The sequence below is a fragment of the Schistocerca americana genome, chromosome 5, assembly GCF_021461395.2.
Source record: "Schistocerca americana isolate TAMUIC-IGC-003095 chromosome 5, iqSchAmer2.1, whole genome shotgun sequence".
Classification (NCBI taxonomy): Eukaryota; Metazoa; Arthropoda; class Insecta; order Orthoptera; family Acrididae; genus Schistocerca; species Schistocerca americana.
In genome coordinates, this window is record NC_060123.1 from 140,801,473 (window position 1) to 140,873,561 (window position 72,089).

The window sequence follows — 72,089 nt, forward strand, 5'->3', positions numbered from 1 at the left end:
GATGGTTAGGCTGTACCATTAATAGTGTAACATGTAGTGCGGAAGAATCCAGTGTGTGATGTATCAAATTTACAATGAACGGAGAACAGCCAAAATATGTCTTCGAGACAATGAAGCGTGAAAGTTATGTTGCAAAGAAAATTTTTTTTTCTTTTTAGGGAGATTAAGAAGATGTTTATCTAGCGACTGCGGGAGGGGGAGGGGTCTAAGTCAAAGCCTGTATGTTTTCATGTGTTGTATTAACTGCTGTCTAAGTTTGACCCTGGCGTAGAATGCTATGCGAACTTTTGATTTTCTAAATAAGTTGAAAATTTTATGCATAATTTGCCAAGTGAGGCTATGCTGGAATTTTTATTTTAGATGCATTACCTATAAATCTGTTGCTTTCTTTGAATGCTAGAATGTTTGTAAATACGAGTAACTTGTTGATAAGTGTACCAGAGTATCCACTGGGTTTTTGCAATTGTTGTAATAGTCTGTAGGTATCGCTAGGATCTTCGAAAGATTTCAAGAAGATCTTCAGGCATTTAGACTGCACGACTTTAGCAAATCATTATGCTTTTCTGTATTCCTGGAGTTACTTTACCTTACGTTATAACAGCAGGAACAAGGAAACGGTAATAGGATGTGTTCCAGATATCTCAGAACCCTCTTTATTTTACACTACAGACCTTACAAGACCAGTACAGGACTACACAATGATAGTAAAACTCCTGTGAACTGGAAAGACGTAAAGAACAGAAATAATTTAAAGCAAGCAGGTTAATGGTGAATGATAGAAAGTCATTGGTTACAGACTCCTCCATTTTTAAATTTTTTGCCACAAGATTATCGTTTTATTTTTAAGGCATATGCTTTAAATACTAAAATTCCTTTAGCAACATTACGAATAATCTGTCACATTTACTTTCAGATGTTCTGTTTTATGCTTTCATGTGTGCTGTCCCTCTTCAATATTCAACAATATTCGGTCATCATATTATCAGTCCATCGTAGGTGGTACCTTTCCTCCATCTCCTTAACGTCCTAGTGGAAGCGTTCTTCTTACTCTCCAGTATAATTTCTCAGGTTATCAGGGAATTAATAGATTTGTGAGTGAGGCGAGCTGCGGCTCGCCTTGGTGCTGTTTGTAGGTTTATGTTGGAGGCCAGACCGTATCGTTTACTTGACATGGTTGTGGTTGTTTGTTTTCTTCTCGTGTTGACTGGCGCCACTTGGTTTTGCAGCGGTTGCCTGTCTGCTAGTGGCAGCAACGGCCGTTATCGATATGTAGTAACTGTGGGCCTATCTTTAGGGCGACGTCGTTGTTCTTCTGGGTCGTGTCAGTGGGCAGTTCGGTTGGGGAATCAGGAGGAACCAGGTCCATGCAGTGCGCGAACGCGCCAGGACAGCTGGCGGCGTGCATGGACTGCCAGAACGAAGGCCTGTAGTCACGAGGGTGCACGACCTCATTGTAAACGGGATCCTGCAAGTTTTGAGTGCATTTGGATTCAAGTAGAGAAACCTTCACCATTGTGAGATCTTGCAGTTCTCCAGTGACTTGGGTTCGTGTTGCTGCTCATAGTGTTGCTGAGGTGAAGAGCAACAAGAGTGCTTGGGGAAGGCGGATCTGATTAGCTTTCCTGGACTTCTAATTACTATTTACTGCGTGCAGTTTGTTACTTTTTTTAAGTTCAGTCAGTGGTACTTTTCCTGCCTCGTGGAAGCTAACGCCCCAAATACCTACCCTGGTGGTTAGTATACGTAACGGCAGCGTACGTTTCCTCGCATTGCCGCTGCTGTCCGGCGAGGCGCGTAGTTTTGACAGCTTTCTTGATTGCAGGTTGGTTGGCGATTTTTCTACTCTTGTGGTAGTGATTCCTTTCTCGTTCCGGGCTCTCTAAACACGGAATTCTGTGGGCGGAGTCCAGACCGATGGTTCCGCCTTTGGCGTATTTTTACATCTTTGCATTTCGTTTATTGGACGTCAGATAGCCTCAGCAAGATTATCATTAGCCATTCGTTAGACTGCCACTAGTCTGAGTTACGATCTTGTGAAGTGAATGCAACTCTTGGCTGCCTATCTCATCGCTCGTGAAAGTGTTTTTTGCTGGACCTACTCAGAGGTCGTTTCCTGGTGCACTGTCTATTACTGGCCCTTGTGTTTTATTATTGTATTTATTGTTTTATTCTACATTTCTAAGATTTTTTATATTATTGCCATTCTTGGCGTTAGAGCAAGTCTAAATGGTTGTGCTACCAAGTTTATCATCATTTTGTCTCACCTGTTTGGTGATCAGGGGTTGCTTGTCCTTTTAAATTAACCTTTGATGTTGTATTTGCTATTTTACTGAATGTTTTTTAAATATTTTTCTAATTGCCGTTCTTGGCGTTAAAGGCCTTCAGCCGTGACTGTGGTTACTTGCCTTAAAATTTTAACTGGAATCACATTTGGGTTGTTTATAGAACATTATTTTCTGTGTCTGTATTTTATGCTGATTTGGTAAATTGTAAAGCACTGAAAGCACTATTAATTACACAGTTGTTTATTCCTTCATTAATAACGCGTGATACCTTTATTTGTCGCTGAGTCTGGAATTACCGTTTTAAAATAAATGTGTGTAATTGCAAAGGGAACCAACAGTAGTTGATTACGGCCCCGTCCCCAATCGTAACTGATTCCTGCCTTCCTTGACTACCAGGTTTCTGTGAGTGTAGGAAGTGGACATTTACTTTCATGTTACAGCCAAATTCTTGACATTTTACATGGCTTTGTAAAAGTTTTTGTAATTTTCACGATTTTTTTATATGTAGAAGGTTTTGATAAACAAATCTGAGCGAAGTCCAAGGGATTTTTTCTCGCACATACATTGTATTGTCAAATTCGTGATCGTTCACTAACATTTGATTCTGACGAGTAACAAAAATCCCCGCTTTCATCCTTAAATGATGAAGGTAAGTTTCATAAAAAGGTACTTAAAGCAGTATCCACATTTTGGAACTGTTTGATCAAGTCCAGTTTAATACGCAGCAGCGGAAGCAATGTTTTCCGTAGTCTATTAGCGATCTGGTAGCAGCGGAACACAATCTGAGATGATTACCTCGCATGTAACAGCGATTGACGCACCGTACGGAGGGCGAACATTCTGCCGCTTCTTGCATTCGAGACTGCATGCATGTGTTAGCAGAAACGAAATTAGTGCGGTGGGAACACAACAGTAAGCAACGTGGTTACCTCTGCTTGTCTGACCTGTAACAAGAGTTGCTGAAATACATTACTGCGACAACCTGGCGTCTGACATACTTCCCTTTACAATGAACTTTGACCGCACGCGTGTATAATAGGTAGGTCTTGCCTTGCGATCAGTGAGAGTCTGTAATTTGCCCTTCGAGGTGGTGCTGGACAGGATCGGAAAAGTGCTTAATCTATATGCGACATTTAGCGGTATTAGAAAAGAAGTGTGCTCAGAAGCCTTTTGACATGGAAAGCTCAATAGCATACGGATAGCTAAAGTAGAATTACAAAAGCACATACCCTCTTATGTGACTGTATACGCTCATATGGCGTATGCCGTGCACTAAAACTAACTCCGCACATGCTCCATATGCATTTCCACTGAACACCTGCGGGAATATTGTCACCGTATACACCATGAACAATTATATACTGAAAAAAGTCATCCTGGGATGATTGCACATGTAATTGTCCTTTCAGGGCGAAATGATCCCAATATGGATACCTGGCACTGGGAAAAGTTGTAGAGTTCATCTCCGACCAGCAGGAAAACCGAATGGACATCAATAAAAGTAATAATACAAGTGAATCAATCGACATGAACGCTCTCAGAGTTACTGGTGACACAGATGACACAGACAGTTACTGATGACACAAGATGTGGGGACTTCAGCAAGCGTCAGTGACTGCTAAGAATAATGCAAAAACAGTTAAACTAGCTTCTCTGACTCTGCTGGAGAAAAATGCGAATAGGATTATAAGAAAGATGAAGGAAACATGTTGGAAAAATTCGAGAAAAATGGACACGATACCAAAAGCTCATCTTCACTGCGACGTCCTTCTAAATCTTAATTGCGTAAGTACAAAGAAACAAATGTGTCTTGTTCAAAGGGAAAGTAGCGAAGACGCTAAGAAGAGAAATCCAAACTCCATTCTCGAATACCAAAAAACGAAAAAATGGAAAAGAAGGACAATGAACTCGTACCTATTATTGTGTTGCTTGGCAAAGAGCAAAGAATATCTTGAGCTCCAAGGAAAGGCTGAGGAGCAAAACATTGTATCCTGGGCTGATCAACCACCAGGCCCACAGGATGAATCCTACCCTCTACTGTAGAATCGAAAGTAATGGCACTCTGACACAGTCTGGTACAGGATGGTGTTGAAAGAGAGAAGTGGAATTCAGGTGAGAGTGTGAAATACAGGCACACTTTTTCTGTTTAATGTGACTGCTGCAGTAGTGAATGCAAGTGAGGTTAAATGAACTGTTTCACAAACATCACAGTGAATTTAGGGAGACCTTTTGTGGTTGAGTGACAGCAATATTTTTACTGTTGTTTCTCACTGCTGAACCTGGTTTTCTTTTTGTGAATCCCTAAGAGTCCGTATTATATTAGAATAGAATTTAAAATTTCCAGTGGCCTGTATTTTTCCGTTAATTCTGGAAAGGAATTGAGTGTTCTCGAGTCCATATATTGTTATGCAGTAATGTACAAGATAATGGTGCCTCCTTGTTTAAAGGCATTTACAGATAATGTCACGAACATTCAACGAACAAGGTGTGGCATCAATAACTTCCCTCAAAAAATAAATATATATTTGCTTGCTGCACAAACATATATTATGTGAGACTGGAATGTATGAACACGGACTTTATCGTACATTTTGGAGGCCCTGACTCTACAGGAGGCACAAATGAAAGCACTTCATCTGTTTCTCTTAATTCAGTAAACGTTTTATGCAGTAATACAGGGTGGGGTAAATAAAAGTGACTTGGAGAACAGAGTTCCTAGGTACAAAGAAACACAGCAGAGGAAAGGAAATACAGTACTAACCAGACTATAGCAGATATTGAAAGTGACCAACACTCATCTCTTAGCGCTTTTGGCCCGTGGTCTGTAAGTTGCTGAAGACGGATCGAAGCTGGACTGCTGGAATTGCTGTAGTCTCATCCGAAATTTTCTGATGCAGTTCTTGAAGACTGTGAGGGATGTTGCGATACACCTTATCTTGAGGACTCCCGACACAAAGTAACGGCACACTGACAAATCATGTAACCTGGGTGGCCAGCTAGGGTCGCAGACCCACCCCTGCTAACAAATCTGTCATTCGTGATGAATTTGCAAATGCGCTCCAGGGTTCGGCCGGCTGTATGAGCAGTTGCTCCATCCTGCTAGAAGGAACTGTAGGTATTTTCCTCCCACGTTAATGCTACCACAAATGCATACATTCACGTCTAGTAGTATCAACTCGTCCGGGTCACTTTTATTTGTTACACATTGTAGTTGTGTGTCCGTCCAAAAACGTAAATAAATGATTTTTTTCATAATGACAAAAAAGATAGCTCATTCGTAGAGGAATTGTCTCCTAAAAGTGAAGGTCTCAGGTTCCAGTTCAGGTCAGGAAAAAAGTTTTAATGAGCCAAGAAGTTTCAAATCAGCACTCATTCCACTGTAGATCGAAATTTTATTTTGCCAATTCGAACCACCTGACGTGTGTTGCATGTCGTCTTCGTGGTGTTGGAGTTTTAATGAGCAGCAGTGTAAAGGCGCACTCCATGACTGCCGCACTATCTACACTACTCACTAAAATGAGGAAAGTTTCCAACCGATTTCTCGTAAAAACAAACAGCAGTTCACCGGCGTTGACTAATGAAACGTTGTTGTGATGCTTCGTGTAAAGAGGAGAAATGGTTACCATCATGTTTCCGACTTTGATAAAGGTCGGATTGTAGCCTATCGCGAATGCGGTTTATCGTATCGCGACATTGCTGCTCGCTTGGTCGAGATCCAATGACTGTTAGCAGAATAAGGAATCGGTGGGTTCAGGGGGGTTATACGGAACGCTGTGTTTGATTCCAACGGCCTCGTATCACTAGCAGTTGACATGACAGGAATCTTACCCACATGGCTGTAACCGATCGTGCAGCCACGTCTCGATCCCTGAGGCAACAGATGGGGACGTTTGCAAGACGACAACCATCTCCACGAACAGTTCGACGACGTTTTCAGCAGCATGGACTATCAGCTCGGAGACCATGGCTGCGGTTACCTTTGACGCTGCATCACAGACAGGAGCGTCTGCGATGGTGTACTCAACGACGAACGTGGGATCACGAATGGCAAAACGTCATTTTTTCGGATGAATACAGGTTCTGTTTACAGCATCATGATGGTCGCATCCGTGTTTGGCGACATTGCGGTGAACGCACATTGGAAGCGTGTATTCGTCATCGCCATACTGGCGTATCACCCGGCGTGATGGTATGGGGTGCCATTGGTTACACGTCTCGGTCACTTCTTGTCACCATTGACGGCACTTTGAACAGTGGACGTTACATTTCAGATGTGTTACGACCCGTGGCTCTACCCTTCATACGATCCCTGCGAAACCCTACATTTCAGCAGGATAATGCACGACCGCATGTTGCAGGTCTTGTACGGACCTTTCTGGATGCAGCAAATGTTCGACTGCTGCCCTGGCCAGCACATTCTCCAGATCTCTCACCAACTGAAAACGTCTGGTCAATGGTGGCCGAGCAACTGGCTCGTCACAATATGCCAGTCACTACTCTTGATGAACTGTGGTATCGTGTTGAAGCTGCATGTCAGTTCTAGTATAATATATTTGTCCAATGAATGCCCGTTTATCACCTGAATTTCTTCTTGGTGTAGCAATTTTAATGGCCAGTAGTGTAAGTTTACAGAGAAATCCGTACGGCGTCAGTTTATTTGTGACTGCGCCAGCAAAGCAAGCACCTGGCCGTGGTCGTGAGTGTGTCCAAGTGCGACGTTCCTACGCCTCATTCCTGCGGGTCGCCCCCCCCCCCCCCTCCCCCCTGTTGCACGGACGCCGCGGGTCGCCGATCGGATCTCGGCGCCGAAACGCGCCGCGGGCTGCCGTGGCCTCGTTGCGACACCTTGGCGACCGTTCGGGCACGGAGCCCGCGCCAATTAAGACGCGTGTTTTCGCAGCGGGCGTGGGATGCCGCGACCTGAGGTCGAATCGCTGCCGTCCAGTTTGTGTGCCAGCCGTGTTGGCACCTCGGACATTGTGTCTACAAGCGGCTCAGGGACGGCGGTTTGGCAACGCCACCGCACTCGTATCTGCAGTTCCAAGGTTCGCCAATCCTCCATGCTCTCTGCAGTGTTCACATTGTGTAGTTAGACAGGGCTACTGTAAATGAGTCATTCGCTTGCAGAGCTCTATATTTTCCAAACTGTTACATTTACGAATATGACATGTGTCAATAGAACCGTAAACCCACTAAATTTGGGTCTTCCACTCTACAAGAATCTATGAGTTCTCCTCTGGTCACATGACACACGTCCATCTGGTACTCAAGTTCGTTCCATACCTGTTGCAGCGGCATCCCATCTCCACAGCAGAGATGATGCGTTCTCTGACCTGTTTCAATGTTCTTAACAGAACAGAAGACGGTCCTTCAGAACCATATCATCTTGACCAGTACGCTGAGTACGGGTGCTCGTCGTTCAGGCAGCGACGAACATCGATGCTCCAATGAATGGGTGCCCAGTCTTATTGGACGATGAAATTCTCGGTGGCAACTGTCAGCTGTGGACGTAAGCACAACTGCAGCATATTGGCTTGACAGGCACCCATCACAATCTTCTCACAGAAGAAACACGGCCCGTACAGCTTCACCAGTGCCATTGCGCAGAAAACATTAACCTTCGGTGAATGTCTTCCATGCGTAACAATTTCTTGAGGACTTTCACTGCCGTACACTCTCACTTCGAGGCGATTGGCCTCTCCAGGTAAACGGCAGGTCGCTCGTTGCTGAATATCGACCTGGCGGAGAAATGTTCATCCTCATGTGGATGCTTCACTGTGATGCAAAATGCAACGCGCTGGACACGATCTTCAGGCTACACTTGTTGCACGAGCTTCAGATACGGCATGAAATGTAACCGCTGTCTCAAAATCTTCCGCGCCATTTTTTGCGGTATTCTAAGTTATGGCTCGCAGGGACAGTTTTTTTTTTTTTTTTTTTTTTTTTTTTTTTTTTTTTTTTTTTTTTTTGGACTGCGTGTGAAACTTTTCATCTGCCACAATTGGTAGACCAGAGCTTTTCTGTTTACAGAGTCAAACAATGACCGTAAACTGTCGATGTCGCGGCCAATGTTTTCTTCACATGGCGGTTCTTATCCACAATTCCTTCTCAATGCATGCTGTGGTTTTCTAACACATTAACATGTCGCATATTTCAGCACACAAAAACTCTGTTCCTGGTTTTTCGCCATCTTGTCAAGACACTGCACTCATAACGCCAATTGCCCGCATCTCGTGGTCGTGCGGTAGCGTTCTCGCTTCCCACGCCCGGGTTCCCGGGTTCGATTCCCGTCGGGGTCAGGGATTTTCTCTGCCTCGTGATGGCTGGGTGTTGTGTGCTGTCCTTAGGTTAGTTAGGTTTAATTAGTTCTAAGTTCTAGGCGATATAACGACTCCATTTCTTACTAGGCTAATTACTGTTTAGCTCTACAGGGCCATTATACTGAAATGTTTCCCCACACCACCTAGTATTGTCTTTCTATTTGTGTGAGTAACTGTATGTTCACTGTTGTGGGTAAATACATACAGTGTACACAGGGCGGTGTGTGAAACTGATGGCGATTACACGCTTCCGCTGTTGTAGAAATCTGCTCCAGATGCTGCAGATACCGTGTTGAGCTGAAAGTGGTAACCAAAATACGGAGAAATATTCTTCGGGGGTCTGTTGCATAGCAATCAGATTGCTTTCAGTTCTGAGAAATGTCCCGTTACTATTGTGGATTTGAATGATCCATGAAGTGACTTCTTTTCCGAAGAAAACATCGAACTATTTCACTAGAACTGAACGCTCCCGTCGGAACTGTTCTCAACTGGTGTTTATTAGTAAATCACAATAGCAGTACATCGCTGGGTGTATAATAAGACGTACCTTCTTAAAATGAACAATATCTTATTGTTCTATTAACTGATTTCCTTCCATATGCACTTATATTTTACAATGTGAATCAAAAACTCGCAATGGCGTCGATTTTTTACATCACAAGAATGGCTCTCCTCTACTAAAAATTACTCTTAACTAGAACAAACAAAAACTATATCCTAAGAATAATTATGTGAGCGCTGTCCACCACAGAGTAATAAACAATATCTTTGTCTCTCTCTCGCACTGTCACAGCAAGTTACGCTTCATGATACATCATATATGCCCCTCTTGTGGACGAACGTTTTTGGGCAAAAACAAACACGAGCGTTCACACAACACTATATCGGTGATTGTTTATGACGCTGTATTAAAGTCCACTAGAGTATTAATGTCCACTGTATTTCTTATGATATTTTGGTATTAGTGAATGACTATCTAAATGTAAATTATAGATTTAGGTGCATATACTGCTGGAAAAGGCTGTGCTGAATTCCTGATGCAGCATATATGCATAGCTTACATGCTTGCTTTTATTCATTTGTCGAGGATGGCATGAGATGTGATCAGAAACCTTTTTTATCATCATTCAAAGCTTCTGTCACTCGCCTTGGGATGTCTCAAACGGATAATCTAGCCATTCGGCCAAGCCCCACAAAGGAAAACCAAGGAAAACCTCGGGGTAGATTTACCATCCTAGTATTTCTCATTTGCAAGGGTAATTAATTGAATTACAATGGAAAATAAAAAAAATATTTACAATATGGATTTTTTTGTTGAATGAATTTAAACACTGTTCACAAAAGAAACACAACACTGTTAATCTTCTGTGTCTTGAGGTGAACCGTCGACGCGTTGGTTTACGTCCATCTACGATTCCCTTCTATCAGTCATCTCCGGGTAACTGATTGAATTCTATTCCCATTTCACCGTCTCCTCGTGGGTATTATGGTTTTCCGCATATGGTTAACATGAAAATAAGAGTCAGTGTAAGTTCCGTGGAAAAGGTGTTTGATCTATGCTGAGCTGAAATAGAATCTAATCTAAAGTTCTTTCTAATTCTCTGTCCTGAATTCGAAATATTCGGAAGTCGTAAGGTGTTCTTCATTTCTATCAACAACCCTAGAATGCACTATACACAAATCCAACTGGAGCTGCCGTGTCAACTTATGCTCGTCATCCTTCAGATGGACTTTAACACTTGTTGATGGGCTTATAACTGAAAAGCATTCGCTCAGTTGGTAACTTCGCGAGCAACAATTGATATAACATAATTTACATACACAGGTATGTTACAACAATAGTACAATTCTAAAGACAATGTTCATCACAAAAGATTGAAACAAAGTAATAGGCGTCCTTTTAAAACTGAGAACGGGTTACCCCTTCCGAACAGCATGACTTCAGCTCAGCAAATAAAAAAAAAAGCAAATACAAACATACACTGACATTGTTAAATTGACATAAGGAAAAATATCTTGCCATAGACCAGATTCATTTGAGTCACTAACCCATGGTCATTATGCATTGTGAAACCTGATTGAAATTACTATCTACTAAATAAAAATTTTTTAAAAGAAATCATTCATACTATAGCTAAATTCTTTGCATACTGAAAAGAAAACTTATCCTTACAGTGGAAAACCTATACATAATGTCTGCATATCTCTCGTACAGTATGCCTGAAAAGAAAAACTAACTACTAAATTGCAAAAAAAAAGAAACTATCCTAAGTATGATTCATAGGTTTAATGAAAATTCTCTAATCAATATTATTTGATAAGAATAGTATTTTCAATATTCAGAATCTTCAGTCATCAAGAAATTGCTTTAACAAGTGATGAGGATACATTCCTATCACCTTTGCATTCTTCACATCCTTCAAAACATAAGTTCCTGGATGGGGTATTTTGGTGATCACAAATGGTCCTTGATACAATAATTGCCATTTTGTGTTCTTCCTCTGTATAAGTGAATCCTTAGGATGAGTTTTTACTAAAACTTGGTCTTTCACTTTATATGTTTTTATTTTTCCAAGTCGATTGTCAAAATATATTTTCCTTTTTCTTGCCTTGTCCATTATATTGAGTAAGGATTTTCGTACTTTCTTTTGTAGGTCTATTTTGTTAATAGCTACTTTAGGAATTGGTCGAATCCAGTCATTCTGTTCCTGTTTTCCAAACATCAGTTCGTATGGGGTGTATTCTGTCGTAGTATGTGGCATATTGTTTACAATTTCCTGAAAATCGTGAAGATAATCGATCCATTTGGGTTGCTGGTTGTGGCAATATGTTCTCATGAACCGGTTTAATTCACGAAAAATTCGTTCCACGGGATTCGCCGAAGGGTGGTACACTGATGTTAGAATTTGTTTTATACCACAACTGGCTAATGTTTGCCTCCAACGAAATCCAGTGAACATTGACCCATTGTCAGAAAGAATAGCCTCTGGTTTGCCTACTTTGACTATATAATCTTTGACCAGCTTCTTGGCTATGGATGCAGCAGTAGCTGATTTTAATGGATAAAGTTTGACATACTTAGTGAATATATCAAGAAAAGCTACAATATATTTGCATCCTCCCCTTGATGATGGTAGAGGACCACAGACGTCGACCGAAATGATTGACAGCGGTTTAGTGGGTATAATAGGATGTAGGAAATCTTTCACACAAAAATTTCCTGGTTTGGCTAGCTGACAAATTTTACATTTCCTTAACTGTCTGTGCACTTTCCTGCGAATGTTTGGAAAGTAGCAATATGCTTGAATCTTCCGAGCACACTTTAATACTCCAAAATGTCCCCAAGTGATGTGCGTGTGCAAAATTAAGTCATTCTCATTCTTCTCGGGAATAGACACCATCCAATTAACTGAATCAAGATGCCCTTTGAAAAATAAGACATCGTCCTCAACTTTGTACAGTCTCTTCAGATCATCGTTTCCAGGCTTTGCTAAAGTTTCCTTTACTGAATGCCAACGAGGATCTTCATTCTGTAGTTTTTCCATGTTCTTACACATGTCAAGAAAATGTTTCCTATATATTCTATCAGTCATTATAAGAACATTAAATTCGGACGGATTGCCGGTGATGTTGATAGTTGACAAATCTCCATCTGGCATTCTAGACAGTGCATCAGCGATGAAATTATCCTGTCCGCTTAGGTATTTAATTTCAAATTGAAACTCTTGGAGTGAGAGCGTCCATCTTGCTAATCTTGGATGTAATAATTTACATGTTTGCAAAAAACTTAACGCTTTGTGGTCACAGTATACTGTTGTCTTCGCTCCATATAAGTAATAGTAAAATTTCTTAAATGACCAGACTACGGCCAATGCTTCCCTTTCGGTAGTCGTATATGTTCTTTCACAAGCAGTTAAGAGTCGGCTACCAAAAGCTATTGGACAGAAAGTTGATTTCCTATCTATCATCTTTACTTGGAAGAGGCATGAACCTATTCCAATTTCCGAAGCATCTGCCATTAAACCGAATTCTTGGCTCATATCCGGATGATATAATATTTGTGAATTGACTAAGGCATGTTTTATTGCTTCAAATGCATTCTGACATTGTTGCGTCCACACCCACGGAGTATTTTTGCGCAACAAGCTGTACAACGGTTCTGCATTAATAGAGTGGTCGTGAATGAAACGTCTGAAAAAAGAGACAACTCCGAGGAAGCCCTTTAACTGTCTTTTTGTTGTTGGAACTGCAAAGTTTTTGATTGCCTTTAGTTTCTCGGAGTCCGGTAAGATGCCTTTTTCATTTATAAGATGACCCAAAAATTTGATTTTATCTCGAGCAAAATGGGACTTTTGCAGATTTGCGGTTATGCCTGCTTCCTTGAAACGTTCTAACACTCTTCTCAATAAATCAACGTGCTCCTCCCATGTGCTCGTAGCTATGAGCATGTCGTCCACAAATAAAGTTAAATTGCTTCGAAGTGCAGGTCCCAATGCATGATCTAGAGCATTTATAAAAACTCCTGAGCTCACGTTTAGCCCGAAAGGTAAAACCTTAAATTGATAGCTTCTACCTGCATGTACAAATGCGGTGTACTTTTTTGATGGTTCGTCTAGAGCCACCTGCCAAAATGAACTTCTCAAATCAATATTTGTTAAGTATTTCATCCCCTCGAACTTTTGAATTAGCTCATCGATGTTTTCCGGGTGAGTTCGCACGGGCATGATAATCTTATTTATCTGCCGTGCGTCTAGCACGAGACGAACTTTTCCTCCCCTTTTCGAGACAACATGAAGCGGACTACAGTATGGACTCGTCGAAGGTTCGATCAGATCCCATTCAAGCATCTGGTGGATTTCCGCATCAACTGCCTTTCATTGGTGCCACGGTACTGGATGAAAAATACGGCAGAAAACTTGGTGTGGTATCACATCTAAATGGCATGTGTATCCCTTGATTACACCAGGTCTTTCTTGAAAGACTTCATGATATTCCTGTAGAAGATCATATAATTGCTTTCTTTGATGTTGTTGCAAATATTCAGGTTCTTGTACCCTTTCATATACCATATCTTCAGGGTTTAAAACTGGTTGCAAGTAATTAATTTTGTAATACCTTACAGGTTTGCTATGTATCCATTTTATTTGCAGCTTTCGTCCATGACAATACTTTCCATGGGTACTATATTCCCTGAGAAGATTCACTTGATGTTTCTGATCCATTGTTGTAAAACTGGCACGGCCTAGAGAAAAATCGATATGCCAATTTCTCTCTCTAAATTCATCTATACCCAGGATACAGTCCTCAACCAATTTTTCTATCACAAGGAACGTGCAATTTATAGCTACATTTCCTATATCTAACTGGAGTTGAGTCTGCACTTTAACCTGAGAAGACTTATGACCAGTAGGACCTACAATTCTACAACATTGAACAGGAAAAATCGGTGGATCTGCTTTCTGAAGTATTCTTTGAAATAACTTCTCAGAAATGACATTTACTGCTGCTCCTGTATCTAAAGTAACTTGCACAGTAATGCCTTCAATCGCCGCCTGAATTTTCGCAACAGGTACAGTGATATGTTCCTCTTGACAAGGCATCATATCCTGCTGAAGTTCTTCTATTAATAATCTGCCTTCATTGTACCGGAAAAATTTGACGCTCGAATTTTCGCCCCTGAAAACTTCCTCGACTGCACCGTCGGGGCTTCTGACAGTCGAGTTTAGTTTGACGATTGTCCATTATTAGTAGATGTCTGCTCCGTTACGTCGGTTATTATTGGTGGTTGATTTCTCCATTCATTTGCATTTTCATTTGGTACCCAACCTGAAGTTTGTGGTTGGTTGTGATATTCATGGGTTGGTTGCTGATATCGGCGTTTTTGCTGATAATTCCCTTCTTGATAGTATCCTTTCCTCTTCTTATTATTCTTCCTCCATTTCCGTTTATATGTTTGTTCACATTGTTGGTCATGATTACACTGGTCGGGATTTTCGTTACCAAATTTCACGTTTTTCTGGAAATAATTCACCTGTGGGTTTGGTGAATTGTGTGCAAAAGGTTTGTTTCCATACTGTTTGTTGTTACTATTGTATTTGTTAGGTTGGTAACTTGGTTGGTTATAGCGCACACGAGACTCTTCGAACAGAATGTCTATTGAATCCAATGTGGCTAGAAAATCTTCCACATGTTGTTCAGGCACATGTAGAAGTTTTTCCTTAACTTCAAGTGGAAGTTTGCCCTTTAATATTCGAATGATATCCTGCGTCGGGATTGGTTCATTCCAGTATTTACTTTTATTTATATACTTCTCGAAATACTTTCTTAAAGATCCATTTTTGAAAGAAAAAGGTTGTGGGTCAAAAACTTCCTTACGTAGTCTATCTTGTACACCTTTATTCCAGTATTTGTGCAAGAAAGCGCGTTCAAATTGGTCATAATCTTGACACCAATCGGATGCTTCTGACGCCCACATCGATCCATCTCCATGTATGAATCCTGCAACGTACATAATTTTTTGTTGCTCAGTCCACATTCGCGGCAATATCCCTTTAAATTGTTTGATAAATGCCACGGGATTGATCGACTTCCTTTCGGGAATAAATATCTGGAATTGACGATATTTAAGCATTTTTTCTTCATTCATAGTCACAGGTGTATTCTGGTGGCTACTACGCGGTGAATGATAATCTCGATAATTTGTTTCTGGTTGATTACGTAAATATGCACCAGTACATGGATATTGTTGCATGGATTCGGTTTCACTGGTTTCATCAGGAATAATGTCTGCTTTTGATAAACTGCAAGTAGTATGTGCCCCTCTAGTATTAACTAGACCCTGCTGGCATGCTTTTAATGTATTTTCTATCTTTGCTTTCCAAGCAGGAAATTCATCTCCTATATTCTCCTTAATCTCTTTAACTTCTGCTTTAAGTTGTTCTTGTGCAGCTTCGTTGTTAACTTGCACGTTAGAAACTGTTTCTTTCAAGGTTTTGTCAACATAATTTCGCACTGTCTCGGTTTGCTCTTTCGCCCAATCTTCAATGTCCTTAGAAAATGCGATCTTATGTTCATTGAAAAGTTTCTCTATGTGTTTCTCGCCTTCGAGACAGAGAGTGTCTATCCTCCGAGTAAGCTCAATGACAGCTTGCTCGTTATCGTGCTTAATTGTATTCACGTCTTGCGCAATAGTGTTCTGTACACGAATAACTTCTTGCACTTGATGATTTAGTGTATCTTGACGACATAAGATGTCTTTGTATTTGTTTGTTAATTCCTGATACTGTTGTTCTTGTGTAACTATGAGTTGTGCCTGACTGGTAATCAAGTGACTCTGCTTTGTTTCCAAACTCTGGAATTTTTCAGTAATCTTATCATTTATTTCTTTTAGTTTATTAGATTGCTCCTGAGCCAAATTAAATTGCGCACTCTCCAATGCCTGGAATCTACGATTCATGTCGTTTGCAAACGTGGATTGTGCCGTTGCAAGATTAGATTGCGTGGTTTCCAATGCTTTAATCCCTTGTGTTATGACAGTCAAACTTGACATCAGCTGGGATAACAAATCGGTATTCTCAGCAATTGGCGATTGCACTGGGCTTAATGAGGATTGTACCGACACAATTTTCGGTACAATCATTTCGTTTTCGCACGCGTCTGCGTCAGAGATGAAATTCATGTTGTTTGTTGGTTGCTGCATATTTCTCTGGACTTCTTTCGACATATGAATGTCGGAACTAGCAACCGTTTGTGTCGACGGCATGAGCGCATTAATTATTGCTGGTTGCTCAGCCGTAATCGACATATCGCTAACTACGGCGGTATTAAATTCTGTGGCACTAGTTGACGATGCATTCACACTATTTAATTCATTTTGTGGCATTGTGATGCGTGCTTGCTTATTGGCTTTGAACATAGATCTAGTTATCACCATGTAAATGAGCAATTGACAGTTTCTCCTCTAAATAAGTCCCACAAAAGTGACTATTAAACTTTTACACACGCAAAAACGTTAATGTCCTAATGCTGTTAATGTACACTTTACAATGTGACACAAAAACAGTGCATAGATAACACATAAAATATTGTCTTACTATATCTACTGAAATACTGGAATTCTAGTAAAAGTAATATTGCAACTCTATTTATACTTAGAAAATTTCTACATGAGGGGTCACTACAATGCATAAATGCTCAAGAAAGCTAGTAATTCAAATGTTCTGGCCTTTTTGAAGTTTCTGCTCGGCTGCTGGGACGGCGCACTCGTTCTATTCACAAGATACTCCCGCACGTTAGCGTTAGCATGAAACATACAAAGGACCATAATGTAGTTACTCTATAAGACTAGACATATATACACACAATGAAACATTACTTACTAAATTACTAACATATTTATATTGCAGGTTCACTATGAGTGTTGTATCAGGATCGTGTCCTGTCTAACGGTAGACATTTATAACGACTCCATTTCTTACTAGGCTAATTACTGTTTAGCTCTACAGGGCCATTATACTGAAATGTTTCCCCACACCACCTAGTATTGTCTTTCTATTTGTGTGAGTAACTGTATGTTCACTGTTGTGGGTAAATACATACAGTGTACACAGGGCGGTGTGTGAAACTGATGGCGATTACACGCTTCCGCTGTTGTAGAAATCTGCTCCAGATGCTGCAGATACCGTGTTGAGCTGAAAGTGGTAACCAAAATACGGAGAAATATTCTTCGGGGGTCTGTTGCATAGCAATCAGATTGCTTTCAGTTCTGAGAAATGTCCCGTTACTATTGTGGATTTGAATGATCCATGAAGTGACTTCTTTTCCGAAGAAAACATCGAACTATTTCACTAGAACTGAACGCTCCCGTCGGAACTGTTCTCAACTGGTGTTTATTAGTAAATCACAATAACAGTACATCGCTGGGTGTATAATAAGACGTACCTTCTTGAAATGAACAATATCTTATTGTTCTATTAACTGATTTCCTTCCATATGCACTTATATTTTACAATGTGAATCAAAAACTCGCAATGGCGTCGATTTTTTACATCACAAGAATGGCTCTCCTCTACTAAAAATTACTCTTAACTAGAACAAACAAAAACTATATCCTAAGAATAATTATGTGAGCGCTGTCCGCCACAGAGTAATAAACAATATCTTTGTCTCTCTCTCGCACTGTCACAGCAAGTTACGCTTCATGATACATCATAGCGACTGATGACCTCAGCAGTTGAGTCGCATAGTGCTCAGAGCCATTTGAACCATCATAACGCCAATTGATGGGTGCAATACACACTTGGCTAATTTCTGTTCTCTTCATGCATCAGTCATACATGTAGATGTAATATTTTGGAAAATACAGAACCTTGAAAGCGAATGAAATATTTTACTTGCATCATTAAAAGTATTTCTCCTTAAAAGAAACAATAGATTACTGCAATTTGTTAACGCCCTAATGTCTTCGGAATACAAAGTACGTCTGTAAGTGGTATTATTAAACAGAGAAAACAAAAATATCTCTGTTGACCTGAATCTCACTCCCTCTCTAATGCCCCGAACGAGGTGGCGCAGCGATTACCCAGTGGACACACATTCGGAAGGATGGCGGTTCACATTCAGATTTTCCGCTGTTTCCCCAAATCGCTTAACGCGAATGCCGGGATGGTCCCTTTGAAAAGAACATGATAGATTTCCTCCGCCTAATCCGAACTTATGCTCCGTCTCTGCTAATCGCGTCGTCGTCAGGACATTAAACTCTGATTTTTCCTTTTGTACAGTTTGAGGAATTTCTCAGCTTATTTTGGAATTATTTATTCACTCGTCAGTGAATGATGATCTAAATGACAGATACAGCCATGTACTGGCTGCTTAACCCTCCCCAGTTGATAATTGTAACACGTAATCCCATCCATTTTGATCATGGTATGCAGGAAAGGTGACTATAGCCCCTCAACGAAATCTCTCGCTGGTTCCATCTACGTAGCCTTTGGTCGTTAATCAGTTGGTGCTGCATAGAACGGGAATGTATCTCAGCTTAACCATATCTTTGCGAAATTTGATGTTCGCGGTTTTGGGTAATCACCACTTCCTCCTAATTCACTCTTACATAAAACTTTTTGATATAGTTTAGTGCATACGACAGGAAGTGGTTTTCATTATTTCTCTTCCCGTACGATTGCCAACACACGAAACTTAATGTGAAATGCGGAACATTTTACAACGACTGACAAGGAAAAGTGTAGCGCACAGAAGGAGAGGAGCGATATTATTCAGTGATCACAGAATCAAGTCAAATGTACATAGAACTTGGCCGTACGAGACCACTTTTCAGTATCGTACCAACATTTATTTCTTTTAATACATTTTTTTTCATCACTGCTCACATTATTTAATTTATATGACTTTTGGGAGGTAACACAACGAAAAAGGAACCATGTGCATTTTCATGAAGTTGTAGTGAGTTTCATATGTTATTTGACTATTTACTGTTTGTAGTTAAATTTTCGAGGGCGAGGCAAGGCTTGGAAAGCCCAAGTCAAACCGCGATAAATAATATTGCGAATGACGTTATTCTCAGTCAGTAACAAAGTAAATCACAATGTGCCAGACCACAAGAGCGATCTACAATTCATCGTCGACTGTGCCGTCGACATCACTCGTTGCAGGATTGTATTTTTCAGACAAACACGGAAAAAATAATCTGAAACTTCATACAAATACACGTGTTTTTCTTTCGTTATATTACCTCTTAAATGTCATATAATTTAAATAATATGACCAGTGACGAAAAAATAAACTAATGGGTTTGAGTCGAACCGCCGCTTCATACGCGATTGGTTTACGACGTTCGAATGCTAAGCGCTTTATTTTCTTTCTTTTCATTTTGTTCGGTATTGTTCGTTGCGTTTGGTTCAAATGGCTCAAATGGCTCTTAGCACTATGGGACCTAACTTCTAAGGTCATCAGTCCCCTAGAACTTAGAACTACTTAAACCAAACTAACCTAAGGACATCACACACATCCATGTCCGAGGCAGGATTCGAACCTGCGACCGTAGCGGTCACGCGGTTCCAGACTGTAGCGCCTTTAACCGCTTGGCCAACCCGGCCGGCGTTGCGTTTGGTCTGAGCTAACGTCACAAGACATCCGTTCAAGTTGATCGTTGATTCTTTTACTCAGTTTTTTTTTTTTTTTTTTTTTTTTTTTTTTTTTTTTTTTTTTTTTTTTTTTTTTTTACTACGAGTGGCGAGCAGCCCTCTGACCGAAACCGCTGAACTACCGTCCCGGCTGACCACCAGAACCTCTCACGTCCGGACTCTGTTCATGGATATAGAGGGCACATAATAGACGCGTAAACCTTCTCTTGCGATTTTCTCGGAATTTCCAGTGTAGCGCACCTTACTATTGGCGAACCATGTTGTTTTAATGGCCTACTAAAGGTGCACAAAATTTGAAGTAAATCTGTAATCCCAACGTCGTGGTCTCCCGCATTAGAGAACGAAAGACACCCTCAGGAGCACAGCAGTAGGAACCTACTCTCTTTATACTGTGCATGATTCTCTGGTCTGTTCTCAAACAGGGGGAAGACATGTTGTCTCTACGCTTGTGTATGTTTTCAGATTACACAAATTTATCCTTATTTTCGAAAGTCCAACACTTCGCAAACGGGGGGGGGGGGGAGGGGGGGCAGGGGAAATTCAGGTATTATTAAGGTACATCGTGAAGTGACAAATCAAGGAATATATTTTCCTGTAAAGTAGTTCACTTGACTTGCAGAATCTCACAGTGAAGTAACTAGGTGATGTATGTCAGTTTGTTGTGTCGTTGCCGAATTTTCACAGCGCTATAGAATGAAAACCGTTCTTTGAAGAGTGAGTTCATTGAATGAAGGATGACACTGATCTCTCGTAAGGTGTCAACTGACGTGGCACAATGTATTATAAATTCAATCAGCACTATGAAGAACAAGCGCACAGAACCTTTACTGTCACCACAATTACGAATGTCCGTGGTTTTCTCATTGATATTACACGAATGTCGTAGTGATTTCCTTCGATAAGGCTACGGAAGATTCTTTCCCCTGTCTTCCCGTACAGGACATAGTGCTCCACTGTCCGCCCCCGGTAGCTGAGTCGTCAGCGGGACAGAATCTCAATCCTAAGGGGCAAGGTTCGATTCCCGGCTGGGATGGAGATTTTCTCCGCTCAGGGACTGGGTGTTGCGTTGTCCTAATCATCATCATTTCATCCCCATCGACGCGGAAGTCGCCGAAGTGGCGTCAATTCGAAAGACTTGCACCCGGCGGACGGTCTACCCGACAGGAGGCCCTAGTCACACGACATTTACATTTACCGTGCTCTACCTACTAAGATCTAGTTATTTACGGAACGTTAAGCCCATTCTTTTTTATATAATTATTTTTAGAACATATACAGTACTCTGCATTTCATTTATAATTATGAAGTTGCTCTACCAAGAAACAACTGAAGCTCAATTAAGATGTAAACTGTTTCATCCGTAAACAACATAATTCCTTCATCGAATTGCTCTCTCATACCTGTCTTCCTCAGTTCAAAATTCACTAGCTGCATCGTTCATTTCCCACATCTGCACATACAACTCGCGCCCCAGGTGATGCCACTCCAACAACATTAGAGTATGGTTAGCCTGCGTGGCGGGTAAGACTACGCAATGCCTATATCTCACTTTTGTTGGCTGCTTGCTCGGTACACTACAGCTTCTGTGGTTTAACATTATTTTCATATACCATATTGTATTGTGAAAATGATCAGTAACCCATGCAATAACCAACTTACGGAATTTACCTCTATCACTTCACGTACAACGATGTGTTGTCATCGACATCCCTGCACAGTTCGGGGACTGAAGGAATGAAGGGAAATCGGAGTTCCACGTCCCATCGACAATGAGGTCATTAGAGACGGAGTACAAGCTCGGATTAGGGAAGGATGGGAAACAAAATCTGCCGTGTGCTTTCAAAGGAACAATTTCAGCATTTACCTTAAGAAATGTAGGGAAATCGCTGAAAACCTATATCTGTATGGACGGACGAGGACTGAATTATCGTCCTCGCTCGGTCGTAGTTCGGGGCAAGTTTACGAGTCGCAAGTGTGGTAAGATTGTCCAGTGCATTATCTCACTCCATGTGTTGCCATTGCCTATCTTTTCGTTGATATTGAGCTATATATGTTTACGAACTTAACAGATGCATTCTACACACCGATTATAGGCATCAAAGAGAATTTTTTTACTTTTTTAATACTTACAAAAGAAAAACTGAACGGAAGATATGCTCTCCAGTAAAGCGAGAAGGTGCAAAGGAGAAATGAAAAATGGCAAATCTGAATGATGTGTAGGAAAGGAACTTGGAATAAGCGAAACTGATCTCATAAATCATCTTACAGACGTATAGGTATTACATTATATAAAAATTAGTTTAATATTAACACTCCTACCCAGAATTTTCTCTGGGTTTTGGAATAAGAATTGGAAGAGTTAATAACGAGCAGAAACTGAAACTCGCGAAGCATTGCAGATTTTGAACAGATATTATTACGGTATGACGCTCAAAGCTTTCAGAAAATTGTTTTGTGTTTATTCTAAGGATGTGTGTATTGTGTATTGAACTGGAGACCTAGAAACGACGGAGAGGCTTCGTCCTCGCCATAGCCCTCAAGTGGTTCACAATCCCACAACAGGCTACTGCAGTCCACTAACCCTACTGCCACCCCACACCGAACCCAGGGTTATTGGCGTTATTGTGCGATTCCCCCCCCCCCCCCCCCCCCGGCCCCCCGCGGGACTGTCTCACACCAGACGAACAGTTCGGCCGGCCGGAGTGGCCGGGCGGTTCTAGGCGCTTCAGTCTGGAACCGCGCGACCGCTACGTTTGCAGGTTCGAACTCTGCCTCGGGCATGGATGTGTGTGATGTCCTTAGGTTAGTTAGGTTTAAATTTCATTTCTTGTCAGATAGTCTCATGCTTACAGTCCAGTGTTACATTTTAGTGTGTATTATCTAGCTTTTGGAGTTTTATTTAGTCAGATGCTTACGTAGAATCACAAGGCATTTTTTGTAATCATTTTCGGTTGTTTATTATTTTATTATTTGAAAACGTGTTTTGCAATTTCATGCAGCACGTTTATTCAGTTAGTTTCGTTTGTTGAAACTGCAAGTAACGGACTTTAACGTGATGCACTGTAGCACTGTCATTGCAGTACACAACACAGAATTTCAAGCGAGACTTTCTTTAGAATACAGTTTCATGTTTTGTGATTGTATTGGTGAAGCTTTTTTTAAATGCCGTTATAAGGTTTGAGATAGTTTGGCCGCTCACTTAATCAGATGAGATTTATGTAGTTACACCACTGGCATTGTACATGATTACAAGCCAAAAACATACGAAGTTACAGATAGGAAACCAGTTCGGTTCAGTTTGTTTTTAGCTCACGAAATTCACTACATTTATTGTTATATACAGAAAAGTTACAAAGGTTTCTATTAAGGTGTACGTTGAGGGCACTCTGTCTGGGGAATATTGTCTTGAAAAACAATTCTGTTGGAGGAACATCCGCAACTGATTGTTATAGATACACCTGGTCCTGTACTCGTCCACCGCGGCGCTAGGGGTCACCGCACGAAGTTGCAACACCTCATGATAGGCATATACGAGTCCGAAACTGTTCCGTGTTCTAAATAAAATGAACCTCACAATTGAGGAGATATTTTCAACCTCCGCTGTCTTGAAAAACGTAACAACACCTCTCCAACGTGTCACGTCATCAATTTAGGCTAGGATAAGCAATTCCTGTGGAGAAATGAAGTAAACGTTAACAGCTGTGGATTGCTTCGACACTGTAACGACACCAGGGGGCATACCTTGTTTCAAAAATGGTACAAATGGCTCTGAGCAGTATGGGACTTAACATCTGAGGTCATCAGTCCCCTACAACTTAGAACTACTTAAACCCAACTAACGTAAGGACATCACACACATCCATGCCCAAGACAGGATTCGAACCTGTGACCGTAGCGGTCGCGCAGTTCCAGACTGAAGCGCCTACAACCGCTCGGCCACACCGGGCGGCGACCTTGTTTCGGAGTGTGGAGAAACAAATGTACAAGCGCCGGTCCTACTTCGCCGTTATAGTTGTACGCCCTGTAAACAAACGTTAAGATTCAGTTATAGTTGGACGCTTCCCGATTCCCTCGTGAATCATCCAGATAAAGACTCGTTTTTTTGCCTGAACTCGTTGCTCTGGGGCGTACATTAGGCTAGTCACTTGTACGTGACATATATAGATATGTACAACGATGAACTCAGGACTGAAGCTTGTAAAATTGCTATTTGTTGTTCATGCCACTGACTGTTCTTATATGACTCGAACCAAAAATACACTCCTGGAAATGGAAAAAAGAACACATTGACACCGGTGTGTCAGACCCACCATACTTGCTCCGGACACTGCGAGAGGGCTGTACAAGCAATGATCACACGCACGGCACAGCGGACACACCAGGAACCGCGGTGTTGGCCGTCGAATGGCGCTAGCTGCGCAGCATTTGTGCACCGCCGCCGTCAGTGTCAGCCAGTTTGCCGTGGCATACTGAGCTCCATCGCAGTCTTTAACACTGGTAGCATGCCACGACAGCGTGGACGTGAACCGTATGTGCAGTTGACGGACTTTGAGCGAGGGCGTATAGTGGGCATGCGGGAGGCCGGGTGGACGTACCGCCGAATTGCTCAACACGTGGGGCGTGAGGTCTCCACAGTACATCGATGTTGTCGCCAGTGGTCGGCGGAAGGTGCACGTGCCCGTCGACCTGGGACCGGACCGCAGCGACGCACGGATGCACGCCAAGACCGTAGGATCCTACGCAGTGCCGTAGGGGACCGCACCGCCACTTCCCAGCAAATTAGGGACACTGTTGCTCCTGGGGTATCGGCGAGGACCATTCGCAACCGTCTCCATGAAGCTGGGCTACGGTCCCGCACACCGTTAGGCCGTCTTCTGCTCACGCCCCAACATCGTGCAGCCCGCCTCCAGTGGTGTCGCGACAGGCGTGAATGGAGGGACGAATGGAGACGTGTCGTCTTCAGCTATGAGAGTCGCTTCTGCCTTGGTGCCAATGATGGTCGTATGCGTGTTTGGCGCCGTGCAGGTGAGCGCCACAATCAGGACTGCATACGACCGAGGCACACAGGGCCAACACCCGGCATCATGGTGTGGGGAGCGATCTCCTACACTGGCCGTACACCACTGGTGATCGTCGAGGGGACACTGAATAGTGCACGGTACATCCAAACCGTCATCGAACCCATCGTTCTACCATTCCTAGACCGGCAAGGGAAGTTGCTGTTCCAACAGGACAATGCACGTCCGCATGTCTCCCGTGCCACCCAACGTGCTCTAGAAGGTGTAAGTCAACTACCCTGGCCAGCAAGATCTCCGGATCTGTCCCTCATTGAGCATGTTTGGGACTGGATGAAGCGTCGTCTCACACGGTCTGCACGTCCAGCACGAACGCTGGTCCAACTGAGGCGCCAGGTGGAAATGGCATGGCAAGCCGTTCCACAGGACTACATCCAGCATCTCTACGATCGTCTCCATGGGAGAATAGCAGCCTGCATTGCTGCGAAAGGTGGATATACACTGTACTAGTGCCGACATTGTGCATGCTCTGTTGCCTGTGTCTATGTGCCTGTGGTTCTGTCAGTGTGATCATGTGATGTATCTGACCCCAGGAATGTGTCAATAAAGTTTCCCCTTCCTGGGATAATGAATTCACGGTGTTCTTATTTCAATTTCCAGGAGTGTAGATCGCAACGAGCACCACTTCCAAAAAAATCTGTTTTTGACATTTATTAATGTTAATCTGCCAAGAAGCACTTCTAAACATGCACCACACTAGCAGATGCTAGATAATTAAAGATGTTCATGCTTTCAAACGTGTCTCCTTCTTTGGCATATTTGTGTTGCATATTTGCTATGCAGTTAATATTGTTTCTAATTGGCTGCTGGTATCCAGTGCCTAGTTGCGAAAGTGCGTCGAAAAGATTTATTTACGGCTCCTCACACAGTAACCGTAAAGCATCGAAGTTACTTCATATACTTAGTGCGATGTGCATAAATGAATTGACCGTATGGCATTATTCACCAGGAGACACGCCTTCTGAGGTTTTTCTGTCGCCTTTCTATTTGTGTGGCGATGAATATGAGATGAAATGATCAGGAAAACACAGACGCCCAGAAAACGAGCGAAGTAAGTCTGCAGCCTGGCATAAATTGAACTACAGAACCGATGGTCTAGACTCTACAGGCAATGTCGCTAACCATGACACCTTTAGCTCTGGACGCGACGCATTTATTCTTGCCGCAACTAATACAATTCGAAAATCACTTAACGTCACGTTCCACGGAATCTGTGCCCCTGAAGGTAAACCAACATTATTTCTGTGCTTATTATACCCAGCAAAGATGCTGGCAAATCGTTCAGTTTAGAGTGAGTCCGTTGGCGAAGCAAATGGTCCCGGTCATTTGTGGTTTAGTCTAGCGTCTTGACGTGACAGTGTAATTTTCAACGTAGAATCAGCTGACGATGGCTCTCCCACCTCTTGGGTGAACACCGATAGCCGACTGATCATGTCTGATCCAGGCAAGCTGCGTGAAGCTTGAGTTCACTATCTGACGACGTAAACTTTATACTTGCAATTTATGGAATAATTAAATCTGCTGACTACTCCAGCAAGAACAGGCAACGCGTATATACTCAGAAAAGTTCAAGTAATAGTTTGGGCGATATAATTCAGGACTGGGAAATCGTCCAGTTGAGACCAGGAATTTCCCAGACAATCAGTACATTTTCTGCGTATTGCGATGTTTGTACTAACACCAGTATTTATAAACTTAGCTTTTTTTGCCCATACGCAATAAAACTACACAGTAATAAACCAAATTCACCTCTGTCCACTCTATTGTGTGTCTTAAATGTACTCTTCAGCGAAACAGACGAAAGGCTATTGGTATGTGTTTGCAAATAGTACTCTATTTTTTCTTTCGTCTACATAAGAGTGAGTATAGTCATCACATCTACTTTTTATGAGGACACAGTTGTTACTGATAAGTATATTCTTGAAACTGCATTGGACAACTTCAGTCGCATTTCTTCTAAAATATCAGAGCTCTTTTTTACTGCACATCGATATTTTTCGCTGTTGCTGCTCTCTCTCTCTCTCTCTCTCTCTCTCCCTCTCCCCTCTCTCTTCACTTGTTCAACGCAGCACACCTTAGACAGCTCCGTTCTTTATACATTGTACAGTACACAAAAGACCTGATTTGCTGTGTACGTTTTCTTTGTTTACAGAAACATACATGCTCCACAGCGTGGGGAAACAAATATTTTCCATTCGTTCCATCTATTTACACTCCACAACGGAAGGACAAAACAAAATTAATAACATTACTTTCCTCGCTACACATTCAATAAGATAATCCATATTCCAACACATCTTACCTGCTCTGAAACAGCGTATTATCTTACGGACTGGCTTTAAATAATGCTGCACAAGTTTTAAATCGCCCTTAAGCGATGGAGCGGTTGTACTACACCACTTCTGTTCGGTGGTTCGGTGGCAGTAGTGTTATGGCCCCATTTTCAAACTACTCTTTATTTGTTATTTCTAAATGGTACTTCGAAACTACATGTACATCTACATCTACATGGATACTCCGCAAGCCACCCTACGGTGTTTGGCGGACGGTACTCTGTCCCACTACTACTAATTTCGTTTCCTGTTCCACTCGCAAACAGAGAAAGGAAAAAACTACTGTATGCATGCCCCCGTATGAGCCCTAATTAATTGTAGCTTAACTTCATGGTCCTTATGCGTAATTTATGTTGCTGGCAGTAGAATCGTCTGGCCGTCAGCTTCAAATACCGGTTCTCTAAATTTTCTCAGTAGTGTTTATCGAAAAGAAAGTCGCCTTCTCTCCAGGGATTCCCATTTGAGTTCCCGATGCATCTCTGTAACACTATCGTGTTGTTCAAACATACCGGTAACAAATCAAGCAACTTGCCTTTGAATTGGTTCGATGTCTTCCTTTAATCCAACCCGGCACGGATCCCAAACACTCGAGCAGTACTCGAGAATAGGTCGCACCAGCGCCCTATATGCGGTAGCCTTTACAAAAATGGTTCAAATGGCTCTGAGCACTGTGGGACTTAACTTCTAAGGTCATCAGTCCCCTAGGACTTAGAACTACTTAAACCTAACTAACCTAAGGACATCACACACATCCATGCCCGAGGCGGGATTCGAACCTGCGACCGTCGCGGTCGCGCGGTTCCAGACTGTAGCGCCTAGAACCGCTCGGCCACCCCGGCCGGCGGTAGCCTTTGCAGGTGAACCACACTTTCCTAAAGTCTTACCAATAAACCGAAGTCGACCATTGGTCTTCCTTACTACAGTTCTCACATGTTCTTTCCATTTCATAGCGCTTTTCAACGCTATGCCCAGATATTTAAACGACTTTATTGTGTCAAACAGGACTCTAATAATATTGCATCCGAACATTACTGGTATGTCTTTCTTACCCATCCGCATTAACTTGCATATTTCCACATTTAGAGCTAACTGCCATTCATCACACCAACTAGATTTTTTTTTTTTTTTTTATAAGTCGTCGTGTATCTTCTTACATTTACTCAACTTCGACACGTTACCGTATACCGCAGCATCATCAGCAAACAACCGCAGATCGCTGTCCAGCCCGTCCGCCAGATCACTTATGGATATATCATCGCGAATGAGAGGAGCTTCTCTGCAGTATCATCAAGGAGAAATATATCTTTTCTCCTGTAAAAAAAATGTTCACATTATTTTAACGACACTATTATTTTATTTCTTTTACAGCTATTCGAGTAATACAGAATTGATAACTCATGCAGTATTATAATGCGCTCGAGACATCATTCACTAGAAAGCTTTGTGACATTCGAGCACCTTTAAAAAAGAAAAGCACTTCAAGTGAACCGCATATGTAAATTTGTTGGAAAATTTTTGCGTTGTATTATCAAATGCGTACGTTTCAGTCATCTCTAACGGTGGTTCCTCTCTTCATCTGATGGATAGCACTATTAAGCACACATGTGTGTTCTTGTAATCCCAGTGCAAGTACGACAAAAATTTAAAATGCATCTTACTTTTGGAGACCCCTTTTTATTCTTGTATTTTCAGCGACGAATGAAAGATGTCTGACATGGACTGTCAACTGCTGCTCCATCTGACGAATCACGCAGCACCACTACGAGGCCACTAAAATTAAAATCAGTTAAACTAACTGATACTCTCGTACATTTTTAAGTGCCTTTGTGAACAGCCCGTAGAAGGCGATGGAAGTGTTGCTGCTATGTCAAGGAAATAAGGAATCTGCTGTCCGTGATACGAATCTAGTACGGTTTAATAACAGTACAACGGCACGTCGGAACGTACGGGTTTTTCTTGTCCGGCGTTTGTTTCCCAGGAGCAAAACCAGTTTTTATTGTATCTTAACTTGGGAAATCTTTGTGAGCTGCGCCCCTTTAATGACGATAATTAAGGTAAGTAGAAATTACAATGCTTGTTCTTGAATTATTGTTATTGAAAACCACACATCAGCTATGTCGCTTTACATTATCTACGTCATATGATTTCTGCCTGTAGCTGTTCTTGAATATTCTACACAGCAGAAAGAGGGGACGTAGTCTTTAAAAACTGGACTAAGTCTCCATTCACTGAACCTAATAAGAGTTCCTCTACTGAATCATTTCAAGTGAATATTAGGAAGAACCTAATTCTTGTCCAGTTGGCTCCGTTTTCAGCATTCTCGCTGTACGCGGGACTAATCTATTCCGCCCTGTTCTGTTCCTCTTGCACTGGCTAGCGGACACTAACATAATGTATTGGCTTTCATAGTTGCTCTGTACCGCAGAGCATTTTCAACTCCCATTAGATACAGACTGCACCTGGTATTGCATAGATTACTGACAGGCACAATAAATGATGCTGTTAGTATACTATCACTTCAAGGGTAATCTCTTTCTCTGAGCAACGCTAACTCAGCTATGATTTCAATGTCGTACTTTATCAAAGCCTTGCACTGCTCAGGGCTTTGTTAGAGTTTTGAATTATTACTTCGGTTGTGTTCACCTTTACAACAATTAATTTGAAGCATTAGCTACATGTCAGCACGTCGCACTCACACCCGGGGAGTAACTTACTTGATAATAAATATGTAAATGAATCGAGTTCCATGTTGCCTGCAGTAATGAACGTTTGCTAGCAGTGCTCCAGATCACCCGCGGTGCATTATGGGTAGGAGCCACGAATGGAATGTTCTGCTGTCGGAGGCCATATAGTAAATGGTTTCTAATGAAGCTGTTCGTAATACAAGCAAGGCGTGCTTTCTGCAAATGAGTGTTTCATTCCACTGTTCACAACCTCACTTCTTCTTACAGCACATATCCATTTCAGAATCTGGTGAATATCATAGAAATATCATTTTCGCTTATTCTAAAAAGTTCGTTATTCTTGAGTGAAGTCCATGTCCATACGTTTCCGAGCCAATACGTTCTTCTTCTCCCTCACCTTCTTTCACCTGATAGTTTTCCCCGAAGAATGTTCTGCAGCACATTATACCTATTTTCATTCCTAATTACGTGGCCGAGATATTGCAGGTTTTATTGTGTTTAGGACTTCTTTTTCTTTCTTCATTTTGTGGGGAATGTCGTCGTTAGTAATTTTACCTATCGGTGGCGGACTTGCCATTCTGATGTATTGCCACATCCCACTAGGGACAGTAACTGAGTACTAAATGATCGACAACCCTAACTAATTGTGAATGCAATAGAAAAATGGTGAAGCCATATTTGTGATTGTCACAAAGTTTCAATGCCTATACTTTCTGGTTCTTCACTGATATGAAGGTGTCAAGGAGACGAGTAACCGAGGAACACAGCAGCGAAATCTATATAAGACTAACGCAGAAGAACTTTTTAAATTAAAATTTATCTATTTTCTTCTATACATGGCAGAATATATGTACACAACTAATGTCACAACAAATATGTAAGGATTATTCTACTTCTAACTGCTTTCTCGTGTATCCATTTTCCTTGCAACAAATTCCACTATTTTTCACGCAACTGGTTTATATTTCTAGCTTTCTGGCAGCAGACATATTCTTTAATGGCATCAGAAGGAAAAGATCAAATGTCTTCGAGTTGGCCACGCAAGAGTCCTCCACCTAATAACGTGTCGCTGGGGCGGAGGGCACTTTTCCTTACCGACGCTCGAACATTTTATTGCGTTTGATACTTTGAACTGCAAGCATTATACAGAAAGAGCGTTTCGTTGGATACTGAATAACCAGGTCTCTATATTAACCTACAAGTATCTGGTAAAATACAGGGAGCGAAAGGCTATTTACAATTTGTACAGAAACCAGATGGCAATTATAAGAGTCGAGGGACATGAAAGGGAAGCAATGGTTGGGAAGGGAGTGAGACGGAGTTGTGGCCTCTCCCCGATGTTATTCAATCTGTATATTGAGCAAGCAGTAAAGGAAACAAAAGAAAAATTCGGAGTTGGTATTAAAATCCATGGAGAAGAAATAAAAACTTTGAGGTTCGCTAATGACATTGTAATTCTGTCAGAGACAGCAAAGCACTTGGAAGAGCAGTTGAATGGAATGGACAGTGTCTTGAAAGGAGGATATAAGATGAACATCAACAAAAGCAAAACGAGGATAATGGAATGTAGTCGAATTAAGTCGGGTGATGCTGAGGGAATTAGATTAGGTAATGAGACACTTAAAGTAGTAAAGGAGTTTTGCTATTTGGGGAGCAAAATAACTGATGATGGTCGAAGTAGAGAGGATATAAAATGTAGACTGGCAATGGCAAGGAAAGCGTTTCTGAAGAAGAGGAATTTGTTAACGTCGAGTATAGATTTAAGTGTCAGGAAGTAGTTTCTGAAAGTATTCGTATGGAGTGTAGCCATGTGTGGAAGTGAAACATGGACGATGAATAGTTTGGACAAGACGAGAATAGAAGCTTTCGAAATGTGGTGCTACAGAAGAATGCTGAAGATTAGATGGGTAGATCACATAAATAATGAGGAGGTACTGAATAGAATTGGGGAGAAGATGAGTTTGTGGCACAACTTGACTAGAAGAATGGATCGGTTGGTAGGACATGTTCTGAGGCACCAAGGGATGACAAATTTAGCATTGGAGGGCAGCGTGGAGGGTAAAAATCGTAGAGGGAGACCAAGAGATGAATACACTAAGCAGATTCAGAAGGATGTAGGTTGCAGTAGGTACTGGGAGATGAAGAAACTTGCACAGGATAGGGTAGCATGGAGAGTTGCATCAAACCAGTCTCAGGACTGAAGACCACAACAACAACATGTGTAGTCCAACAAGGGATGAACACATTACGAGGCATTTCAGATATCATTGCAACAAATTTTAAAAATAAATTGTACTAAATTAAAGCTATGTATCTATATTTATAAAGTGAGAAGTTCACAAAGTTACAAGTATCTTAGCATAAGACAACATACTGAGAATGCATTTTGGCCGCGCGGGATTAGCCGAGCGGTCTAAGGCGCCGCAGTCATGGATTGTGTGGTTGATCCCAGCGGTGGTTCGAGTCCTCCCTAGGGCATGGGTGTGTGTGTTTGTCCTTAGGATAATTTAGGTTAAGTAGTGTGTAAGCTTAGGGACTGATGACCTTAGCAGTAAAGTCCCATAAGATTTCACACACATTCGAACACATTCAATGCATTTTGTAGTAAACAATGTTTACATGTAGAACATTTGATCAATTACTTTTCTAACAATAGTTTACAGGTAAGGCAAAATGGTGCACAAAGGTATTTTTAGTAAATAATCATAAGAAATTAACTTAGTTAATGTAATACTCTTATATGTTATGGAACACAATGTACGAGGGGGGTTGGAAAATAAGTTTCTCCTGTCGACTGTGGGCAGAGTTGCCTGATACGGGCGAGAGACGACACGGCAGGTGAACGCGCACGTGCAAGACACCGATACACCATTGGGTAGAGGTCGACCGCGATCAAGCAAAGGGTGCTGTCGCAGTGGCTGCGCAAAGCGGAGGCCAGCCGCTCAGTCTCTTCCCGGAGCCATGGAGAGGAGGTGCGTTTTGGAGTCGTGGTCAGAGGTGGAAGAGAGAGCTGTTATCCGCTATGAATGGGCACGTCGAGTATCAGGCACAGAAATTCATAACCACCTTGTTGAGGTGTATGGGTCAGGTGTGCTGTCGAGGGAAATGTGATGGACGTCAGCAAGTGCAGGACATACCGAGACCTGGACGGACTCGCACGGCCACTACAGATGCAAATGCCAAGAAGGTGGATGAAATGATTAAAGCGAATCGGCATATCACCATCGATGGAGTAGCGGCAGAACTTGGAATCGGACATGAGCGAGCTCACAAGATCATCCACGACACTCTTCGGTACAGGAAGGTGTCAGCACGATGGGTGCCCCGCCAACTGACCCCGACACACATGGAACGATGCATGGCGTTCAGCCTGGAACAGCTCGTGCGTTACCACGAATCTGGCAATGACCTTCTGTTTCGGATTGTGACGGGGGATGAAACGTGGGTCCACCATTACGCGCCCGAATCGAAGGCTGCATCCATGGAGTGGAAACATCTGTCATCACCTGTAAGAAAGAAGTTCAAAAGCACTCCGTCTGCAGGTAAAGTGCTACTCACCGTTTTCTGGGACGCCAAAGCAGTTTTGCTGCTGGACTTTCTGGAGGATACAACCATCAGTACTGCGCGGTACTGTGCCACTCTGTCGAAGTTGAAAGAGGTGATTCGGAAAAAGCGGCCTGGCCTTCTCAGATCTGTTCAGCTGTTGGATGGCAATGCCAGACCACACACGGCGACGGCATCGCAAAACCATATTGCATCTCTTGGTTGGAAGCGCCTACACCATCCGCCTAACAGTCCGGATCTCGCACCAAGTGACTTCCATCTGTTTCCTGCTTTGAAGAAGACTCTCGGCGGAAGGCGCTTTGGCAGCAATGCTGACGTCAAACAAGCCGTTCAACGCTTCTTCCGTATGCAACGCCCAGATTTTTTCCTGGAAGGCTTTTTGAAGCTTATAAAGCGATATGACAAGTGTCTCAATGTACTTGGATATTATGTAGATAAATAAAGATATGTCTTATCGTTAATGTCTGATTCTCTTTTTTTTCCTTTCACACACAACTCTGACCACAATCGACAGGGGAAACTTATTTTTCAACTCCCCCACGTACAAATTCTGAAGGAAATTTTTATTTGCTCCACCTGTTAGGTTATTCATGAGATGTTAACGTTTATCACGCTAGTTTGTATGTATCCATTTCTTCTAGCAACATATTGTTTTTAACGTTTTTACGTGCATATAGGCTCTGTTAGAGGTTGTCTTTTTCAACAGAAACATGACCTTCATCTCAGAACTCTTTAGAAGAAATGGATTTACTGTAGTTCCACAGCTTAAATACATCGGTTTATTCTTGTAACCTTGTCGTAAAGCATATATCTGTCTGATCAATGTAGAAGTTGGAGTATTAGTTACGTTGGTTTCTATATATTCTTAACTAATGATGGCGGGGTGAACCTGCTGTACGTTATGAATGACTTTGCTTCTAATAATATAATTTGTGCTAAATCTTATAATGACATCCGGAAGAGATTAACTGTCTGGTAATATATATTTCCTAGAAATGGGATACTGACATATTTTCTTTCTTTTAAGTTTCTGTGTGGAATGAGTCAGAGTAGATTTATTTTCCTGATGTAACTGTTCAGTGCGACCATTATTAATTGCAATTGTCTTCATAATAGCTCTGTCACTTTTACTTAGGTAGTTAATTATTGATCCAAATAACGTCATTTTATGTTGTCATTGATGAAAGGATTTACTGTTTATTCCTGCATTTATTGTGGTATGATTTCTGTAAACTTTAAAAGTGCGTTTCTTATTGTTCTTAAAGGAAAGTCTAAATAACATACGAAATTAAATATAGAACGAAAACATAAAATGTTAAACCACAGAATTCGATGAAGATCCAAAATTAATGACTCACATGTGTATGCAGAGTAAAACCGCCGGAAGGTAAATTACATAACCTATGCTCACTGCGTAAGGTGCGTCGTAAAATACTTGTATGATATCTGAGAAATCAATTTCGTGCACGGAAGGCTGACTTCAAAACAGGTGTTCAGTCAGTCCTGCGACATGTGAACGAACGGACACAGGTCAGAACTATAAAAAGGCGCGACAAGGGTCGTTTAGTAATAGAAATTAAATTCACACATGAATATAAATTCCTGATTTGTCCCACAGCAAGTGCAAGTTCAATACCGTAATTGTCAACTGCACTCTCCAAAACAGGCCTACGAGTATAAAACTGCTGACGACCAATGTATCGCAGTAGGAGTTCTTACGATAAGAGCTTACCTAGGTTTCTAGTAGACACTAACAAGCAGGATATCATGTGGTCATTCAAACTGCGCAGCGCCTTTACATAGCCATACTGTAGTTAACGCAGGACATGTGGCCACACCGTAGAACACTAACGTAACCAACTCCTACATGCTGGAGTCACGCAGAGCGATAACTGCTGGTGAGTTTGATGCATCTGTACCTAACTGCGATTGATATATGGCAACATCAATTCGCTTTACGAAAATGATGTCTCTGAAGAAGAGAAGAATTTGACGTGTGTGTTTACAGATTCTGTTTTCTCGGCAGTCTACTTATGTTGCTCCAAATAAGATCGAACTCTGTTTATTCAAAGTGTTCTTGGCGTGCATGACCTTTCAGTTTCCCACACACACTGATAGGTGCTCGACACTTCGTAGTCTCTGCTGTACCTTTCGAAGGTAGCACAACTGCAATGTGAAATGTAAATGAAATACAAATGCCGATAGCTGAGTCCAGTCGCTTATAAAATACTTCTTTCTTTTAATGGACGAGTTTTTGATTCTGTTTCAGTGGACCTTCAGATGAGATATACAGAAGTTTATAATTCCATAATAAGAGCCATCCTTAGAAAAGTCTTTAATATTACACATCTTTAGGAAATTGCGAATGGCACGCATGGCTCAAAGAACAAATAGGCGCTTTTCTGTTAATCCTGTCTTTGGCCGAACAGTGGCAGCATATCTGATAGCTGCACTGTTAGCCAATTAGATTACCTGGTACAGAGTTTCAAGTTCAAATAAAGCCGCTTGTAACAGTTTACACCGTTATAGTTACTGACGATTTGTTAAGTTAATGCATTTTATCTCGTGTGTTACTGAGGCGAAAATTTGTGAGATGCAGTGTTCAGGATTTATGGTGAGAGAGTTACTTGATGACCTACATTAGCGTAATTCTATATTGCATGATTTCCAAGTATGCATATGTTTTTCATGTGGGCGAGGTCAGCTCTTTCTTCGCTTCGTGTCTTTGTCTGAACCTGCAAGTATTAGTATCTATTTTGGCTTGAGCAATCTGGGTGTAATAGCTACTTCCATTTTACTTTCTAGCTCAATAAATAGTATTACAAGGATTTGAAAGCATGTGGGGCAAATTTTCTACTTCTGTGGTGCGATACTTTACAAGATGTCTGTAACTAAAGTTCCAGTTTCAAAACGCTTTTGAAAGAGGACCACTGTGTAATCGCGCCCCTCCTTCTTTCTTCCACCTATTGCCCTCATTAAACAATGCTCAGGCCAAGTAATTAATATGCAAAGTCTTTTATGAATATTTGAGAGGAGCGAAGATTACAATAAACTTTCAATTATACTTAGCTTGTCACGTTGACATGGCTCCAGTTCTTATCTAGGGGTCTGATTCTTGAAGTTGAAAATCTAACATCAGCTCATCATCGTTGGTTTGAACTAAATTAACTGGAAGATTGTTGTTGCAGAATTCTTTACGTAAATATATTTTCCACTGATTTTCTAACATTTTAATATGTCGTACAGTATTTTGATTTTTCACATTGACAAAACCGAAATTACGTTATTCGCACGTATTATACAAAAATACATCCGATCACATCAGAGGCAAGGTTACGACTGTCACACTCTACGAAAATAACAATATTCCAAAGAGTTTACAATTTTTCTTAACAAATGATTTCCTAGTAGTTTTCGTTACATTATTAATTTCGTTTATTACTTCATAAATAAATCCAGAAATAAACATAATAAACAGAACAGGATTGCAGAAGCAATAATAGAAATTTTAAGTGTGCAAATAATTCGTAATTCAAAAATGTTTCTAAAAAGTTTAACTGCACATTCAGAACTAGTACTTATAGATCATAACATCGAATCTCAAACATTTCATAAGCAATTCCTTTTCGTAAATTATAGCTTGAAACATAGCATACGGTGTATAAAATAATACGTAAGTTTTCAGAAAAGCAACTGATATACTATTACGTTGTCCAAAATTCGAAAAAATAGTACTGGTATCGACAACTATTGTTGAAGAAAAGTAATGCTAGAGGAGGATGTCCCTTTCTAACTGCTCAGAACGACATAAAATTTGAACAGCGTATTATTGATACAGGATGAAACGTCATGGAACAAAAAAAATTAACTACAATTTTAACAATAGATGGTGCTGTATGCATCAGAATATGCACACCAACAGGTGCGTGGCACATGACTGTTGCTCATTTTGCGTCCGAGACCCCCCCCCCCCCCCCCAAGCGTGACTGGACTGTCTCCATGAAGGATAGCGCACTGCTAGTAATGCTGTTTTACTTGAGCATTTGCTGTGGGCCGGTGGCCTTGCAGAAGTTCCGGACACTCAAGGGTATGAAAAAAGCCATTGGCCCGATGTCTGTTAAGGGTCTGGAGAAACGGTGGTGTATAAACATGTAGTGCACGAGGAACTGCCTGAACGTTGGACATGCCAACGAGGAAGGTTTATAAATTCCTACAAAATATTCTGCATTGTTATCCGCACAAAATCACCTACGTTCATGAGCTGCTTCCTGCTGTCCTGCCAGCAAAACAGGCTTTCGCTCTGGAATTTCTTGCTCGCATGGTAGTGGACAATGCATTACCATGGAAGATTTTTTGGACTGACGAAGCCCGCTTCCAAGGACATGTCAATTAGTAGAATTGCAGTATATAGTCAACGGAAAATCCGCACGCATATCAGCCTGTACCACTTCAGTCACCAAAGCTGACTGTGGGGTGCGGGTTGACGGCATCGTTTATACTAGGGCCGTATTGTTTCAAGGAAATAGGTCCTGTGGGTTCTGTTACCTGTACCGTCACCGACAAACGCTAAGATAATATTTTGCGCATCGTCGTCACTGCAACCTTTCAACAGCGTGGTTGTGTGGGTAGGATAATCATCATGCAAGATGGTGCCCCTGCGCACATAGTACAGCCAGTGAAGCGGTTGCTGCAGAGGCGTATCAGAAATGATGTAATTATCAGCCATCCTTTCCCTGCAGCCAGGCCGTCCAGATCAGCGACTTTAATCCGTGTGACTTTTGACTGTGGGGTTACCGGAAAGATGTTGTGTTCAGTGCTCCAATCACGAACGCAGTTCAACTGAAGACGCACTGCGCAATGCATTCCGAACGTGAACCCCGAGACACTCGCATCTGTTGTGGAACATTGCAGTTCTTCGATTTCAACTTGCGGCAGAAAACGGTGGACATCATACTGAACATGTCTTCCGTCAGTCTCACGACAATTAGAAACCGATGTCAGTTTGCTTGTTATGCTGTTTTTGGCCACAGAATAGTTAAAAACTGATGCAATTTTGCTTTTTGCGCGGGCTTTGGCCCCAGGACTATTAACGACCTATGTCATATTGCTTCTTATGTGGTTTTTGGCCTCAGGATGATTAAAAACGGATTTCCATCCGATGCTGCACGTATCTGCCGTGGTGGATTGGCTTACTTAACTAACAGTACTACAGCTGTAGAGTGCAGAACTTCTGCAGTCATGGACACTGAACAGTACGAGTGTGGTGTAATATGCAACACAAACCATAGGCGTCGTGTTGCGATTCATCTGTCGTTTGTAGCCGAACTAGTTTACCCTAAGATGTTTATAACGCCACCTATTGGAAAAAATTCCTTTTTTTTTTTTTTTTTTTTTTTTTTTTTCGCTTGACGTTTCCCCTTGTTGTGCGGCTGATCCCAGCGGAGGTTCGAATCCTCCCTCGGGCATGGGTGTGTGTGTTTGTCCTTAGGATAATTTAGGTTAAGCAGTGTGTAAGCTTAGGGACTGATGACCTTAGCAGTTAAGTCCCATAAGATTTCACACACATTTGAACATTTGAACGTTTCCCCTTGCTTCATAAATGCTGTTCAAATTTTACGTCATTCTGAGCAGCGGTTCCCTTTTTAGAGCGTTTTGAAACTGGAACTTCAAGTATGGACACCCTATACATTCACATGGTCCCTTGGAGGACATTTATACCTGTTGTTCTTGAACTTTCTTGCGTATTGATTTTATAATAATTGAAGGTCATTTAAAATCTGCCATGAATAATGTTTATCTATGAATCTTCTGACCTTTTACGTCCAGCTGAATACGTGGTTGTCTAGCCTATGTTCACGTTAGCAGTTGGTACGAGCATAGTTTTATTGCTACTGATCACCCTTCAGCAAAATTGCTCATACTATAAACTGCTTTGAGCAGACAAAATATTATCTTCTTTACATGCAACTTTCTGCCAGACACCATAGGTATGATTAGCAGAGAACTTCAAGGCACCTGTTGCACTCCTCAATAGATCCATATTTTCCCTTCTTGTGATTTGTGTTTCTTGTTGTTAGGTATTAACCAATACAAGGTGGATTAACATCTACACATACCTCTTTTACAAGAAGAGCTATATGTCTACTACCTAATATTTTATTGACAATAGTCAGCGTTGTTGATCATTCTTGGGTCAGAATTTATACAGAAGTTAATATTTTATAGGAATTAATACTAGAGTCATAATTTCTACGCCGTCTGGGCCAATTCTAACAGATAATGACATCCGTCCGTCCTCGAAGGATGGTGGTGTAGCACAGTTGGATCATCCCCATCGCCACTTGACAGGGTCACCAGCTGTATTTTCCCACAGACTTTGATCGATCCTGTCCTCTGTCAGATCTCTCTTGCAGACATCCTTGAAGTGAAGGTGAGGTCTCCCTACTGTCCTCACACCCTCCTCAATTTCTCTGTACAGTACTTTTTTTGGTATTCCCTCAGGATCCATGCGCCTGACATTCCCAACCACGTGAGGCGTCTGTGGCTCAGGAGTGCATGAATGCTGGTTGTGCTTGAGAGCCGTAATACTTCGGTGTTGGGCACTCTATCCTTCCAAGAGATCTGAAGGACCTTCCGGAGACAACGGAGATGGAAGCTGTTCAGTCGGGATTCGTGTTTAGCAAGAGTTGTCCATGTCTCACAGCTATACAAAAGGGTGCTGATAACACAATCGTCATATACTTGCAATTTAGTTTTTAATGTGAGTAGTGCATTCTTCCATACTCTGTTTTTCAGTCCACCCATGACAGCCAAAAAATGGTTCAAATGGCTCTGAGCACTATGGGACTTAACATCTGAGGTCCTCAGTCCCCTAGACCTTAGAACTACTTAAACCTGACTAACCTAAGGACATCACATACATCCATGCCCGAGGCAGGATTCGAACCTGCGACCGTAGCGATCGCGTGGTTCCAGACTGAACCTCCTAGAAGCGCTCGGGCACATCGGCCGGCCCATGACAGCCGATGCTTTTTCAATTCTGTTGGTAATCTCAGTGTCCACAGACAAGTTGCTACATATTGTAGATTCCAAGTAGGTAAAACCATCATCTACCTGGAGAGGATTGCCGTCACTGCTGATGCATGGAAGGTTGGTGGTTCCCTGCGCCATGATCTTTTTTGGAAGCTGATGGCAAGACCAAATTTTCCACAAACATGTGATAACTTGTTGATTAGATACTGCAGATCATCCTCTGAGTTTGCCACCAGAACTGCATCGCCTGCATATAACAACTCGCAAATAACAACTATATTGACTTTGGTCTTGGCATTGAGACGGGAAATGTTGAAGAGATTTCCACCAGATCTTGTATGTAAATACACTCCATCCTCACACTCTTCAAAAGCAAATCTCAGTAGAAGGGAAAAGAAAATGCCAAATAGAGTAGGACCTAACACACATCCCTGCTTCACACCGCTATTTAAAGGGAATGATTCCGATGCTTTGCCGTCGAAACAGACTGTTGCTTGTATTTTCTCGTGAAAAGAGACAATTATTCGTAGTAGTTTAGGTGGCCATCCAACCTTCTCCAGCAGCTTGAAGAGCCCAATTTTGCTCACTATATCAAACGCTTTGACGAGATCAACAAAAGCAATACACAGGGGTCTCTGCTGCTCACGGCACTCCTCTAGCAGTTGTCGTAGAGAAAAAATCATGTCCGAGGTTGATCGCCCAAGCCTGAGGACACACTGAGATTCTGAGTAGATTCTAGATGGTAGGAATTGCAATCGCATTATGGCGACTCTTGCATAAGCCTTCCCAGCTACACTCAATAGTGAAATGCCTCGGTAATTGTTGCAATCACTTCTTTCTATTTATACAAAGTAACAATCTTTGAATTTCGCATACTTAGTGGGACGTAGTCTTCTTCCCAGGTGCTTGTGAGAAGTGAATGTAGGTGCTGTAGAAGGACAGGCTTGTTATACTTAGAAATCTCTGCAAGAATCCCATCTTCACCTTGAGCCTTTCCATTAGCTAGGCAATCTATCTCTCTGCCAAGTTCTTCTATAGTGAGCATTGCATCAAGCTCTTCCATGACTGGCATTTATTTGATGGCATCAAGTGCATCCTTGCTTACTTCGTTTTCAGTTGCATACAGCTCGCGGTAGTGTTCAACCCAGAGCTCCATCTGCTTGACTTCATCAGTAATAACTTCTCCTGTCTTCGTCTTCAGAGAAGCTATTTTTCTGACAGTTTCACCAACTGCTCTCTTAATAACATCGTACATTCCCTTAATGTCCCCAGCATCGGCTGCTTTCTGTATATCTGCACATAAATTTCGCCAGTAGCTATTTACGCATCTCCTAGATGTTTATTGTGCCCTGTCCTTTGCTTCTCGCCAGTCATCTTGAGTTCTTCCATTTGGGTTTCTTTTATAAACAAACAGGGTTTTCCATTTTGCCTCAATAACTGGTTCCATCTCCTCCAAATTTTGCTCGTACCAGTCCTTGTTTCTATTCTCTTTCATTCCATACGCCAATACGGCCGAGCTGTTGATGGCATCAGAAAGTCGTGCCCATTTGTTATCAATATTTATTTCTGTTTGTGCGTTTCTTGATAAAGCACTTTCGAAACTACTGGCAAATTCTTGTTTTCGTTGCGAGCTACGAACGTGATATGTGCTGATCCGCGGTTAACCTCTCTGTTTAGCGTGGGGATGTTTCTTAGGTCTGAGCCTCAGTGTGCTCGCCACCAAAGCATGGTCAGTGTTGCAATTAGCGCTATGATAGCTTCGTATCAGCAGGACATTTTTTAGATCTGTACGCCTAGCTATGACAAAATAAAGTTGGTGCCAGTGATGAGAGAGGGGGAGTCTCCAGATCACCTTGTGTCGATCTTTAAGTTGAAAATATGTGTTTGTGATACACAGACCATGAAAGCAACACACTTGTAGCAATCTGGCCATTGTCATTTATTTTTCCCACTCCATGATGACCTAGGCATCTCAGCCACATGTCATTATCTGACCTAACTCGAGCATTAAAGGCGCCTGGAATATATACTGACTCTGACCCAGGTACTTGGGCTATTCTGTCGCTCAGCAAAACATAAAACAGATCCTTCTATGCTGGATGATAAGGTAGGCGCGTATACATTAAAGATGTTGATAGTTCCGCTTGAAGAGCATACTTGTAAAGTAAGAATCCGCTCTGTTCCACCAGATGGTGGCACAATACTATTCAGGAGGGTGTTTCTAACCGCGAATCCTACACCGTGAAGTCTTGGATCACCTGGTGACTTCCTCTGCCAGAAGAACGTGTAACTAGCTACTCGAATAGAGCCTGTGTCTTCTACCCCCGTCTCCTGTAGTCCCAAAATGTCCAAATTCAAGCGATGGAGCTCCCTATCAATAACTGCAGAAATAAACCTCTTGGGTATCGTCAATGTATCTTCGACACATAGTTCTGGCATTCCAGGTGGCAATACGAAATGGCAGTTTCTTTATTATTTCCTTTTTGTTTTTCCTAGGTGTACTTTATCTACCCGCTTATTGAAGATCACTTCTGAGCTCCACACACTCTATGAAGCAGGCGAATAGTGGCGGAACAGCACTTCATTGGCTGGGGGCTGCCCAGTTTGAGGTGGACGGTACCTGCCCAGTGAGATGCGATGATCTCTCCCATCGTCGGAAGTGGAACCTGGAGCTGATGTCTTAACGCCAATCAGACAGAGCTTATAACCGGTGACTCTTCTCCGCGTGCTGTTCCGATGTCTTTAGACGTCTCTGAGGTGCCCTCAGCTGGATGCTACATGCCTGGGCGATAAATATGAAGACACGTGAGTCGCCCATGCATCACGGTCTCCCTCTCGACGTAAATGATAGTGTGCAGAGGAAAGGCAAATCAATTCGCTTGCAAGAGCTGCGGGGAGGGGACATAATACGCCTTACAGCCGCCTTTGCTTTTCATATGGGATATGAAGGTAAGAAGGAAGATATGATATGTGAGAACATTTTGACAAAGCAATGAAAGACCTAAGCCGCCAAAAGGCCCCTGCAACTGACGACATTCCGCCACAATTACCGACATCTTTGACAGAACCATCCGTGACAAAACTGTTCCACTTTGTATGCAAGGCATATGAGACAAGCGAAATATCCTTCGACGTCAAAAAGAATCTAACAACTCAAATTCCAAAGAAGGCAGGTATTGACAGACGTGGATACTACCAAACTATCAAAAAAATGGTTCAAATGGCTCTGAGCACTATGGGACTTAACATCTGTGGTCATCAGTCCCCTAGAACTTAGAACTACTTAAACCTAACTAACCTAAGGACATCACACACATCCATGCCCGAGGCAGGATTCGAACCTGCCACCGTAGCAGTCGCACGGTTCCGAACTGAGCGCCTAGAACCGCTAGACCACCACGGCCGGCACCAAACTATCAGTTTAATAAGTGGATCTCCAGCATGTTGCGTTAATAACGGGACAGCAACTTGCGTTAATCAGATTAATAAGTCATTTTTGCAACAGAAGAATGTAAAACGTGCGAGAAACCTTCTTCGGGTCCCTGAGAAATGTTGGAACACATGACTTACCTGAGGAGACAGATTAAGGAACGGCTCTCTGACATTTAACAAAAATAAAACAATGATAATGAAATGTAGTAGAATTAACTCAGGTGATGTTGTGGGAATTAGATTAGAAAATAACACACTGAAAGTAGTAGATGATTGCTATTTTGGAAGCGAAGTAACTGACGATGGCCGAAGTAGAAAGGGTACAAAATGCATGTTGGCTGTAGCAACAAAAAAAGCTGTGCATGAGAAGAATTCGTTAACATCTAATAAATTGTTAGGAAATCTCTTCTGAAGGTATCTGTCTGGAATGTAACCTTCTGTGGTAACCAAACGTGGACGACAAGCAGTTGAGACAGGAAGAAAGTAGAAGCTTTTGAAATGTGCTGCTACAGAATAGTACTGAAAGTTAGATGGGTAGATCGAGCAACTGATGAGGAGGTACTGAATAGAATTGGAGAAAACAGAAATTCACGGCACAACCTGATCAAGAGAGAGAATAGTTTGATGGGACACATCCTGAAGGATCGAGGTGTCATCAGTGTGGTAAGGGAGAGAATTGTTGGGCGTAAAACCTGTAGAGAGACATCTGGGCATGACTACAACGAGCAGGCGCAAACGGAATGAATTCAGAGGTGAAGATCCTCGCACAGGATAGATTAGAGAGCTGTAACAAACCATCTTTGGTCTATAGCCCACAACAGTATCATTTGGCGGCCGGTTGGCTCTGACTCTATGCTTTGCATCTAGATTGTGCCAGCAAATTTATGTTGTGTGAAGGAGGATACCTCCTTTACAACTACCGTTACCCCGTTTCCTGTTCGATTCGTGACTGGTGTGTGAGACAAACAGTCGTCGGTAAGTTTCCGTATAAGGTCTGCTTTCTCTGACTCTGCTGCAGCGGTCGGCAAAATTTATTTGAATGGCGAATAACGAATACAGAATGAAATTTATTCGTTGTTCATGAATAACATCTGCAAATATTCATTCGAAACATTATTTACTTACACAAAAAAGTTTGTTCGTCCTTTGTCTGGAAGTAATACGAAAAAATTATACGATGAATTTGAAATCCAGTGACATTTATTGCTTCAATTTTTGTCATTTTTTTTTTAAATTGCTTCTTTGGTTGCTTTTAAAATGTTGTGAAACTTGTTTTTGAAACATCTGGTACGAAAGTCTGATTTTCGAATCTTTTTCATTGTGAAACACTAAACAAAATACGTTATACACAAGCAAAGAAGATATGGCAGTATGACATTTCCTGAAATCGTCTTTGTTTCAGGTTAACGAGATACGACTTTCAAGCCACAATCATCTTCAAAGTCTTCCAGTTATCCCTTGACACTTTCTACATAAAAAAGATTTCGGTGTGCCCAATTTTAAGAGCTCTTTTATGAATTAAAATGCAGTGTCTCTTCCGAAATTTTTCAGTCTCAAACCTCTCTGTAAATACATAGATGCATGTTGGATCGAAAAACTACTCCGTCTTCTAATAGCAAGCTTACTCGGCGTAACTTGTGGATGACTTTGGACGTCCGACAACGTTCTAGAAACGTTTAAGGAGGCTTTGGATTTAAGGTTTGTTGATGTTAGCGGCTAACAACCACTGCATTCTTCCACTGACTTTGTAGCTCTAACACCATGTCCGAATTTCGTCGCTGTATTAACGAGGCACCTATATCCTATAGTGTAAGCAATCTCGGTACAATGACGGAAAATATTGCTAGTTAAGGGTTTCTGTTGTCTGCATTGTCGTCTTTTCCTGCTGATGTACAGTACTTCCACGTGTTAGCAGTGGATTGGGGAACGTAATGCTATGTGTCGGGTAAGTTGAATCTAACCGTTTCGGTAGCGTAGCTGTTAAGACTGTCGGCCTACGAAACATTTTTATGTTTCATTTGTTACTCTATGAAGCAAGTAAAGCTGTTCTCAACTCAACAGTTGGTTTGAACACTGCAGACCTTTAGCCGGTATGGTGGTGTGCCCATGCGCTCCACCCCCGTCTGAAACAGGGACCTATAGTTCAACACGTATTCCGAAACTCGATGCGTTTTTCTCGTTATTACAGGTGTCAAAAGCAATAAGCTACAAAAAAAGAATCGGAGAACCGAGGGGAACTTGCTAAATATTTGGGCTTGTAGTCTGAAACTTAACTGTAACTGTTTTTGGCCTCTTTCTTTCGACCTGTTCCTTCGTCGTCTACCGTCAGTGGTGTGCGGATGTCGCCTTTTTTTCTCTTTTTTTCTTTTAAGAGCGTGACCAGTTCTATAACCAAACAGGCTGAACTAACACGTCACCAAAACCCCGAGGTACATTTGCATGAAATCCAGCAATGAGTTTATTTGTGAAATAGAAACTACACTGAGCCACGGGAACAAACACTAATTACAGTATTCTCCACAAGAAATAAACAAAGAAACTGCTGTGACATCATATGTAATTCATTATTTAACTAACGTATAACAAATAATAAATAATTATTCGATTTTGTAGAGCGGAATAATCCCTTTATCTGAGAATTAATTATTCGCGAATAAATGTTTTTGAATCATGTACTTACGCTGATGATTATCTGCATAGAAATTTATTCGATTAATGCCCACCTCTGTCTTCCCGTCATTGTCATTTCGTGATAACTGAGTGGCTCGTGGCTAAGTGATTAATTGTCATACATGAACTTAAGAGTTCGAAGATCAATTCCCAGCGGAACCACGGATTTTATGGTATTTCTTAATCTCTAGCAATGTTTTCTATACTTGAAAAATGCCGAGCTGCACTGTGTTTTCCAGTACGCGTTAGACTGTAGGCTCCTCTATAGCTAGCTGGTGAGTCATTTCAGAGGTTCAATTGAAGTCAAGGCCACATCAGCTCCAGTAGGACCAGCCTAGCAAAGCGCAGTGGTGTTCAAACGGACTTTCTTGTTGATGAGAGATTTACATTTTATGTGGAAGGAAGCAATGTATTGCCTGATTCTTCTCAGAATGTTAACAGTAAATCTGTCCGTGATACACAACGCCTCTCTTGTATCGTTTGCCGTTTGATGAACATTTCCGACACTCACTCGCACTTACTAAACGCACTCATACCGCGGTTGTTTGAGTGTTCTCTATTTCCTCTACTAATTACCGGTTGACGCTTAATGTCGAGCACTACCCAAAAACCGATCGAACCATCGTTTTGGAAGTTATTTGTTTCAAGGATGAATTACATTTCCGTAGAATTCTTTTAAAGGAACATTATCTGGTGTGATACAGATGCCCCGACCTATGGGTTTTATACGACCTGCAACACCTTCAAATATCATACAGAAAACAAGACCTTTTTGTAGGAAATTTAATGCAGTTAAGTGTTGTACTGGGACACGTTTTTCTTAGAGGCCTCAGCCCTCGATTTATTAAAGGAAAAGGTACAAAAGTAACCTTCAAAAGCGTTTGTCTTGAATCATTCGAAAACCGTGGCCTCCAATGAAAAAGTACCGGTACAAAATTGAACTGCATAAAATTTCCTACGAAAAGGTCCTGTTTATTTCTTCTGTAGGATTAATAGTTTGCGTACAACGAGCGATAGAATATGAAAATCTCGCGCGTGCTTGCCGAAGGCGTTGTGGATTGCATAAAACTCTTAGGTAGTGGCAGCTGAAGCAGCAGGTATACATTCGTTTGAAGCTCACGTTCCTCCTCAATTATGACTATTCCGTGGTAAGTGTGTGGCTCGGTGGCTAAAAAAAGTGGTTACTTCTCATAGATGGTCAGGAATCCGAAGATCAATCCCAAGTTCAGCCTAGGATTTACATCTAAACGAAAAAAATTATTTATGTAGTTACCTGCTGACAATTTAAAGGTTTCTTCTGTAAATGTTACTAGTTATTTCTATTCAAACTTCCTCTATCATATACAAAAAGCTGTTAAGGAGAAACATTCTAAATCTACACTTGAAAACACTTGTACTATCAGTCAAAATTTTAATTCTGTTATAGCCAATATCCATTTTCTTTTTAATGGATAATGGCTGCACTGTCAGCTAAACTATAAATTGAATAATATAGCCAAGCGTAGGTCCCAGAGAGTGTAAATGCTATTCACAGCCAGAGTTAGAACTATACAAATTTTTTAGTACGGCAGAAAACGCCATGAAGTTCTAACAAATAACGCGACGTTGTGTACAAGAAATAATTAATGGACTCGATAAATAATCCATAGCGTTTTTACAAATATTGTTTCTTTTACTCAATAAATAAAGAGTGGCTTAAGCAGCCTATATGAAGTTTCGATCAGTGGCAAGTATCACTCTCTTTAACGCTACAGTTACGAAGAACAGCGGTGGATGTACAGTCTCGGTAAGTGCAATAAAACGCTAACAACAAGGCTTCCCACACACCGTTTGACGACTATTTCGTCTTTCTTTAACGAGATGTCTTGTGCTCACTGACGTCACATTTCCGGCAGTTAATGCTCAGAGTACAGACATACACCCAACCTTATCAATAATGAGTAATCGCTGCTTCTAACGACGTCTTAAGACGTTTTTAACAGTCATTTATACAATATGTTCGCGAGCGCGCTGATGGAGTACAAAAAGCGGCCAACAGTGCAATAAGTCCATAAAACTCGCCGAGCCTGTAATTAATGATTGTGGGTTGCAGCGGCGGACTAAACGCTGAAGTTTACGACGCTACCAGGAACAAAAAGGATGCGGCATTTCGATTGTCCCGCCGCGGAGAAACGGAGCGGCCAGCGCATGGGGGAAGACGTTTGAATCGGCCCCGGAGGACTCAGGGTCCGGCGGCCATTGAGTGGTCCGCATTGTTTTTAGCGTCGCCCCGCTACCGGGCTTTTATGCGAGCCGAGTCGGGAGACAGCAGGGATCGTTAATCTGCAGTCTGGAGACCGGCCATTTCATTTGCCGCTCTGCTATCGTCAATCATTAAATTGCTGTGCGGCAGTAATTACAGACTCTCGAAGCAATCTGAAGCGCTCGGCAAGCTTGTATCTTCATTAGGTGTTCTCTGGTCTGGAACCAGTGCGGCGCGCAGGCGCTAACGGCTAGCTCATTAAAACTTAAAAACGAATAAGTATGAGAGCAGGCAGCGTATGCTTACGCAAACTAATTATTAACTCGGTCCATCTCATCAAACTTTCTGCAGCACATGATGCGAATTTCAAAACCTCTTCTTAAAATAACTTACGATTCCTTAAACACAGTCTCGCTTTCAAGATGCTTCACTTTTATACTTTAGCTCATTAACATTGCCTTTGATGATTCCTCCGGTAGATGTAGCTACTACACCATTTCTGCCAATGTAAACTGTAGAGATTTCTTTTGGGAGAAAAGAGCCGATTCTGTTTTTGGTAAGAATATTTAGAGTGAAAGTCTTCCACTACTTTTTAAGTCAACCTATGACATCACGAGAGACGGCGAGTCCGGCTTTTAATGCCCTGAAATATTACATAACAACCTGACCTATACGTGAATAAACACGGTCTGATTAACTTTGTTTTTTAGTTTAACAGTGCTAAGAACTTTCGCAAAGTGCAGTACAATATATTTAAGAGACGTTAAACAAACGTTAAACCAAAAAACTAAGACAAAACTAAAACTATAATCCTTACAATAGACTTCATGTAACTATTAATTGTTCGACTATAAGAATTACATCTTATAGATGTAATATGTGCCACGCACATCTTTTTGCTCTCTGTATCCCACAGCATATAGCAAATAGAAAATACCAGAGCTAGTACGATAATAAAAATATATCTTGATGTCCCCGGCTCCGCAAACACGCATCTTGTAGTTCAACAGCAACACGATCTTACTTGCTTAGCTAGAAATGTAATTTAAATAAAACTAAATCACTGCTGAACACAGCTTATTCCTTCTCGGCTAGAAATGTAATTAAGAGGAATGCAGTACATTCGAGATCGTAACTCTTAAACGAACACAGATGGGGGCACGGAACACTTCGAAGGTTAAGACCAAGGGGAGAGAAAATAAGTTCGTAAGACCAACTATGTTCATAGTCAACGTCTTGTTGAATAACCGAATACGGAAATCTCATGTTTTATAGATAAATCCCATTTAACGGTCTTTACATGACCATCCACGTACAACAGACAAGGGAAATAACTACTTTATAATATTAATGCTAGAAGTATTATTCGATGGATGGAAAAGGAATGTCGCGCGGGATTAGCCGAGCGGTGTAAGGAACTGCAGTCATGGACTGTGCGGCTGGTCCCGGCGGAGGTTCGAGTCCTCCCTCGGGCATGGGTGTGTGTGTTCGTCCTTAGGATGATTTAGGTTAAGTAGTGTGTAAGCTTAGGCTCTGATGACCATAGCAGTTAAGTCCCATAAGATTTCACACACATTTGAACATTTTTGGGAAAGGAATGAGACGGGCAGCTCCATAGTTTCGATGACTGAAAAAAAAAAAGTTTGGTATCGATTCCCAGCTTTCCTAAACAAGTTGTGAGCGCGAACAAAGACCTAACCTTTCCCACACTAAACACGACTTCAAAGTACCTCGCAGAAAGAACTCTAACGTCCCACAATCTGAAAAACCACGTAGCGTACAATCACGTAAATGTGATGCAAGCATGGAAGCCAGCAACCATCTCACCACAGTTCAGAACGATGTTGCTCATTTCGTTATCACAAAAGAAAGTGTCCGTACTAAACAGATCAGCACGTCCTTTAGCTAGCAGGCAGAAGAACAGTGTGCAGTCAAGAGTACCATTTTTATCTGCCGACTACGCAAGCTGATCCTACAGTCAAGCTTTCCCGTTGGTTGGCCCACGTCAAAGCTCAAACGATTTGCTAAGACATAACTCACAGTTCCACACAAAAAAGAGTATACAGTTGTGGTGGTTCCATTCCGTCGCTTCACCGCGCCGTTTTGAACACCCGCCGAACGGTTCTGGCGCGTCTTGCGCGCGTCGCCAAACAAATACACCGACGGTAAACAAACCGCATCACCAAGAAGGAATGGCTCTGAGTACTATGGGACTCAACTGCTGTAGTCATCAGTCCCCTAGAACTTAGAACTAATTAAACCTAACTAACCTAAGAACATCACACACACCCATGCCCGAGGCAGGATTCGAACCTGCGACCGTAGCAGCAGCGCGGCTCGGGACTGGAGCGCCTAGAACCGCACAGCCACCGCGGCCGGCACCAAGAAGGAGTTGTGCGACATAAACTAAAGGTGTTGTGCGCGTTTCTACATCTGAAAGATGATGTCTGTTCACCTTTCTTGCCAGTCGCGTAAGAGAGGCGCTAGTAGCGCAACTATCATGATCCATATCAGGTTTGAAAGGGATCGTGTAATACGGCTACGAGAAGCTGGATGTTCCTTCGCAGTTCTACAGAAAGACTAATCAAGAATATATCCACTGTATGTGACTACTGGCAGCAGTGGTCTTGAGAATGTATGCTGGCAAGAAGACAGCCCCCGGACGGCCACGTGGCACTACCAAGAGGGACCAAGAGCGAAGACCATCGTGTTTGGCGAATGGCTCTTGCATATCTTACTGCATCTGCAGCAGTAATTCGGACAGCAACTGGAACCACAGTGACACAACGAACTGCTACAGATCGCTTGCTTCAAGGACAGCTCCGAGGCAGGCGCCCTGTACCGTGCATTCCACTCATACCAAACCACCACCAGTTGCGAGAGATCACTGGAGGGTAGGCTGGAAGTCTGTTGTGTTGTCTGATGAAAGCTGGCTCTGCCTCGGTGCCAGCGATAGCAGTGTGCTGATTAGAAGGAGGTCAGCTGAGAACCTGCACCCGACCTGTATCCGTGTTAGACACACTGGACCCGCACCTAGATTTATGGTCTGGATGGTGGGTGCCATTTCGTATGACAGCAGGGGCGCTCTCATGGTTATCCCACGCACCACGATTACAAAATAGTACACTAATCTGGTGATCCCATTCATGAACAGCATTCCAGCAGATGTTTTCCAACAGGATATCGCTCGCCCACATATCGCTGTTGTGAACTAACATGCTCTACAGAGTGCTCGCTCACCAGATGTGTCTCCAGCCGAGCACAGATCAGACATCATCGGACGGCAACTCCAGCGCTATCCACAAAAAAAAAAAAAAAAAAAAAAAAAAAAAAAAAAAAAAAAAAAAAAAAAAAAAAAACATCGCTATCCGTCCCTGTATGCACCGACCAAGTACAAGAGGCATGCAACTCCATCCCACAAACTGACATCCGGCACCTGTACAACACAATGCGTACACGTTTGCATGCTCGCATTCAACATTCTGGCGGTTACACAGGTTAGTAATGTACCAGCATTTGACATTTGCAATGGCTTTTCTCGTCTTTACATTAACCTGCAGTCTTGCACTGTTAATCACTCACAGATGTTACCTAGACAAATGTATTCCCGAAATTTCGTTACTCTACATTACTCATTTTTTGGTGCTGCGATTTTTTTTTCCGTCAGTGTGTAAATGCCCGCTGCAGCTGCTCCGGACGCTGCTGACCTGACTTCGGTGGCGTGATGGTCCCAGAGTGGCGTTCTCTGTCAAGTCATCAACGAGGAGACGCCATCTGCAGTCATCCAGGTGGCGCATAGATGTGCCATGGGCCTCGACCGGCTGAGAAACTGAAATTATCAAGTGGGTTCGCCGACCGCACATTGAGTCGGTATCGACTCCGTATGGCTCGTATGAAGGGAATTTTCATTGTATAAAACGAACGCATCTATTCCAGGGCTTTAGGAGTATAACCTGTGACGTGGCAGTGCAATTCGGTTACGGACTCTCGGTAAACTGAGTTGAAAAGTGGTTGAAGTGAGTTGTATTATCACCCTGACAGTGTTGTATGCCCGCGCGAGTGTTGTTGTGAAATTGTTTTTCTTAATAGATAGTCGTGTTTTCTATTCATTTCTAGCTAGCAGTCATAGGTTCCATGTTAGTTAACGTATCTGACTGAATGCCAGTGCTTGTTGTTTACGCCAATGCGTAATGCGTATGCGAAATCTTCCTTATTGCTTATGTTTTGGCTACTGCTCCTTTTGGGTGGCCGTATTAAAAGTATGTTGTGGTTTTTTAAATAAAAAAACCTGTGGTGATTACTGCTTCGGGTTTATTTTGTGCAAGGGCAAATATGGATCTAAAATCATAATTGACTGTTCTAAAGGAATATTATTTTACAACGAGTTAAAATTTCTAAAGTTTTTTACATTTATTTGCTAAAAATACGAGTCTGTATTTTATTTTTAATGGTTGCTGTGTGGAGTTACTACAATTTGTGCTAATCAAATGGTTCAAATGGCTCTAAGCACAACGGGACTTCGAACTACTAAAACCTAACTAACCTAAGGACATCACACAGATCCATGCCCGAGGCAGGACTCGAACCTGCGACCGTAGCATTCGCGCGGTTCCAGACTGAAGCGCCTAGAACCGCTCGGCCACTTCTGCTAATAAGTTATAGATCTTTACAGAGGGTTTACTTCTTGGTCTGGCTCTGATAGGAGTTCGTGCTACCTTAACTTGTAAGAAAGAGGTTTCCTGAATGTTTTTGAACATCTCTCAATCCGGCATCACCACTCCCAACCACCACCATACCAGTCAGTAGTGTACCTTTGTCTACAACCACACAGCTGATTCCTCCTGCAAGCTTTTCTATTGGCGTGCTAATACGTAACTTACAGTTTCCACCCAAAGATGTGCTACCCCAGCAAACAGAGAAGTGACTACACATTGTTTGAGGCACACAGGTGTCTATCGACGCGCGCGTGAATACGTCAGATGAAAAGTCTCTAAGAAAATACGCATTTCAACGGTAACGAAGCACATAGTAGAGCATTCAGGTGTTCAAGCCAATTTTCCTGTAGTTTAATTTACTCGAACTCTTTTTGTAGTTACTGTGTCTTTACGCGGAGAAATTCCTACTCAGTCATCCGGTTTTAGGCATTTCATACTTAACGTTACACGAATAATACAAATTCCAGGATGGTCCCTCAGATCTCAATGCTTAATTTCTTTGTTGTTTTTAATGACCTCGTAATCGACACATCATCAAATAATTGCCAATCTACATTCTCGTTTCCTTTCTGCGCCCTGTGAAGCAATTCGTCAATTCAGCTTTGTACTGACGTAGAGTTTGAACTAAAATTGGCTTCGTGTTGCAACAAAGCATTCTACACAAACACAGACTTTGTACCGAGGCGACGGTAACTTACTCTATTACATTAAAAACAAATGAAATGAAATGAATTGATCGTAGCGTAGCGGTAGTGTTACTGCCTACCACGCAGGGGGCCTGGGTTCGATTCCTGGCAGGGGACTGGTTGTTGTGTGTCCATCATCATTTCATCATCATTGACTCGCAAGTCGCCGAAGTGGCGTCAACTAAAAGTACTTGCAATACGGCGGCCGATCTCCCCCGAATGGGGCCTCCCGGCCAACAATGCCATACGATCATTTCATTAAAAACAAAGAAGCCAGCATGAAGTGAATTATGAGCTACAGGGTTTTATTTACTAGTCTGACCACTGCGTAACTGAACCAACCCTCCCCGCTCCCCCTTTCCGCGTGGTACGCATTTTATTTTTCATTTTTTCTTAAAGATTGTTAGCATGTGCACTCTGATAAGAGCAAGTTGTGTCAGTCGCGATTTTTTAACGAATATTCGACTCCATTCTTTCATCTGTATTCTGCAAGTCACAATAAAGTATGTGACAGAGAGCACTTTATGTCGTACCTCTGCGTTCCATTCGTGGATGCAGCATTCTAAGTGCGACTGATTCGACTTCTCTCGCAGAACTACGTTTACTCTCATCACAATCTTTACGGGATTCCAAACTTCTCGTGTATTTCGAGCGAGGTGACGCAGCGATTCGCACAATAGACTCGGATTCGGGAGGACGACGGTTCAGATCCGCGTTCGGCCATCGTGATTTAGATTTCTCGTGATTTCCATAAATCGGTTAAGGCAAACGCCGGGATGGTTCCTTCGAAAGGACTTCGCCGCTTTTCTTCTCCATTCTTCCCTAATCGGAGCTTGTGTTCCATGTCTACTGACCGCGTAGTCGATGGGACGTTAAACATTAATCTCCTACTTCCAGTACTTAATGTAACTAAAATTTATGCATATTAAAAATGTTGTGAATCATTTTAGAATTGAGATCAATGTATTGTTGCATATTTATGTATTCAATTTGTAATAATAGTGAAACTCTATAGTCACAGGTGACTTAAATGTACGAACTGCAATAGTAGGGAGAACAGACTTCCAACTATAGACAAAACCATGCGGAGCAATTACCTCCGCCGGACTGATGCTCCCTTTAATGGTCCAGCAAAAATACGCATCTTGATGTGACGGTAATCGACGTTCAAGAGAAATGTGCAGTATCAGCATGTCTGGAAATGATTTAGCCCTATCAGTAGCACATTATACGCGCCGCGTTGGCAGTGATGAACGAACACGGAACTGTAGGGTGTGCGGAATCCAGATAATAAGTCGATATTCATTGCCTCCGTATTTTAGCCGATCTTACGTTGTTTTGAAGACGTCTTTGCCGTCACAATGACGCAAAATATATAAATAAGTAGCGTCAAAAGTTGTGGTAGAGGAATAGCCCGATCTTCAAGAGAATGGTTCAAACGGCTCTAAGCAGTATTCGACTTAACATCTGAGGTCATCAGTCCCCTAGAACTTAGAACTACGTAAACCTCACTAACGTAAGGACATCACACACACATCCATGCCCGAGGCAGGATTCAAACCTGCGACCGTAGCAGTCGCGCGGTTCCGAACTTAAGCGCTTAGAACCGCTCGGTCACAGCGGGCGGCTCCATAGATACATTTGTAAAGCTTGAACATATGAAAGGGTACTCTGTCTTTTAATATTAAGAAATACGTTGTTCACCAAAATAGGGTTCAGTAGGCAGAACAGCAGCAGCAGGGAGAGGGAGTTGTAGTCGCAGTCTTGGCGAGTTGCGACGGTGATCAGTTGGCTTAGCTGAGCAGTTCCGCCTCAGAGCAGGTGGTTCCCTTTTGAAACGAGAAATTTTGAGAAGTGGATAATACCTGAGAATTAAATATCATTGGAGGAAAGATTTTTGTAATTTGATTTTGATGCAGGAACGACTCAGTAGCGAAATGGTATTTCTCACATTGCTGTGAGTGCATTTAGCAATTACTGTACGTTGCTAATTTTCATTATTCAGTGATTTCAAGTGTTAAGTAAAGCACTCATACCTCCAAGATGTTTGCAAGTTCCACCCATTTGTCTTAGAAAGAGATTTTAATTTAATAACTTAAAAGTAAAAATGGCAATTTTATACTTGAGTAATGCTTGATGTCTGTGGCAGGATTAAAAATAATATGTGATTTTTAATAAAAAAAAAGTTTAAATGTTAGGATTACAATTTTGAGAAAAGTAAATAAGTTCTGCATTTTATTTTTAATTTATCATCATCCCTCCTCTTTCTTAAATGACATACATACTACTAAGAGAACTGTTAGCAAATGAACAGCACGATGCGTGGATAGGGTGTTGTCATTCTTGACAAGGGGTAAATTATAGCATGCAGTGCTGCGCTTTTCTCTGTTGCGACAACAATGTTGTTGGCAGCTGCGAGGATACAGAATAGAAAGAAGCGTCCTTTGCAGGCAAGACATTGTCAGGACCTCATTACAGAATTCAGATTGAAGCAGATTTGTTGTTGCTTGCAGTGAAATAAATTGAAGGTGAACACATTTTCAAGACTTAATGTATAGCCTCTGTGAGTGAGCATTTCCGCGCCAAGGTTAGTTTCATTGAATACTGTGAATGATCAAAGTTGCTTTCATTGGAAATTTCGAATTTAGTTTTCATTTTATTTGATACCTTCTGCTACTTCCCATCATAAAATATTTTTCATTAGATACTTCCAAATAGTCCTGTGGACGGTTCTATGAACAAACTTACGTATTTAATGGTCACTGAGCGCCATAAGATTTGCCACTTATACTGCACGGTGAGCACAAATCAATGTCGATATAAAGAAATAATTGATTTCATATTGAAATATTGTACCATCATAGTAAATTATTTACACATACTACTATTGTACGACACTGTGAATGAAGATATTTCTGATACATCTGGTAGGTTTCTCGCTAAAACTGGCCCATCTCATTTACTTTCATCAGCTGCTAGTTACTAAGTGAAGTCAGTTGAACTGGACCTCCGGATCAAGAATTTATTCATTGCAACTCAGGCAAAAGTTATATTCGTGGCTGGACAAAGAGTGGTAAATGGTAGAAATATACCGATGAGTCACAACGTTATGGCGACCTCATTAACAGAATGTTAGTTAACACTGGGAAAACAATGTAGCAGAAATTCCGCGTCGCATGTACTCGACAGTACCTTGGAGGGTTACTACAGATATTTGGCTGCACGCGTCCACGTACAGATCACGCAAGTCCCGTAAATTACGAATCAATTATAGCTAATGAAGAGCTGCCGACCGACAGCGCTCCATCATGTTCTAATCAGGCGAAGTTGGAGGCCAGGACAGAACTATGGGTTCACTACCATGTGCCTCAAAGCTCTGTATACGGTTATGGCCTTATGACACGGACATTTATTGTTGTGGTTGGCAGGAGAGCCAACACCGTGTTACTAGAGGAAGCAGAAAGGCACGCGTTTTAGCTCACGCAGGCTGGTGTGAGGTCTGGAACAGGACAAGGAAATTAGACTTAGAAAAAACTGACGTAGCTGGTGGAATACTTAACTTTAATCTATTAATGGTGAACGTCGCTCTTGACTGTACATGATTCAGTATCGATAGTAACTGGTAATGGCGCCTTGCTAGGTCGTAGCAAATGACGTAGCTGAAGGCTATGCTAACTATCGTCTCGGCAAATGAGAGCGTATTTTGTCAACTTGGCGAGTGCTAGGAAGTCTCTCTAGACCTGTCGTGTGGTGGCGCTCGGTCTGCAATCACTGATAGTGGCGACACGCGGGTCCAACGTATACTAACGGACCGCGGCCGATTTAAAGGCTACCACCTAGCAAGAATGGTGTCTGGCGGTGACACCACATTCCTCCCCCGCAAATCGGCGTACGGTTGTGGCATAAGGCTTCCGCCCGCCGTGGGGAGGACCCCATGTTGACGTATGCGACGAGGTGGGGAGCCTAACAACAGGCGAGGCTGTGCCACCCGCACCCTGCCATTCGGACCGCGGGGAGCTAGGAAACGCCTGAATACCTGCTCCAGGGTGCACACCAACATGCGGTGTATGCGCCCGCAGAGAGACAGGAGGGGCCGAAGGGTCGACCTCCGTCGGCCCTGGCCTTCCGACGGGCGAAGACGACATACGGTCCGGAGCCGGCAAGAGTTCCAAGCCGGAGGACAGCTGGGCACGGGAAGCGATCGGCGGCGCGTGACCCAGGGAGGCGCCCGGCGGTTGCAGCGACACGTCCACTGCGGGCGTCGCCGGCGGGAGAACAGGCGACGGTGGCGGCGGCGGCGGCGGCGGCTGGTTGTCGTGGGGCAAAATGGAAGGCAGCGTCGGTAACACCTGGGGCCGAGGCGAGCCAGTAGATGGGTCCCCAGGGCGCTGACCGGACGGCACCGTCGCTGAAAGCAGACGGGGAGCGGCAGATCCCGTGCGACGACAGAGGCGCAGCTGATTGAGATGCCGACGCTCCTCGCCAGAGGCCCCCAAAACCAGATACATAGCGCGGCCGAGGCAGCGAAGGATGCGCCCTTCGAGCCAACGCCGTGAACCTCGATAGTGGCGGTAGTAGACAACGTCGCCTGGGGCAAAAGCAGGTGTCTGCCGCTGCACAGGAACCTGATGCGGCGGATGTAGCAAAGACAACAAGGTTCGATGTGGGCGACCGTGGAGCAACTCAGCCGGCGAGCGACCATCTCGGTGCTAAGAGCGATACGAGGACAAAAAGAGCAATAACGCGTCCTCCCGAGAATGCGACTCTTTAAACTTCAACATCTGTGACTTGAAAGTCCTGACCAATCGTTCAGCGGCACCGTTTGACTGTGGCGAAAACGGCGCGGACGTCAGATGTTGAATACCATTGGCCTTGCAGAATGACTGAAATTCTGCGGACATCAATTGTGAGCCATTTTCGGAAACAATAGTCTGTGGTAGACCTTCAAAAAATGGTTCAAATGGCTCTGAGCACTATGGGACTTAACATCTGTGATCATCAGTCCCCTAGAACTTAGAACTACTTAAACCTAACTAACCTAAGGACATCACACACATCCATGCCCGAAGCAGGATTCGAACCTGCAGCCGTAGCAGTCGCGCGGTTCCGGACTGAGCGCCTAGAACCGCTAGACCACCGCGGCCGGCTGGGAGACCTTCGATGCAAAAGATAGTAGATAACGCTTGGGTGGTGGCAGATGACGTCGTGGAAGACATCCGGACAACAAAAGGAAAATTACTGAATGAATCTACCACAACCAACCATCGAGCATTCCATAATGGACCAGCAAAATCGATGTGTAAGCGTTGCCAAGGGGAAGTGGCTTTTGGCCATGCAAATAATTTCCGCGGTGGTGCTGATTGTTGTTCGGCACACACCATGCAAGAAGAGCACATATTCGTAATTGCGGCTTCGATTCCGAACCAAGTACAGTGCTGACGAGCAAGTTGTTTCGTTCTCACTATACCCCAATGTCCTTGGCGGAGAAGCTGTAAGACAGAGGACTGTAACGAACGTGGGACCACGACTCTGGACTGATCATTATCTGAACGCATCAGCAATACACCACGTCGTACAAAAAGTCTCTCCTGGTGAGCAAAAAATCGGCGAACCAACGGATCCCCGATCCGTGACTGACAAGGGCCATTGCGTAGCAACAAAACGCAGAACGGTAGCAAGGACAGGGTCAGCAGCTGTGGCTGTAGCTACACGACGAAAATCAATCGGAAACGATTCGACCACGTCATCGGTTTCCGAATCAATGAACATGCTAGCAAGTTCGGAGGAATCGAATTCTCTATCCTCAGCAACAGGCAAACCGGACAATGCATCGACGTTTCCGTGCTTAGCAGTGGACCGATACAAGATATCGTAGCGGTACTGCGAGAGGAAAATAGACCAGCGAATGGATTTCTGCGCTGTACGTGGAGGTACAGGCTTGGTCGGATGAAAAAGCGATGTCAAAGGTTTGTGGTCTGTGATGATGGTAAAGTGACGACCATTCTGGCGTGAGGTCAGTCGCTTGACGGCGCGTTTCGGCGCGAGTCCGCCCGTTGCCTGCGCGCCGTAAGGCACGGAAGCTCGCACTGGGGCGTATCGCTTCCAGTCGGGTGTGCAGCGGCAGTCCTCACTCGGGGAAGTGACGCGTCTCTCGTAGCCTCTCCTTCCCAAGTGGCTCTTTCCGCCTTCCCGTGGTGCCAGATGTTAAGCTCGGCATTCTGCCTTGCGACAAAAGGGAGAGCTGCAACCCAACCCGATGCGAAAGCGAAGGGTGCGTGGCAAAGGGGAGCTGTGTCAAGGGACCGAACACCAGTCCCTTTCTGTTCACAGGGTACAGTCCATCAGGTGCTCTGCATGCCAGAGACCTCGTTTGTCGGCGTGGGATCAAAATGGCTCTGAGCACTATGCGACTTAACTTCGGAGGTCATCAGTCGCCTAGAACTTAGAACTAACTAAACCTAACTAATCTAAGGACATCACACACATCCATGCCCGAGGCAGGATTCGAGCCCGCGACCGTAGCGGTCGCTCGGCTCCAGACTGTAGCGCCCAGAACTGCATGGCCGGCGGCGTGGGATCGCGGCGCGAGTCGGCAAGAGTGCTTCGCCGTGCTCCTGGGTAACCGGGGCGTGTTCTGCCAAACCCAGAAGGTGGTGACATCGCCTGGGCCAGGTTAGATGGATCCAGACCGCCGAACGACTGGGGGACCGACCCGCCACCTGAGTAAGAGTGGGTCCTTGGCCGAGAGGTGGAAACTCGGGCAAGTAGGCGGCGAAGGACGACAGGTGCATCCGCCTCTCCGGAGTGCGGGGTGCACTTGCCGAGGAGCGTCGCGTGAAATCGTCGATGACGGGGCCACCGAGGGAGACCAGTGCGCTGGCAACGGCGCGTTGAACTGGGAGTGACCTTGACCTAGGGGCGAGGTCGGTGGGCGAGCTGCAGCAGTCCCTCCCCCCCCCCCCCCCCCATGACAGAGGAGCCGGTCCGGGGCAAGAGACGGGCTCCCACATCTATTTATCACTCGTTACCTATGATGGCTGAAACCGAAGCGAGTCATTCGAGTGCGCCTTTACGGGCATCTACGATGTCTGCTCCCTCTCCACAGGACGGGATGGGGCAGGCAGAGGATGAGAGTGTCGTGCAGAGGCATGCAAGAATTACAATTCTCTTAGCGCAAAATGTGAAAAACGGGAAAATTAGTCAAGCGGCTCTTAATACAATCAAGAATGAGCTATCTGCCTGGGCCATAGCTCATGCAAGACTTGAAGGCCGCGTTTTGGAGTTAGAAAAAGAAAATGAAAGGCTAAGGAAGCAACCCACTAAGACTTGGGCGGCTGTGGCTGCACAGGCGCCAACAAAACAAATCACAACCAAAGACACCATTGAAAGAGTTGTAAAACGGTCAGACACGGCAGTCTTCTTAAGGACCCTGCCTGGCCAAGATACTAGTGTTAAAAGAATACAAGAGCTGTTAACAACAACAATTGTCCCAGTCAAGGATAAAATTCAGATTAAGAAAGTTAAGCCCAGCAGAAACTCTGTAATTGTGGAAGTTGCTTGTGAGGAGGACAAAGAGAAACTATTAAATAATCAAAAACTAAATTCAGTTGTGAAATGTGAACCACCCAGAAAGACAAACCCACTAATAATACTATATGACGTACCTACAGTAATGACGAATGAGGAGCTACATGAGACAATTAAAACACAAAATTTCGATGACGTGGACGAACAGGAATTCAAAAACTCCTTCAAGTTGAAATTCAAAACAGGGCCTCGAGATCGTGATGTGGTACATCACGTGGCCGTGGTCTCTGCGCAATTGTGGAAAAGAATAAGATCAATGGGCAGACTATATGTAGGCTTCCATGCCATTAACACCAGAGACTATATCGTGGTACCTCGCTGCCATAATTGTGGCGACCTGGACCACATTCTGAGGCACTGGACCAGGGGGTCGGCTTGCTCCAGGTGCGGCGAGAGTGGACACAACCGTAAGGAATGTAAAGCAACAGGGGTCTGCATTCCGTGTAAAAATCATGGGAAGAAATCCTGTGGTGCCACGGGACGGAACTGCGCCACTTATCGGATGCTAGAACAACGCCTCATTTCTAGAACTGGCTCTGGCTGAGCAGGGCTCAGTTAACAGGATGCTTAAACACAAGTCACCGAGTAAAAGGAGGAGGGATGCTGTGAGGGCTAATAGATTTAGGGAATTTTTAAGGTCGCTTTTGGGCACCGTAAAAATTACGACAGTAGAGAAAGAAATTCAAACAGATCCCTTTATGATGGACAGATGTATGTAAACTGATTTCCCGGAAAGGAACACAGCTCCCCCTTCCCCAAACCGGGGAGAAAGGCCGAATAAAGATCTACAACGGCAGATGCATCCTGTGGTGGTGGCGGCCTCCCTGGCCCCTACCCACGAACCTAAACATACTAAACGACAACCACTCCAAGAAAGTACAGTTACTAGCACCAGTGCAAACCCAACTGTGGCAGATACCCCAGTAATCAGGCTACCGCCTGTAGACCCGGTTAGGGTGTATCCCAACATTGAATTTACAATGCAACTAGCGAGATTGGAGCAGCCGGCTATCCTAACCACTGCCTTGAGACATGTGGTCCGGGTAGGACATGAGAATGGAAGAAAGGTCACCTTCTCGGTAATGGAGGCTGTAGATAGAATACACTTAAAGTCAGTGAACCTTTCCACCGACTTCGGAGCCCTGCGAGACTTACTCAAGAAAGTGTTTGAGAGATGTGGGGAGAAATTTGACCTAGACGACATCTACATTCAATCAGTCCTAGCTCACGGTCGAATCGCCTTTGATTGGAGCAAGACTTGGCCTGACGATAGAATGCATACTTACTTCCCATAATGACTAAACTGTTGGACAACTAAACACGCATAGCAGCAGACTTGTGATGCAGGAGCTCCGAAGGGAGGTGGAGGAGAAGAGGCTTGACGTACTCTGCTTACAGAAGCCGTACAGTCAAGCTGGGAAACTTTCATTTGCAGCCGCTACATGGCTAATAGCTAGTAGTGGGGACGCCCCCAAAGCGGCAATTGTCATTACAAACCAGTCTCTACGTGTAACAACACTCGCACAATTTTCCACCAGTCACTGCAACGTCGTGGAGATACAGGCTCCCATGGGAATTATAACATTTATAAATATGTATTTCCAATAAGGAGACAATATTGAACAACATCTGGATCACCTAAGAAGAGTAGCCACGGCGTTGCGGGGACGCAAACCGGTTATAACAGCGGACATAAATGCAAAATCCCCCCTATGGTACAGTGGCACAAGAGATGAAAATGGCGAAAAAGTGGAGGATATGATTATGGCTTTACAACTTGTGGTTGCAAATACACCTGGCAACCCTCCCACCTATGCGGCGGGAGGGGGCCTCGGCACCAATATAGATGTAACGCTAGTTACACCAAATACTGCCAACATCATCCAGAACTGGGAAGTTAAAGAGAACGCTACAACAAGTGACCATAATCTTATTATGTTTAGCCTAGGAAATAGAGGGTGTCACTGGGCTACGGGGTGGGAGTTGCAACTGAACTTCAAGAGAGCTGACTGGGAGAGACTAGTGAGAGAGTGCGACATTCCTCCATTGCCAGAAGGTGACGCACAACAGGACCTGGACATAGACAAGCGGGCTGAAGAACTGGTGGGCGCAGTTACCAGAGCGGTAAAGGCAGCTGTTCCAACCAGGAGGAGGGCCATGGCGGCCTCCCCGTCACCATGGTCAGCTGAACTTGAGGAAATGCGTCAGTCTGTCAGAAGGCTGAGGAGGCACTATCAGCGCAGTGTCGTCTGGTGGGAAAAGCAAAGATGGTTACTGCAATACTGGGAGGCAAAAGAGAAATTTCAAAAAGAACTGAAAGAAGTCAGAATACGCAGTTGGGAAAGATTTGTGCTGGACCAGCTGGCCTTGGACCCATGGGGAGTACCCTACAAATTAGTAAGGGAAAAGATCCGAACCCCAATGATGCTATCAACGGTCAGGCATGGGGATGGGATGACGGAGTCCTGGCAGGAGACTGCCGAGGTCCTTCTCCGATCCCTGCTGCCTGATGACGATGAGGCCAGCGACACGGAAGGCCAGTCTCAGCTACGAAATGAAGATCTGGACAGAATAGCTAACAACAGGGCAGTCTACCCCTTCTCTGAAGAGGAGGTGGCTAGCCACATCAAAGCACTAAAAACAGGGAAAGCCCCCGGCCCAGACGGCATTGTGGCGGAGGTGGTGCAGTTCCTGGCACCCCAACTGGTGGCGCCACTAACTCAGCTATACAATGAGTGCCTAAGACGGGGAAAATTCCCGAAAATCTGGAAAGAGGCAAACGTTGTGATCATCAAAAAGGGACCCGACAAGGACCCAGTGGATGTCAAGTCCTATAGACCGATCTGCCTACTGGACATCTTTGGGAAATTACTTGAGAAATTGCTAGCTGACAGATTGACTCCACACCGAGTGCTGTGCGGGATGAGTGGCAGGCAGTTCGGCTTCAGGCTGGGGCGATCGGCAACTGATGCGATCGCTCTGGCAGCTGAGGTCTGTGGCTCTACCCCATACAAGTACGTTGTAGGCATCATGGTTGACATTAGTGGCGCCTTTGACAACCTGTGGTGGCCTTCGCTCTTCTCCTGCTTGCGGGAGAAGGAGTGTCCAGGGTCGCTATATGGTTGCCTGAGGAGCTATTGTGAAGGGCGGGAGGTCTGGCTATCATCCCCTAGCGGTAGAGTAGGAAAAACTATAACTAAGGGATGTCCCCAGGGTTCCGTCTTAGGTCCCCTGTTTTGGGACATCCAATTGGAACCGCTTTTAGATAGTTTGCAGCAGAGTGAAGAAGTGCTAGAGGTGATAGCCTACGCAGATGACCTCCTTCTGCTGGTCGGCGGCCGGAGCTGGGAGGATATTGAACCAAAAATAGACAGAGCAATGACCAAATTACAAATGTGGTGTACAAATACTAAGATGACGATCTCACCAACAAAATCGACGTACTTACTACTGAAGGGACAGCTGGTAAGGAACCCTACAGCCAGAATCGGAGGCTCACCAGTTATAAGACGACAAGAGACTCATTGATGAAAGGTGGAACTTTGGAAGGCACATTGAGTCCGTAACCCAGAAAGCACTACAAGTACTAAACAACCTTACTTCCATAGGCCACAAACGATTTCACCTTCCACCACACCTAATCAAGCTGTATCATAATAGTATATTAACGTCAATAGTGGGTTACAGATCGGGAGTCTGGGCACATAGGCTCACGAGGGTGGTGCCTGCCATGGCAGTGAGAAGAGTACAAAGAAACATGCTATTAAGATCTATAGGGGCGTACAGAACATCCCCAGGAAGTGCACTATTAATAATAATGGGGCTCTGTCCTTTAGATATAAAAATACGGGAGCAAGCAGCATGGTATTGGGTTAAGAAGGGGAACAACACGAAAATAGAGAATATCCTGGGACCACTGCTGAGGGACAAGGGACAAATACGCAGAAGGGGTGAGGACTTATGGCAGCAGTCTTGGGAAACGGAAGAAACTGGCAGAAAAACCTTTGTGTTCCTGCCAAATGTAAAAGAAAGGTTAGGGATGAAGTATTTCGAGCCAACGTGGGGTCTAATACACTTTCTCACTAGTCATGGGCCCTACCCGACATACTTGTGTCGGTTTGGGAAAAAAGCTACACCCGAATGTGACTGTGGCGCTTCGGAGGGCACTCCCGACCATTTGGTTTACGAGTGCCCCCTTTTCGACGATGTAGCAGTGACACTAAGACAACAGCTTCCACATAACAACACATATGACCTATTAAGACATGAAGAGACTTTTGAAACTCTAAATAGACTGGCAAACGAGGTATCACGGAAAGTACTGACAGCATACTTGAGGGACTTTCACGACTAAAGATAAATACTAACGTGTCCAATTACCCTGATCCTGTACCGCCTGTGCGTGGACAGGTCGACTTTTCAGTTGCAATCCGCCACGTGCAGGACTAGGAGGACCGGGGTACACTAATCTAGACCAAAGCACCGGAATTGACGTTGGTTAGTACAGTAGTTGTAGATTTAGATATAGATATTAAGTTAGGAATCTGCAGCGACAAACAATCTTGGCCTGCCCAGTGTCAGGGGCACGCTCATCGGGATTAGCTCGATAAGCAGGGCCTAAAGTAGTAGGTTTATATCTACGCTGACACTCCTGTAACGCTGCAGGCAGTTAGGAATTAACAAGTAGGTAAGAAAACTAACAATTAGCAAGTAGTATAGATTAATAGCTGTAGTCTGCCTATTACCCTGTATTGTATCCTGTCTGTAGCTCACAATAATAAACATAGTACCATTGTAATAACAATAAAAATAGCTGCTGAATATATAACTATGTAGTATTGTTATGACCCACTAATCATTAAGGTGGTGGGTTGCTTTTGTATAAATATTATAGATGTTGAAATAAAGATTTTTTTTTAAAGTGACGACCATACAAGAAATCATGAAACTTTGTAACACCAAATACGAGAGCCAATGCTTCTTTCTCGATCTGTGAATAATTTCTTTGCGCAGACGAGAGCAATTTGGACGCAAAGGCAATGGGGCGATCGTGCGAACCATCTTTGTGCGCAAGCACAGCACCGATCCCGAAATCCGATGCATCCACCATCAACAAAAGGGGCTTCTGGGGATCGAATGGCGTAAGGCAAGTATTGGAAAGCAACGCCGATTTCAACTGGCGAAAGGCGCGTTCGCATTCCGTCGTCCAGACGAACGGAACACCTTTACGGCGTAAGCGATGAAGCGGAGCTGAAATGGAAGAGGCATGTGGAACATATCGGTGATAATAGTTGATTTTTCCCAGCACACTCTGTAGCTGCTTCAAATTCTGCGACGAAGGCAAGTCTTGTTTGGCACGGACGTGCTCGGGACTGGGACGTATGCCTTGGGCATTGAGTACGTGTCCCAGGTAGGGCAAGTCACGAGCAAAAAACACACATTTGTCCTTCCGCAAGCGAAGACCATTTTGTCGCAAGACCTAAAATAATGTTCTGAGATTAACTAAATGTTCTTCTTCCGTCTTTTCGGAGATCACTATATCGTCCAGATAGTTTGCTGCAGTAGGGACCGACGCACAAACAGTTTGTAGATATTGCTGAAACAATGCAGGGGCGGATGCACACCCGAATGGCAGTCGTTTGAATCGATACAAACCAAGGTGCGTGTTAACCACCAAAACGAGCTGGGATTCTTCGTCCACCGGTACTTTCAAGTACGCATCTGCTAGGTCCAACTTCGAAAAATATTTACCCGGGCACAGTTTGTCAAAAAGATCTTCCGGGCGGGGTAAAGGAAAAGTTGCAGTCACTAGTTGTGGATTCACTGTTGCCTTGAAGTCCACACAAAGTCTCAATTTTCCGGAAGGTTTTGGCAAAATTACTAAGGGTGATGCCCAGAAAGAAGCCTGCACACGTTCAATTACACCTTGTGATTCCAAATCGTGTAATGTTTTTGCGACCTCATCACGCAATGCGTGGGGAACATTGCGCGCTCTGAAAAATTTCGGTTGCGCGTTTACTTTCAGTTCCAAATGTGCTTTATAGTTCTTAGCGCAACCGAGGCCCAGTGCAAAAATGTCTGCAAATTCTTCACATAGACGAGAAACACTGTCAGAAGGCACAGCCTGGTTCACTGGTAGGACCTGATTAACTATAGACAAGTTAAACAACTGAAATAAATCGAAACCAAACAAGTTCACTGCAGAAGAAGAACGAAGGACGTAAAATGACACAAGTTTTGTTTGTCCCATGTATGTTGCAAGAAGGCTGCACTGTCGTAACACAGGGATCTTTTGACCGGAATAGCTAGTTAACTGAACAGTTGCGGCACGCAACGTGAAACGTCCCCTTTGAACAATTATACATGACTGTGCTTAAACTGACACACAATATTTTCAGCACAACGCAATCTGACTTTCAAAAATCCCTACAAAAGAATGGCCCTGACTAACAGTAACCTATACCTTTCACAAATCACTTACCTCACCATAAAATCTTCGTTATTCGAACTACTGCAATACAGCGAGCGCCACTACTGCCAGCTAAATAAAAGATTCAAACTACTGAAGGCACTAACTACTGATAGGCATAGTTAATAAATGAAAGATTTTGATAGAGAACAAACAATGTATTTACCTCAATAGTGTTCAAAAGTCATAATGTATATAGCAGTTCATGACATCCAGTCTTACAAATTTCAAAACTCCGCCATCTCTCTCCCCACATCCACCACTGCTGGCGGCTCACCTCCAACTGCGCAACGCTATGCGCTATTCACATCCATCTGCCCAACACTACAATGGCAGACAACAATGCAAACTAGCCACAGACTGCACACAGCACAGCCAGTGATTTTTCATACAGAGCGCTACGTGGCGTTACCAATAAGAAAACCTAAACAGCCTACTTACATAGCCCCCATGCTCCCCACAAAAAATTTTACAAATTGTTTTGGGCACTGGCCAATACAGATTTGAAATTTTTTTTCAAAATTACAGTAAGAAAGATATCAAATGCACACACTTATTGATACAGGGTTGGTCAAAAGCTAAAATTTTCTCACAGCCCATAAAGACAGTCCTGATCATTCATCACAGTAAAACTGCCGTTTCTTTTCTCAAAGTCTAAGGAGTAAAAGACATTGCACACGGAAGTAGTGGATTTCCATGCAGTCTTGAAGAAGTAGTGTTGTCCTTCCAACGGACAGACAGTGCTGACTCTTGACATGCTGACAGGTAATGGGCCACAACAGAGCAAACCCACTGCAGAGTTAGTCGAAGTTTTGAAGAATATTGGTAGGTAGGTAGGTCATCACAGAACAGACCACTGTAGTCTTGTTAGATATTACGGTATTGGTGGGCCACCAGAGGTGCAGACCCACTGCAGTCCTTGTAGAAATAATGGTATTGGTGAGTCATCAAAGGTGTAGACCCCTCCTTGTGGAGGCGGCTAGCAGCCATCCGTTGCGACTGCGCAGGTGCACAATCACCATCGAAGAGTCTTGCAGAGAATATAGCAAGTCCATAAACCACCACTTGTGCACTCACAAAGTTTTTTTGAAATGTCCTTTGAACCAGCAATACTGTTATCCAGACCCTTGCAGAATTATTAACACATGTGCAAACACTAACAGTCCCAACTTCTCACATATTGTGCATTACTATGACCAACAGAAACGTGTGCAGTGAAATGTAACTTAATTTGAAGAACTGGTGTCTATATTATTATAAATTTACAACATAAGAATACAATTACAAAGGTACAAAAAACATCATTAAAGAACATAATAGTACAGATAACATTTGTAGTAATACAGGCTTTACAAAAGAATAGAAATAGACATATACATCAGTGTTACAGGAATTATGACATAAGTAAATAAATAAAATAATGAGAATAGTTCTTGAAACATTAATTTCACACATGATCATTAAAACAAAACAGAATAAATAATGTCTAAACATCTTTACGAAGAAAATAGCATAGTATTTGAAAAGTTCTACAACATAAATCTTATTAGCTAAACACATAAAGACAGGAAAAACACAAATATACAAGAGTACACAAACACATAGCAGAATAACACAGGTGGAAAGGACAGGGTTTGTTTTCAGTGTAACATTTGGTACTGCAGTATTTTGCAAACAAAACCTTTTTTTTCTTGGAGATCTCTCTTCGTTCATCATTATTCCCAAAAAGTCCTATCTATACCTGCTTTCTGTACTTTTTTCGTATAACTTCTCAATGCATTCCTTCCAATTCATTGCAACTCATTCTCTTATATAGTCTACCCCCTCTTAAGTTAATTTAAATCTACTGAGCTCAGATGCTAAACTAAGGGACGAGGCAATGCAGCAGCATAAAACAGTTAATAAAAACAGCAATGAAAAAAATGGAAATTGTCAAAGCAAGCTGCAGTAAATCTAAATTACCAAGCAATGCAACATTACAACTAATATGAGCCAATGTACACCAACAAGAAAAATAAATCAGTAGTAAAACTAGCTTAACAGAGTAATACAAAGTGAAATTTGGTAGCATTATGCCTGGCAAACAGCAGCAGCTAATGTAATAACTTATATCTAAACATGACAAAGCTCAAGTACAGTAAAAATGGCCATGTTTAATACCTATGTCACATCTTAACACTAGGGTGATGCATCACGAGAACTTACTCTAGCAGACAAGTTACCAAATTGTAAAAAAAATTATTTATGCAGTTCCTGTGAAGGGAAATGTCTATTTATGTTCCCTCGTTTTCTTGGAAGTAGATCAAAAATTTTTTTTTTACTGGATCTATAGTCATACAATAACTATATTAGTACATCTATTAAATTTTACTTTAACCAATGCTGCAGTGCAGCTAGTAACTAGATATTAAACAAAATGAGTAAATAAATACATAAAGCAAGCCATATGGCATTTCTCTCAACTAGCAAGACAGTAGCCGTGAAATGTTTCTCATCGTTTCATCAGGCATTTTAGTAAATATCATAAATTAAGAGCTCCACAGTGTAATCATATGTTTTCAAGTTAGGGCGTGTCGTATTTGCGATGCTTTCTACAAAGAAATGTCAATAGCGGGGATAATAGCCTCTTTTTTCTTCCACCTGTGCCTCTGAAAGGCACACACTAATGGATTTTTTCCAGGCATCGTTGCGCAGCTGCCTGCTTAAGACGCATTACGTCAAGGTCACTTGGCTTTCTTACCGAAATATTTACGACACCAGTTTGCACTACTGTGACAGTCTCATATAAAAATTTCACGGTTCAAGAATTTGCGTTGCAAATCTGTAGAAACAAAATCCTATAAATATAACAGTGTCCAAAAAATATTCGTCGGCATTGTGATACATTCATGCATTTAGACACATTTCATAACTCTTAAAGTACGATTCTTGGTTTCCAACATACTTTTTCAGAAGTCAGAGTCCCAAACCACTATTCATTACTCCTTACCTTATAACACATATACATATTCGTCGACACTTCTTCAATATTTCATCATAATAAATATGTAGCATAATCAAATAAATCATATAGCATCAGCATATTGATCATAAACATACTGCAACAGCATAATACACATAGTCATCGTAATTATAACATCATAACACCTCAGTCAACTCTCAAAATCGTCGTAGCTTCCTCCAATAATTTCAAAACCTAAAAAACATTCTCTGCTCATGTCAAAAGTGTCATCTACCTCAAACGTACTTTAAAATCATGCTCCCTTACCAAATACATGATTCAAAGCTCTCATAGTATCACAATGGTTCCGAAAAAATATGAACAGTTCACAAAGTACAGACAAAATACAATTTCGTAAGTGTGAAGTAATCCAACTCTGTAACTGCGTAAACACGTGTCACTGACGTAGTAAAAGAAATGTTTATCTCTCAGTTAAATGATTAGATAGCTGTGTAATTTGTGTGTTAGAGAAATATGGTACCATTGTGTAAAGTTGTATAAGCAAATACCATATTAGCTAGGGCTCCTTGTGCTTGCCAAACACATGGTACACAAAGTAGGCGTGTACCCCAATGAGGATTAATGTTATTATACCCTCAGGTGTTACAGATTACAGCAATGGAATGAAATGTATCATGGAAAACTTTCTTTGTAATTCAAAAATCTTTAAAAATAAATGGTTTAAGTACAAAATTAATCACTCAAATGCGAGTCCTGTAGCGCTAAATGTGCGTCTCGCTGTAAGACAATTCTGTGGAAGTGTCGTAGTTATCGTTTTCTGTAAGCAAAGTTCTGCTGAAGTCAATGTACTTACCTCATCATAAACGAAAGTGAA